The sequence below is a fragment of the Mus caroli genome, chromosome 11 (assembly GCF_900094665.2).
Source record: "Mus caroli chromosome 11, CAROLI_EIJ_v1.1, whole genome shotgun sequence".
Taxonomy (NCBI): domain Eukaryota; kingdom Metazoa; phylum Chordata; class Mammalia; order Rodentia; family Muridae; genus Mus; species Mus caroli.
Genome location: NC_034580.1, coordinates 896,133 through 964,971, shown reverse-complemented (window position 1 = coordinate 964,971; position 68,839 = coordinate 896,133). Strand labels below are relative to the sequence as shown.

At 49.9% G+C, this 68,839-nt stretch overlaps 5 protein-coding genes and 3 pseudogenes across 11 annotated transcripts in view; 4 read left to right on the top strand and 4 right to left on the bottom strand.

Moving 5' to 3' along the window:
* Ccdc157 (coiled-coil domain containing 157) overlaps positions 1 to 3,211 on the top strand; it is a 20,159-nt gene extending 16,948 nt beyond the window's left edge. For all 3 annotated transcript variants that reach the window (XM_021176761.2, XM_021176762.2, XM_021176764.1), the window contains 2 exons: positions 218 to 306; positions 397 to 3,211. In XM_021176761.2, the coding sequence (XP_021032420.2) occupies positions 218 to 306; positions 397 to 643 (336 nt within the window). In that variant the 3' untranslated portion in view covers positions 644 to 3,211. The remainder of the gene's footprint in view (positions 1 to 217; positions 307 to 396) is intronic.
* Rnf215 (ring finger protein 215) lies at positions 3,157 to 9,360 on the bottom strand. Its single transcript, XM_021176765.2, has 9 exons — positions 8,963 to 9,360; positions 8,577 to 8,720; positions 7,903 to 7,974; positions 7,737 to 7,822; positions 7,160 to 7,316; positions 4,464 to 4,583; positions 4,244 to 4,387; positions 3,924 to 4,026; positions 3,157 to 3,842 (listed from the first exon to the last, which is right to left on the bottom strand). The coding sequence occupies exons 1-9, from the start codon at positions 9,251 to 9,253 to the stop codon at positions 3,820 to 3,822; spliced, it is 1,140 nt and encodes a 379-aa protein (XP_021032424.1). The 5' UTR covers positions 9,254 to 9,360; the 3' UTR covers positions 3,157 to 3,819.
* Positions 9,361 to 14,185: 4,825 nt separating this feature from the next.
* Positions 14,186 to 15,012, top strand: LOC110306241 (annotated as a pseudogene). The gene is made up of 2 exons (XR_002379237.2): positions 14,186 to 14,712; positions 14,771 to 15,012. The product of XR_002379237.2 is annotated as a transformer-2 protein homolog beta-like (transcript).
* A 10,843-nt stretch (positions 15,013 to 25,855) lies between these two features.
* Positions 25,856 to 46,349, top strand: Sec14l2 (SEC14 like lipid binding 2). Its single transcript, XM_021176986.2, has 12 exons — positions 25,856 to 26,000; positions 27,834 to 27,909; positions 32,393 to 32,436; positions 32,831 to 32,890; positions 33,135 to 33,323; positions 35,113 to 35,208; positions 35,325 to 35,385; positions 35,739 to 35,822; positions 39,722 to 39,828; positions 39,910 to 40,049; positions 40,166 to 40,335; positions 44,871 to 46,349. Exons 1-12 carry the CDS (start codon positions 25,947 to 25,949, stop codon positions 44,999 to 45,001), a joined length of 1,212 nt encoding a protein of 403 aa, XP_021032645.1. The 5' UTR covers positions 25,856 to 25,946; the 3' UTR covers positions 45,002 to 46,349.
* On the bottom strand, positions 36,044 to 36,562 carry LOC115032328 (annotated as a pseudogene).
* A 1,421-nt stretch (positions 46,350 to 47,770) lies between the features above and the next one.
* Mtfp1 (mitochondrial fission process 1) lies at positions 47,771 to 52,106 on the top strand. The gene is made up of 4 exons (XM_021176968.2): positions 47,771 to 48,222; positions 48,908 to 49,035; positions 49,388 to 49,620; positions 51,212 to 52,106. The coding sequence occupies exons 1-4, from the start codon at positions 48,156 to 48,158 to the stop codon at positions 51,282 to 51,284; spliced, it is 501 nt and encodes a 166-aa protein (XP_021032627.1). The 5' UTR covers positions 47,771 to 48,155; the 3' UTR covers positions 51,285 to 52,106.
* A 7,315-nt stretch (positions 52,107 to 59,421) lies between these two features.
* On the bottom strand, positions 59,422 to 59,904 carry LOC110306056 (annotated as a pseudogene).
* Positions 59,905 to 68,332: 8,428 nt separating this feature from the next.
* Positions 68,333 to 68,839, bottom strand: part of Sec14l3 (SEC14 like lipid binding 3) — a 13,205-nt gene continuing 12,698 nt past the window's right edge. For all 4 annotated transcript variants that reach the window (XM_021176557.1, XM_021176555.1, XM_021176556.1 and 1 more), the window contains one exon: positions 68,333 to 68,839. This exon is cut by the window's right edge and continues 284 nt beyond it. The gene's annotated coding sequence lies outside the window, so the exon portion shown is untranslated.

The following is a 68,839-nucleotide window of genomic DNA, read 5'->3' as shown; positions in this document are numbered from 1 at the left end:
CAGCCCCTCATGAGTCTACTTCAAGAGTCAGTATATATTGCCTGCTCCAGAGTTTGCACCTGAGGGTGGGTGGCCCTTGGGTGGCTTCCCAAGCCCTGTCTGTCAGTGAGGAGGACTTGTGGGTTTAGCTTGGGATTCTGCCTCTCTATCTACCTTATGGCATTCTATAGTGTAGGGAGGGACTCCTGCGCCCTTCTGTACTTTGCCTTCTTTGCAGATGGTCCCGCAGGGCCAGCTCTGGTCCCCTCCCTTCAAGGACATCCAAGGAGCAACACCTCCAGCCCAGGCCCAGAGTGCATTCTCAGGGTGAGTAAGGCTTTCCTTGAGGCCAGGCGGATAAGTCATAAGTGCTATGGTGCCTTTGATCACAGGGTTGCTGTTCCTTTCTTCCCTTAGATTGAAAGGCAGACGGCAGTCTCCTGGCAGCAGGACAAGCAGCACAGGCAGGACCCATCCAGGCGGGCTCCGCACATCCCCCTCTCGGCAGCCCAGCAGCTTGCCCAGCAAGTTCTCTTTGGGGGATGGAACTCATTCAGCAACCTGCACCCAGAACCCCATAAGGGCCTTGGCCAGGCTGAGGAGAAAGCTTTCACCAAACCGTCAGGCTGGTTCTACATACCAGCCCCAGGAGCGGCCCACGTAACCCGCAGCAGGGGTAGGGCTGGAGGGCAGGTGGCTAGCAGTCCCCCATGGAATAAAAGCCCCAGCCATCTGCCCACTGCGATCTTGGCCTCAGCGTGGCTGAGCTGGAGGAACAGACCTTCCCTTCTTGTTGGGTAAGGTCCTCTGTGACCCCACCATGCCGGTCGCTGACCAATGGAAGCCTCTCATTGAGTTGGGAGCTTCCTGTCTGTATCTGGCAGGCGCTGTGGGAGGACCACATTGAGAGGCAGCATCTGAGCCAAGTGAAGTCCAGCCTTTGTGTCCTATAGAAAGGGCTGAGGGGTAACTCCACGTTCACTGGCCAGCACTCGGGGCAGGGCTTGGGGTATGGGGACACATCTGAAACAACGAGTTAGGCTAGGAGCTAGACCTCTGTTTCAGCAAGGCAGGCAGAGAGCAGTGGTGCCTTTGCCTTCCACCTGGGCTCTGCATCTGATACAAGACCAAAGGGCACCAGGCAGCTCACCGGGGAGCTTGTTGTTCCTCTAGGAACAACTGGGAAGTCCCTCTTAAGTCCTAGAAGTCAGAGCCCCACCAAACCATTGGAGGACAGTCCAGGCCTTTGGATACCTTAGCCAGCCGTGGGGCTCGCCCAGCTACAGGATGACACAAGATGGAACAAGGATGCTACCAGCCACACCATGCACACAGTGGTCATTCTAAGCAAGCCACTAGCCTACCTTGAGTCGTGTTGTTTGTGATGGACAGGCTCTAAATTTTTACTGAGGATTTCTCAGGGCACACTCACCTAGTGTGGGTGGCATTATTTAATTGTGTACTAGGTTTGAGTGCCTAAGTCAATAGTGAAGGTCTCCCAACCTGCTTCTTTTTGGGGGAAGGGGGTATTTCAAGACAGCACTTCTCTGTGTAGCCCTGGCTGTCCTAGAACTCTGTAGACCAGGCTGGCCTTGAACTCACAGAGATCTACCTGCCTCTGCCTCCCAAGTGCTGGGATTAAAGGTGTGCGCCACCACTGCTGGCCCAACTCTGCTTCTTAACAGCCCAGAGGTTCTGGGGGAGACTGGAGGCTCTGAGCCACTCTACCCGGGGAGAGCCAGCTTTGGGCACAGCTCCCCGAGAGAGGCCCTGTGACTGCTGAAGATCCCATGCCTCTGCTGAGTCAGCATCTACTTACTCACTCTCGCTTGTACCAGTCAGTAGGCCAGACCCTTCTCATTTAGGTGACACATACCCTAGGGAGGTTGAAACAGGAGGACTGAGATCTTGAGGCTAGCCTATGCCATATAGCAAGGGCCTAACTCAGACAGCAGGTGGACAGGCATAAAACGATAGGAAACAATCAAAGAAGCCCAGAAGTCCATCTTGATTAGGCCCTTTGCTCAGGGTGCTCAGAGGGGAGAACTACGGTATCACTCAGGGTGGCTCCGGGCAAGAGTCCAGCTCTTACAGCTCCTGCTGTGACAGAGCCTGATGCTTAGCCTTAGGCTGTGGGGTTGGAGCCTTGCTGCTTCAAGGAGCCTTCCTTGCCTGGCTTCTTATTGGTACCACCCATCTTCAAGAAGGCAGCAGAGGTGGGCATGGTAGCACTTTAATCCTAGCACTCAGGAGGCGGAAGCAGGAGGATCTCTTTGAGTTTGAGGCTAACCTGCTCTACATAGAAAGCTCCAGCCAGAGCCACATACAAACCCTGCCTCAAAAAGAAAAAGAAAAGAAAGAAAGGAATGGAGGGTGTGCAGTAGAGAATGTGTGTCCTGTATGGGACACCCCTCGGTCCCCCACTTCCTCCTGCTTTGCGTGGCTTGTGTGTTGGTCAGACGCTTTCCTCATTTCTATTGTTAGTGCTTAGTGTTGGGAACTGAATCCAGGCCCTTGTGCATTCTAGGCAAGTGCTCTACCAGTTCCCCATGCCTCAGCCCTTGCCTCTCGCATCTGAAGATCACCTTACATAACCTGTTCACAGGGGCTGAAGCGTCTTAGAGTCAATATTTTAAACATTATGCAAGGTATGTTTGTGCAGCCTAGGAGTGCAAGGCCTTGAGGAATTTAAGAATTCTACCTGTTCCCAGCAAGAGAAACCAAGGTGACTGGTATTTTGTTTGTTTTTCTTTTTGAGAGTAGCCCAGGCTGACTTCAAACTCCCTGTGCAGCCAAGGATGATCAGGAGTTCGTGATCCTCTGGTTTCCCTTCCCAGAGGACAAAGAACAAGGGGATTGCAGGGACTGCCCAGCAGCCCGGTTTAGCCTTGAACTTTTTGTTTTGTGATGTTATATTGAGACAGGGTCTCTCTGTATAGCCCTGGCTGTCCTGGAACTCGCTATGTAGACCAGGCTGGCCTCGAACTCACAGAGGTCTGCCTGCTTCTGCCTTACCAGTGCTAGGATTAAAGGGGTGCACTGCTGTGCCCAGCTGGTCTTAAACTATAAATCCTCCTGTCTCCACCTCCATGTTTCTGGGATTATTGGCATATGCCACCACATACCCATCTTTTCCTTAATATCTTAAAACATCACACAGATTTATGTCTTAACAGATTTATGTTAAAATAGATTCCATGTTTATTTTACTATTAAAACTGCCCTACCCAAACATTTGTTTTGTGTTTTTGTTTTTTCCTTTTAATGATGCCCTTGCAGATGCACCACATAGATTCTGTGGCCTCAAGTATCCTGGTCAGTAACATTTAGCCCAACCAAGAAATACAGCACTAGATGGCTTCTAAGGCCTCTGATCCCAGCCAGCCTGGAAGAACTCAGCTGGACAGGCAGCAGGTAACGGAGCAGGCTCACTTTAACGGCATTGATCAGGCCATGTCCGAAAGTCAGGTTCCTGCCAGTGGGTCCCATGGCCACACATCTTTTCCCTCATCTATCCCCCAATAAATAGCATAAAACTCAACACTGACGCTCCAGAGTGCTGGGGACAGGTGTAATGGCCATATGTTCTTTCCCAGAGTTGTGGGAGCTGCCTATGAGGACAGACACAAATACCCCAGGTTTGCAGAGAAGGGCTCTTAATGATTTCTCCTGGCCTGCTGGGTCCTGTGTTCAGCCTGGAGCTGTGAGGCCCTTCTACCCGCCATGGGCATGGTGGGACCTTTCCTTTGCCCACAGGGCTAGCTGGTCTGTCCATCCCACTCTCCTGTAGTGTAGGCTGGGAAGGGTCCATCCCGAACTGCAGACTTCCCACTGGGGCAGTTAGTCATCTGAGTAGTGGTTCCCTGTAAGGAAAGACAGGGAAAGAGGGATCAGATGGGGCTTAGGGAGTCAGCCCAGGATCCCACCTGGCCCCTGGTGCTCACCCAGGACGTTGAACTTGCACAGTGGGCAGGTCTGTTGTAGCATCAACCAGGGGTCCACACAGTCTCGGTGGAACTCATGCTTACAGGGCAGTACCCGGAGCCACTATAGGGTGGGAGGAGGGGCACAGGCTCTAGATGGGAGCTAGACCTGTGCCCTTCACCGGGACTGTGCATAGCGCTCCTAGGCCATCCCCAGGTATGCTTTTGGCAGCCATAATAAGGACTGGAAGACAGTCCTGGTTGGAGATTTGAGGGTCTCTTGGGAGCAGGATTGGGGATGCCACAGGCCAGCTTGTAACTGACTGTGCCCAGGCACTAACCTGCTTGTTACAGAAATAATCTAGACACACAGCACACGTCTCAGTGCCCGGCTCTGGAAGGCTGTGTGCTGCCCTGCTCAGCCGGCAGCGCCGAGTCTTGAGGGATGCTAGTCTCTGAACCACACGGCGTTTGAACAAATCCTCCTGTGGGAAGAGGATGGCCACAGTCTTGCAGGCCCAAGGGCTGCGGGTATGAGGGCTTCTACGGTCTGGCTCCCACCTGGCCTCCAAGCTCCTGCTGGTTCTGTCTTGATGCCTGCCGTTGGGCCTGAACCACAAGGCCTGTACACAGGAGCATGGCCACAAGCAAGATGGCGTTCCATAGCTGCTGCAGGTGCTTCTGCGAAGGGAGGCAGATGTCAGGGCACTGAGAACGCTCCACATGCTTCCCCCAGGGATATTAACCCCTGAAACACTGAGGGGCTCTGCCTGTGGAAGCCCCTCGCTTGCTCTTCTGAGGTCTCCATGCCACTGGCCTATGGGCTCTCCCGGGTCTGCCCCAGCTCCATGGAGAGTCACATGTCACCCTGTTACTCTGCCCCAGCACAGATTTCCTCCTCGGCTGTTCTCAGTCCCTACATCCTCCACTCACCTGCATCTAAGTTGATGTTCACACCTGAAGCCACAGAAAAAGCTGGGGGAAGTGCTATGATCATTTTCTCTTCAACCAGAAGCACGAAGTGCTCCCCACCCCCACACCCAGGACATCACCAGCAATCTGACAGCCATGCCCCGTCTCCCTTGTCCCTTGCCTTGCCACACTTCCCCTGTCATGAAAATTGATCTTCATTGTCCCTTCTCTTCACACCTTTGACCTACTGCTCCAGGAGCATCCCCTGACGCTCAGGGTAAGTGCTCCCCCTGCCCAGCCCTCCTCATACCCATAGGCCATGGGCTCTCTTGCTGCCGTCCTCGGTAGTCCTCGAGGCCCTTTAGTATGACATAGTCATATTGGAGACTCAGTCCTTGGGAGAATGAAACTGAAGTGGCAGAAGCAGCAAGCCACAGGGGCTTTCCCACCCAGGCACACCATTTTACACCAAGTTTAGATGTACTGTGACTGAAAAACAATTCACTCCAAAGTCCTCAGCTTTCCTAGTAGCTCTTTGTCACAGCAGACAGGGTGGGATGTCTGAACAGCCCTATAAATCCTGGGACTGTTCTTCCTAACATAGGTTCGACTCCCATCACAGCAAAGGAGAAGGGCCAAAATGACCAGACAAAAGAGCCACCATCCTAGACCAGTCTGGGAGCTGTGAATGCAGCAAAACCAGCCCTTGCTTGGGGGTGACAGCACTGGGATCATTAGAGGCCTCTTTCTCCTCTAATCACAGTGGAGTGGTGGCATCTAGTCTGAGCCCAAGGTTGGGCTCAGGTCCTTTTTGCTATGACCTGGAAGAGCTTGTGCCTGCTGCCAGCTTGTGGGTCAGCCCTATGGAATGACAGTGGCTATCTGCTCCCCGGCCACAGTGCAGGCTACTGTGCAGTGTCCTGTGCTACAGTGTGGCAAGCCAGTCAGCCATCAAGGCAGAGCCTCTCTACAGCCTGTGGTCTGGAGCAGCCAGGACATGGTTCAGCACAAGCCCCACATTCCCAGCTCAGGGCAGTAGCTGGTGAAGTCCATTGTTCACCAGGGCAGTTCCTAGAGATGCCTGCCGGGCTATCATTTGAACATTTCACCTGCCATGGCTGTATAACATGGAACAGGCCACCCCCATCTTGGCTGGCAGTACCTTCTCAGCTATTCAGCTTTGTCCTCTGTCCCTGCCATCCTGGACTAAGCTATGCATTCTCACCTCCAGGCCACAGAGGCCCTTTCCCAGCCTGCTCTTCTCCCCAGATGTAACCTATCCCTCTGCCCTTCACCAAATGCTTCCCTTCCCCACAGGTCTGTGTAGTCCGCCCCAATAAGTGAGGGGGGAGAGGGAGGGAGGGAGGGAGGGAGGGAGAGAGAGAGAGAAAGAACAGGAAAGCACCTGGCTTAGGTGGTTCACCTAAAGTTTAGGAGCCAGGGTTTTAACCTGTCTGACTTGAAACTGGCCCACATCACAAACTATTGGAATCTATGCACTAGAAGAAGAGAGTATGTCTACTTCCCTTCAACCTGTACAGATTGGGGTTCAAGAAATGCTGTGGACTTGAACACCTTGAACCCCTGGAAGCCAAGCACTGGAAGATGTGGACACAAAACACAGCCATAGCCACAAGGACACAAAGTCACTCTCTCTAACATACAGGCTTAGAGCTCCTACGGCAGTGTTACAGCCTAGCACAGCCCAGGCATGCTGAGCAGACGGTGGGGCTATGAGCAGAGGAGCAAACATTCAAAGCAGGAAGGCAAGGTGAGCAACGAGGGGTCCACGAGCCAGCCGAGGACTGAGAAGAGGATCGAATGCCAATCACTAGTCGGGCCCAGAGGCAGGAAGTCAGGGTGCGTATGGGAGCTGGAGAGTAAGGCACACAGGTGGCAAGACATGACCCAGTGGAGGCGACATTGTCTACCAGAACACTTGCTTAGCATGAACATGGCCCTGGTTCTATCCCCATTGGGCAAAAACTGGCTCAAGTAAGAGAGTTGTAAGCCGGGCGTGGTGGCGCACGCCTTTAATCCCAGCACTCGGGAGGCAGAGGCAGGCGGATTTCTGAGTTCGAGGCCAGCCTGGTCTACAAAGTGAGTGCCAGGACAGCCAGGGCTACACAGAGAAACCCTGTCTCGAAAAACCAAAAAAAAAAAAAAAAAAGAGAGAGAGAGTTGTGAAGGCCACACTGAGCAGAGACCATGAAGGCATCAGCAGCCATTGCCCACCACCTAGGCCAAGTGTCATGGCACTGCTAATCATCGACGACTACATGATCTACTCTACTAAATAGTCAGCCTAATGTATGTAGGGTTGTCCTAGGATCCATTGGGCCTACCTGCTCCTGGGCCTGAGCACCTCCTGGGCACACCAAGTCCTGCCAGCCTCCGTAGCCATCCTTGGAGAGACCACAGGTGGTCCACAATGTCAGCTTCCACTCGATGTTGGCTGAAAGGGACTCTCCACTGCTGATCTCAGCAGTAGCCTGGGTCCTCCTGAGAGGAGAGTCATGGGTGGGGAGCAGATAGAAGGCCTTTGGGAAGGGAGGCCTAAATTCATCTACCTGGCTTTGCAGTGGATACACAAGGACACTGTTGCCATAGGCCTTCTGATTTGGCTCCCAGACTTTTCCTGGCTGCTCTTTGCCTGTGTTTTTACGTAGCCAGGCCAAGGAATAGCCTGTCAACCAGGCATCCAGCTTCCTCATGCTGGACTAGTTCCCGCTGCCCATAGGGCAGCTCTTTTCCCAGATCCTGCCTCTCCTTCCCATGCCATCCCCCAGTTTCAACCTTAGGAGTTTAAGGGCCAACAGGTAAGGGCCTTCTCCAGAGATACTTTCCTCCCCTAGAGCCCACCGAAAAGCAAGAGACCCACAGCACTCAGGCATCAGACCACCCAGAACAAACGGAACTCACTGCAGAAGGGCCTCCAACAGCTTGGTGACGTTGGAGGAGTAATGGAGAACGATCACTGGCCTCAGCAGAAGCTGGGATATATCCAGCTGCAGGAGACAGGCAGGGTCAGCATGCTTCCGTCCCCTGTCCCCTCACCTGCTCACCCTCACAGTCCAAGCCAGGTTACCTCTCGGACCACACTGTGGTTTAGGATGAGGAGAAGCAGGGCAGAGGCTCCCAGGAAAAGGGCTCGGCGCATCTGCAAGGGAAGACAGAAGGTGAGAGGCTGTCACACACCTGCCTTACCCACAGCCCCAGCTCTCAGGAACCCGACCTCTGGATAGACTAGCTATAAGCTCCCTGAAGTCAAGCCAAAGCTAAGGGATGGTTTTGGAGGCCGACGAGATAATGACAGCCAAAGGCAACACACGATGGTTGTGGACTAAGGCAATATTTAGTTATGGAACATAGATCACAACATTTTCTAGATGCTAACTTTCCTATACCATAGTTACATAAAGAATATTCTTGATTTTAAGAAATTTGTACATTATCATGTGTGTGAGAAACTTACACTCCTTTCATTCTGCAGGATCCAAAATTCTTTTCATTGGCCCTAGTCCTGGCAAAGCAGCTCTCCACCCTTGCCAGCTCCTATCACCAGAGCAGGTCCACTTTTCCCAGCAAGTCTCTCCACCTCCTCCCCATCACACTGCTTTGATGCTCCATACTGGTGTTTGCTGACCCACTCTGGCCCAGGGCTTCTCTGGAAAGACTCCTCATAGGCCACCTGTTAGCCTGGCTCTAGCAGATGTTTCGAAAGCATTTTCTTTCTCCCCTTCCCTCAAACACCCTTTGCACCTGCTGGACCAGAGCCTTGGGATATGCCTTCTGGCTACTGCCTTGATTCTCTTGGTGGAACTGGGCGACCTGCTCTTTGCCCACATATGCCACTGCAATCCAGCCATCTACGGGTATCTCTTGCTCAGCATCCACGACATCCATCTGTGTAAGAGGAGCCATGAAAAGAAGGAGGCAAGGGGATTAGAAGAGGCGGCCGGGGTCTGCCACAAAGCACGCAAGGTCAGGGTATGGGAATGAGTGTGGAAGGGGCACGTGACTATCAGGTTTGTCAACTCCTGAATGCTGGGAAGTAGCATTCTGGACTGTCAAGGGCTAGCTTCTGGATGAAGACAGCGGGGGGTCTATCCGAGGGTCACGGCAAGTTTAGGCGGGGCTGAGCTCACCAGCAGCAGGCGGCCGCCCAGCAGAGGTTCCGGACCGGCTTCGGGACCGATTCTGACGCCCTCCAATACCAAGGCGTCCTGCCGCGGCAGTTTCACATCCACTCGCACTGAGCGGGCTCCGCCCCGTCCCTCCCGGGCCGCCGGCTCGCTGCCGTCCGCCGCCGCTCCGGGGCCCATCAGGCCCAGCCACAGAGGCAGCAGAGGCAGCAGTAGCAGCAGCGGCGACGGCGGCGATGGGGGATGGGGCGGCAACGATGGCGACCTCAGCGCGGGGCGATCGGCAGGGCCCATGATCGGACCGGAGAGATGGCAAGGCCGTAGTCTAAGGTCCCGGGGACCGGGAGAACAGAGTGAGCCAGGCCGCGCCGGACAGGGCGGGGCTCGGCACCGGGAGGGGCGGGGCCGCAGCCGGAGGGGGCGGTGCGGGGAGGGGGGAGGCTGAGTTGGTGCTTGACAGCAAGAGCGCCTCCTGGTGGCTCCTGAGAAACCTAATGTAGGAGGCTTGAGGAGCTGCGAGGAGCAAATCCTTAGAGCCTTGGAGAGCTCACCAAGTTGTCTGTCAGTGGAGATAGGTGCGGGTTGTCTCAGGATTGGAGAAATGTAGGGGCGAGGGAGGTGTAGGGGTCTGGGCTGATTGACCTACGGTGTTGTCAAGGCTATGTCTCGTCCTCCTCTGGGTCAGCGTTCTTTCATGGGATCAACGAGCAGGCTGCAGAGAATCACAGATGGAAAGCAGATGGGGAGACTGCGGCCGTGGTTTTAAAGGAGCAGGGAGGAGGGCTGGGCACACGAAGCTGTACAAAACAGGCAGAGCCATAGTGACACGGAGCACTGGGCTGTCCTCGCCTGTAAAATGGGCTTGATCTAAACCTGCACTACCTCGCTTCTAACATGATCGCCTGTGCTTACTGGAATGAGAAGGTTCTGCTTTTGTCCGAAAATTTGTCCTTCAGCCCAGAGGTTTGTGGTTGCTGGTAGCTGGCTCAATCTGAAACCTGAGCCTTTTACAAATTGTACCCTGATAAAAGGGCAAAGAGCAAATGAGCTGCAACACCCCCTCCCACTTTCTAATAAAATATTAAAATCTACAGAAAATAGAAACCTGTTTAGCCACCAGGATGCAATGACTAAAATATTCCCAGAAGAAGACAGAGATGTAGAGAAGAAGCTGGGCCGGCCTGCAAACAGGGAATTGACGTAAAATCAGTCCGCACATATATAAAATTGGCTGTCAGAGGAGGCATTGCCCTTGGGGACCTGGGAGGAGGTGCTATGGCTTGCTCTTTGCTAAATCACAACAAAGTTAGGTACCACTGGGAAAAGACGTGAAATTGGATCCCTACGGCACCATGCATAAGGAAAACCAATTCATGTGAATTAAAGACTCAAATACAACTTTAACATTTTAATAAAGAACACGATTTTGATGATTTCAAGTGCTTGAGAGTTGTTTGTTTGGTTTTGGTCTTGTTTGTTTTTTTGGTTTTTCTTTTTCTTTTTTTTTTTTAAGATTTATTTATTTATTATATGTAAGTACACTGTAGCTGTCTTCAGACACTCCAGAAGAGGGAGTCAGATCTTGTTACGGATGGTTGTGAGCCACCATGTGGTTGCTGGGATTTGAACTCCTGACCTTCGGAAGAGCAGTCGGGTGCTCTTACCCACTGAGCCATCTCACCAACCCAGTTTTTGGTTTTTCGAGACAGAGTTTTGCTGTGTAGCCCTGGGTGTTCTGGAACTCACTCTGTAGACCAGGCTGGCCTCGAACTCAGAAATCCGCCTGCCTCTGCCTCCCGAGTGCTGGGATTAAAGGCGTGCGCCACCACGCCTGGCTTTGTTTGTTTTTAATGACAGAAAAACTATATTATGATGGGCATGCCTGTAATCCCAGCACTTGGGAGGGTGAGGCAGGAGTTTGAGACCAGCCTATTATACAGAGACCCTCTTTAAAAACAAAAACAAAAACAAGATGTTAAATGATGTGTGTAGCAACTGGAGGGATGGATCAGTAATTAGAGCACTGGCTGCCCTTTCAGAAGATCTGGGTTTAACTCCAGCACCCACGTGGACTGCTAGTTCACAATTGCTTGAGAGTCCCAGAGGATCTGTTGCCCTCTTCTGGCCATTGTAGGCTAATGCAGGTGTATGGTACACTTCATGCCTGTGCAGCAGGCCAACACTCATAAGAATAAAATAAAAATGAAAAAAGTTCTTACATAGAAAATAAGAGTTGGTAGGATGGCCCAGTGGGTAAAGCCTCGTGACCTGAGGGCCTGTGTTTTATCTCTGGGACTCATATGATAGAAGAAGAGAGCCAACTCCTGCAGTGTCCTTTGGCCTTCACCCATGACTTGACATTCCCCCACTCACATCCATACTTTGACATACATTTCCACACATGTGCCATGATACATGCGCTCTCCTTGCACTCAGAACTAGATATAAAAATGTGTTGGGCAGTTTTATATCAACAACACAAGCTGGAGTCATGAACCTCAGTTAAGAAAATGCTTCCGAGCCAGGGCGTGGCGGCGCACGCCCTTAGTCCCAGCACTCGGGAGGCAGAGGCAGATGGATCTCTGAGTTCAAGGCCAGCCTGGTTTACAGAGTGAGTTCTAGGACACCCAGGGCTATGCAGAGAAACCCCATCTTAACCCCCACTCCCAAGAATGCCTCCATAAGGTCAGGCTGCAGGCAGGCCTGTAGGGCATTTTCTTCATAGTTATTCCTGGGGGAGCCCAGTCCACTGTGGGTGGTGCCACCACAGGCTTCAGAGTCCTTGGTTCTCTAAGAAAGCTGGCTGTGCAAGCCATGTGGAGCAAGCCAGTATCGTCTCCTCCTCAGCTCCTGCCTCCAGGATCCCTGCACTGACCCCCTTCAGTGAGGGACCATGATGTGGAAGTGAGAGCCACGTAAACCCGTTCTCCCTAGTTGCTTCTGGCCAAGGTGTTTATCACAGCTATAGGAACCCTATTGGACAAAAAGTATTAATAAATAAATAGTATTTAAAAATAAATAATGTGCCCACGATAGAGTGAAAAATAGAACACTAAGGCAAAAGAAGGGCTGGGGAGACCAGACTGCGGTGCAGGTGTGGGAACCAGCGATCACCTCTAAACACTGGTTTAAATATTAGGTGGCCACTGGGCTATAATCCCAGCTCCTGGAGCTGGAGACAGAGAACCCCTTAAGCTAGCTAGCTCAAGTCCAAGTGAAAGACCTGCCTCAGTGTGAGTGGAGATCCAGCTAGGAAGACATGTACATGAACCAAAGAAACCCTCCATGAGCATGGATGTAAATAAGTAAAGTGGTAGAAACCTCAGCCCCAAACTTGAAGAAAATATTTGTAACTAAACGACTCATCCCCGGAATGTATAATGCTCAGATAAAAGAAGGCGACACCACCAATAGGACTGGATGGACGAGGGGACAAGAATGGTCTATACATGTGGAAAGTCTGCTGAGGATGTGGGTCATAGATGGAACACGTGCTTTACATACATGAGCCCTTGATTCAGTCCTCTGTGGTGTGGGAGGTGTTGAAAAACTAAAAGTAATTATTCTGGGGGGAGGGGAGGGAAGTATTCAAGACAGAGTTTCTCTGTGTAGCCCTGACTAGTATTCACTAAGTAGACCAGGTTAGCCTTGAACTCAGAGATCCACCAGCCTCTACCTCCTAAGTGCTGGAATTAAAGGCGCGTGCCACCACAATCTGGCAGAAGTAACTATTGAGCAAAAACACCAAGAATTTTAAGTCCTGTGAGAGAGCAGCTGGAGTCGGACAATGTCAGGTACTGTTAGGGAATTAGAATTTCCGCTCAGCTGAGGGGTTAGGATTTAGCTATGTTGCTGTGCTAGCAAGGAACAGCCACACTAGAAAACTATTTTCTCCAAGGGAAACCGGATGCATACATTTGTGTAGGTACTCTAGTTATAAGTATCTAGTTTAGAATTGTAGAGCAGTGGGCATGAGGGAATAGAGGGAGTGGAAGAAAACCTGCGTCCAGCCAGAGTTCCGGTGCTCTGGGTGGCCAGACGTGGAGGACTGCCGTACGCTTTCCACACGGCCCAGAGTGGGTGACTGGCTGTGGGAAGCCATGGTCCCCGGCCCATGGGGGGTGGACAAGACACAGTCTCTGGGTCTCACGAGGCCAGAGATAACAGGTTTTCAGTCTTGGGCATCCCAGACGCCGCTGGACACCACGGAAGAGCTGAGAACAAAGTGGAGGCCCCATGGGCAGCTTGGTCAGCCTTGGGGTGGAAGAGAGCAGAGGGCAGGGGGAGAGGGGACGCTGGGTGGTTCCCACGCAGGCGAGAGTCTTTGGTCCAGTTCGTGGCTGGAGCGCAGGAAGGCCTTCTGGCGGGAGGTTAGACGCGGTTCTATCGTTCAAACCCTTAAGGGCCTTGATGAGCAGAGTCGGTCTATGGTTTTAGAGCTTTATTGTAGAAAGGCAGAGAGAAAGAGAGACGGTAAAAGAAAGAGGCCGGCCATGGCCACGTGGAGAGAGGGGGGAAGGGAAGGATAGAAGGAGAGCTAGAGATTAGAGTAGGAAAGGTGAGAGCTTAAGAGAGAGGAGGTCCCAAGCAGCTCCTTTCATAGTGGGCTGGGTTATCTTGTAGTTGCAGGGTAGCTGTGGGAGGAGCATACCTGGCTATTGTCAGGTAACTGTGAGGGTGGAGTTTAGGGCTTTGTCTGCCAGGCTGATAGTTACAGAATTATGGAGTTGGGGCCTCTGTGGTGTTAGGCACCTATCTCTGGGAACGTGGCTCTGTCCCTTGTAGAGTTTTCTACTGAGTCTCCGGAGCAAGCCTCACTCAACCAAAACAGACTGTCTTTCACGGTCCCACATAGAATAATGATTATCCACACAGACAATTAATGCTATTTTTAAAAATAAATCTTAAAAAATAAGCCTAACTAATCCTAAGATGCTGGGACATGCCCATACACTAAGCATTTTGATGTAGTAGCAAGCAGATTGTGGGTTCAAGGTCAGCATGAGCTACAAAGTGAGACCCCATCGTCTGCAAACAAGCAATAAAACTGGATGCTGCGGCAGGCACATGCAATCCCAGATCCTCAGGAGGCTGAGGCAGAGGGACTGGCTGAGCCCAGGAGTCAAAGCCAGCACTGACAACATAGCGAGACCTGCCTCAAATAAACAGGCCAACTTCCAAAACTCTGCCCCCTAAGCCATGCTTTAATGGCAGTGACCCGGAGTCATGAGCGACGACATCATTGAGCAGAACTACGGCGCTCCAGTTCTGCTTCCCGAAGTGGAAGTGCTCACGGATCAGGGAAATTTGCACGGCATACACCTGCAAGGTCTCGCTCCAAGGAAGACTCAAGGCGGTCTAGATCAAAGTCGAGGTCCAGGTCTGAATCTAGGTCTAGATCCAGAAGAAGTTCTAGAAGGCATTATACAAGGTCATGTTGGGAACCGGGCAAATCCTGACCCCAACTGTTGTCTTGGTGTATTTGGGTTGAGCTTATACAGCACAGAAAGACACCTAAGAGAAGTGTTCTCTAAATATGGCCCCATTGCTGATGTGTCTATTATATATGACCAGCAATCTAGACGTTCAAGAGGATTTGCCTTGTATATTTTGAAAATGTAGATGATGCCAAGGAAGCTAAAGAACGTGCCAATGGAATTAGGATCGCTTTCTCTATAACAAAAAGGCCCCATACCCCAACACCAGGAATTTATATGGGGAGACCCACTTATGGCAGTTCACGGGCCTCGGCTATTATGACAGAGGATATGATGGGGGTATGATGGCCGGGACTATTACAGCAGATCATACAGAGGAGGAAGTGGTGGAGGAGGTGGATGGAGAGCAGCTCAAGACAGGGATCAGATTTACAGAAGAGGGTCACCTTCTCCTTACTACAGTCGTGGAGGATACAGGTCACGCTCTCGATCACCAGCCTACTCACCTCGTGGCTACTAAAGCATGAAGTTGAAGACTTTCTGAAACCTGCCATAGAGCTGGGATATTGTTTGTGGACAATATTTTCTATTGTCTCCTGTTTAAAAAGTGAACAGTGCCTATGAAGTTAGGTGGCTTTTACACCTTTTATGCTGCTGCTTGTGGACGTTGTACATCGTGGTGCGGAGCCTAGTGCGCACCACGATGTACAACGTCCACAAGCAGAGATTGTACTGTGAAAGACTGGACATAGCCCAACTCTCTGTAACTAGGAGAAGAGATGAATAGCGGGTTCTTCATATGCAGACTATCACACACCAGAGATGAATGCTTTGCAGCACAAACGATTCTTACCGGATGATAAGTACAAAAGGCACTTTTTGTTTGTTTGGTTGGTTGGTTTTGGTTTTCTTGAGACAGGGTGTCTCTGTGTAGCTAGCACTAACTGTCCTGGAACTAGCTTTGTAGACCAAGCTAGCCAAGACTTCACAGAGAGCCACCTTAAAAGGCAACTTCTGCCGGGCGTGGTGGCGCACGCCTTTAATCCCAGCACTCGGGAGGCAGAGGCAGGCGGNTTTCTGAGTTCGAGGCCAGCCTGGTCTACAAAGTGAGTTCCAGGACAGCCAGGGCTATACAGAGAAACCCTGTCTCGAAAAAACAAAAAACAAACAAACAAACAAAAAGTAAAAAGTTAAATAAAATCATTTTCTTTCAGGAGTCCATGAAACTTGCCATATTCAATATACCTGCGATTAAGTGTTAAAAAATACGCTGTAACTCTGTGCTGCTAGTATTAGAACAAAAATCTTCCCATACAGCAAATGCTTAATGCTTACATTAATGTGGAGGTGTCGGCCTTTGTGTAATCTGTATTATGCATAGCAGGGAATAAGAGCTACAGATGCTTGCCTTTAAAGGGCTGATTCTTAAGGCTGTTACAGGAGATAATGGTATTTCATCTAACTATCAGCAAGTGACAACACAGTCCACCACAGATGGACTCTTGTTCTTCTAGCGTCTAAACGATATGAAAATACTGGGTGCTTCAAAGTATGGAAGGAGACAGGGGCTCATCAAACCTGTCATGGATGAAGACTGCCTGTTCACTTTTAAATATGATTTTCAGGTCCTTTGTTTACCAAAGGAGGCCCAATTCACTCACATGTTTTGAGAACTGTTTAAATAAAGGCAAGAAAAAAATTTTTTAAAAGGCAACTTCTTTTTTTTCTAAAGATTTATTTATTTATTTCATATATCTGTGTACACTGTTGCTGTGTTCAGATACAACAGAAGATGGCATTGGATCCCATTGCTTATGGTTGCCAGCCACCATGTGGTTGCTGGGAGTTGAATTCAGGGCCTCTGGAAGAGCAGTCAGTGCTCTTAACCGCTGAGCCATCTCTGCAGCCCCAAAGGTAACTTCTTAAGAAGAAGGCCCAGCAAGCTCACTGGGGTGTCTAAGATCAACACACAAAAGTCAGTCTGCTTTTATCTGCCAGCAAGAGACAATTTTAAAAATAAATTAAAGTAGTAACCTAACAGTACTATTATACAAAGTAATGAAATATCTGTGGGTAATAATACAAACAAGGAAGCAAAGGTCATGTGCGCTGGAAACTATAAAATGTTACTGAAATGCATAAGAAGACCAAACAGACAGATAGACAGACCCAGAAAGGCATCTGCACTGATGGAGTAGCAGAAGGAATATGGCTAAAGCACTAGTGCTACCCAAAGCACCAGAAAAACTCTGTGCGAGCCCTGTCACAGCTGTAACAACCTACGGGGAAGGGACTGAGCCCAGCCCCAGTGCTTGTGGAATTATAAAGGACTCAAATATCCAGAGCATATTGAAACAGAGGAACCCAGAATCAGGAGTCACGGGATTCATTCTGAAAGCTCCAGCAGTCAAATGATGTGGCACTCACATAATGACAGAGGATGGAAAGATGGCTCAGTGCCCAAGAGCTAGTCCTGCTCTAGCACAGGCCTGGAGCTCTCGGCACACACATCAGGCAGCTCACACTCATCCATGACTCCGACTCCAGGGGATCCAATGACCTCTCTGACCTTCTAATGCACTGACACTCACATATGGACCCATACCCACCCCAACATGAATACACAGAATTAATAATCTAAAAAATCTTAAAGACACATAGAGAGAGCCAGTGAACAATGGAAAAGAATTGAGGAACCGAGAGTCTAGATAGAAATCATCCATACATCCACAGAGTTGATTTTCTGTTCTACTTTTTAGGATTTCTTTTTATTTTATGTATATCTGTGTACATGCAGTACCAACAGAGGCCAGAAGAGGGCAATGGGTCCCCTGGAACTAGAGTTACAAATTAATTGGCCAAGGGTGTGCTGGGAATTGAACCTGGGTCCTTTAGAAGAGTGTCTAGCATTTTCATCGTATGAGCCATCTCTCAGGTTTCACAGAACTGATTTGAACAGATGGCAAGATCATTCGGTGGAAAATGGAACTATTTCATCAGCAACCTATAGAATGATAAAGTCATAGGCAATGTCACAGGCAAAATGAATGCAAAATGGTTCCTCAGCAGAAACGTACGACAGTACAGTCCCTCTGAAGACAGTTACTCAAACACTCTGTGACAGTTCCTTAAAAGCTGGAACATGGTACATGTTAGTGAAGGTGTGGGGAAACTTGAATCCTTGTCCATGGCTGGCAAATTCTCAAGAAGTCAAACACAGGCTGGGGAGACGGCTCAGTGGATAATGCGGTTGCTGAGGCAGCAGGAGGACCCAAGTTCAGGCCCAAGTACTCACATAAAAACCGGCAACGGATGGGTTTCTGTAACCCTAGTATTAGTGGGTGAACACAGGCGGACCACAAGGACCATCTAGCCAGTCTACAAAATTACCAAGTTCGCCAGAGTGAGTGGGGCCAAACGAGCAGGGCTGGAGTGAGCAGAGGTTCTGAGTTCAATTCCCAGCAACCACATGATGGGTCACAACTATCTGTATAGCTACAGTGTGCTCATATATGTAAAATGAATAAATAAATCTTTTTTAAAAAAATTACAGAATTCACAGTTCAATGAGAGACCTTGCCTCAAAAACAAAGGTGAAGAAGCAATGGAGGCATCCTGAGGGCTGGAATGAGAATGGCGCCCAGAGGCTCACATGTCTGAACACTCGGTTCCCACTTGCTGGAACTGTTGGAGAAGGATTAGGAGGTGGAGGACATGTGTCACTGGGGGCAGGATTTGAGGTTTTCAAAGCCTCATGCCAGCCCCACTGAAATCTCTGCCTCCAACTTGCCATCAAGATGTGACCTGTGCTGCTGCTCTAGTCAATGATGGTCATGCTTTGCTCCAGCATCATGGACTGGAACACTCTGGATCCTTATCTCACTTAAACAAACTCTTTTATGGGTTACTTTGGTCATGGTGGTGTCTTATTACAGCAATCAAGAGTAACTAAGACAGAAGCTGGTAGCAGGGAGTGGCCTTTTGCTATGAAGGGCCTGCCTGTGCTATTCTGGGGAAGAATGTAGAAGTCTTTGAAACGTTGGACTAGGAGAATGGTTGAACACTGTAAGTGGGGATTAATGGAGAACCCTAGTAGGAGCTTGGGAGGCAGTAGTACTGAGAGCAGTGGAGACTATGATGGCCCATGTCAGAGGGGACAATATTAGCACCTGGGCTAGACACTATTCTTGTGATATTTTGGCAGACTGTAGCTATTTTTCTGCCCTTGTTCTAAGAATTTGCCTGAGGCTAAATTGAAAGGCAATGGACTAAATTTGTTGGCAGAGGAGATTTCAAGACAGACTAACATTGACTCTGTCATGTGGGTTAGTAGTGATCACTCTACAATGAAAATGAGCAAACAAGGCAAAATGCACAGCTTAAAGAGAGAAAGGGCACCAGGGTAACTTAATGTTGGAGCCAAGGCTTGTGCTGAAAGAGGAAAAGAAATTAAGGAGAGACCTGATCTGAAATGGAATGAAGGGAGGGGGTCCCCGGGCAAGACCCCACAAGCTAAGCTTCCCCCCAATTGTGAGAGAAGGCCTAGGAATTTTCTGCTCTTAAAAAAAGCCACAAATGAAAGCTGATGCTAGTGTGACTGAAGTGGGACAGGTTCCATCCCAAGGGCACAGCCAAGCTAGGCAGTGCTGTTCATGTGTGTCTGGTTTCAGTGTCACGAAGGAAACACAAGTGACGAGCTTGTGGAATCTTCCTCCATGCTTAAGGAGAGCTGCTGAGGCCAGGCAATGTGTGGCAGAGAAGTCCCTGCCTTGAAGACCCTGAGAGGCCATTCCATGATGCTGTGAAGGTAAAACCTGGGCTGCACTGGGGACCCCATGATGTAGGAGGTGACCGAGCTATGGGTACCTGCAAGGAGAGCCATAGACAGGGAGTGGAACCAGCCTGGGGTTGGCAGGAGGTTGGGTGGGGAGATGTTGCAGGCAGCAAAGCCGGAAGGGCAGAGCCACAGAATTTGAAATTTTCCCTGCTAGGTTTTGGTCTCCCTTGGTACAATATTTCCTCTCTGTGCTCCCTTTCCTGCCATTCAGAATGGTTTGATATTTTCTGCCATTGGATGTTAGAAATATGTGAATTTGTAAAGACAAATTAGGGGGTAAAACTAAGAGATTGCTTTCAGTCTCAGAAGAGACTTTGAACTCTTGACTTTAAAGTATTGAGACCAAAAGGCTATGGGAACTTCTGGACTTGGACTGAGTAATTTTGCATTATGATATGGCCACGAGCCTATGGGGTCAAGGTGCTTTGGATGAGAATGGCCCCATAGGCTCATGTATTTAAATGCTTGTTTCCCAGTTGGTGGAATTGTTTAGGAAGGATTAAGAGGTGTGGTCTTGTTGAAGGCGAGGACTGGGAGCGAGGCAGACCATCCATTCCCAGCAATGGACAGACAGGATGCTCAACACCTTCAGTGCCTTTGAAGGAGACAGGTCTGCAGCTCCAGCTTGCTTGACTTCTGGGACAGGATGGGGAGCCAGGAGGGACAGGACAGCTATTTCCCCATCACGTGCTTCCAAGCAAGCCACTTCTCCTTTGGCCAGCTCGTATGGATCTTGGATGAAAAGATTTGGGCCTTTTCACCCCACATGCTCTGATTCCAACCCGCTTGTTTCTGGTTATACCAGGTTTCCTGACCCTGGAAACGGAGGGGACCCCAGTTTCTATCTTTTCTTAAGTCTTAAAGCAGTAGGAGGATCCAGACTGAGGCAAGAGATAGATATGTCCCCCAGTGGCAGATGGGAGGACTGGTATCAGTAATGAGGAACACAGTAAAGTCAGTGAGCCCCCCTCCCCAAAACTCCACCTAACTGTGAAACTTCACTTAACTGTGAAATGAGTTCCTCCAGCAGGTAAGCCCGAGCAAATGCCATCGGGGTAGGTAAGGCATGCCATGGACTGTGGTGCTGGCCGGAAGTGCAGACTACATGCAGGTTATACGCTCTAATAATCGGGAGAGCCATGCTGCACATTACCACCAGGGGGCATCCTAGCCCCAGTGGAAAGGTTGCCACCTTGGAACTCCCTGTTTGGTGGGTTATTTTGTACAGAAAGAGCCTCAAGGGAAGAAATGCCCAGGTCACTCAAATTCCAGGCCTAGGGGCGTGAGATTCCATGCGATAACAAGAGACATTCTGGTTCCAGAGTTGGTGGGAATTTTAGACATTAGGGATGGCACTCATAGAATTCAGAAGTCTCTCCACCTTGCAGACATGAAACCCAAACCAACACAGGAGAATTGTTGACGGTCCCTGGGGTGCCATCATAGCTCCCACCAGAGAGGGTCACTGGGTCAGTCACCCAGGGTCACACAGGCCAGATGAAGAGTGGCAGCAGGCAACTGCCACACAGTGGGAGGAGGAAGGGACAGACTGCCCTTTCCTTTGTCCATCCACCTGAGGTCCAGACACTGAGCACACAGCTATGACTCTGGCCCACAACGGCTCCTGCCCTTGAGAGCAGAGAGCAAACCTAATCACATACACTGCCATCCCATTCCAGACCACAGCTGGGCGCCACACGGAGAACAAAACAGAGTAAGATAGGCATGGGGGTCGGGGCAACTTCGGTCTGTAGTCAGGCACAGGAAAGCCACTCCCAGATGGTGTGTGGGTGGTGCCTACAGAAAGTCTGGGGCAGGAAACAGGAAGTGCGAGCAGACAGAAGCTGCTGCGTTTGCTAGGCTCTAGGCATCTTTTCCATAAACTAGTTTACTTAACCCCAGTGGTGAGGTGGTGAGGGTCTCACTCCCTCCCATTTCTCAACAGGAACCTGAGGACTTGGTTAAGTAACAGAACCAGGTGGTCTGGTTCCAGAGTTGGCGGGCCACCATTCTGTTTCCCAAGTCCATGGTGGGGAGTGAACAGACCTGGTGCTGAGAACTGGCCTCCATTTTGGATGCAGGGTAAGAGCAGAAGTGTTAACACACATTCACTCGGGAAGTCCCTAGCCTCTTGCTGACTAGTCCCAAACTGAAGTAAGGCCTTCAGGGACCCTTCCAGTCCTCTAGTCTCCTCTGAGGCAGTCCAGAGGTTCCAGATCCCTGCCCCCAGCCTCTCCCTTGGCAGCTAACTGGGCCACCTCATTCTAAAGGGATTTGATTCTCTGAGACAACCGGAGACTGGTGAGAAAGGACTTAGGGATTAGAGAGTGATACCCGGGAAAGGACTTAATCAGAGGGCTTCAGGTGTGGGAAGTGGGTCTGGGAGAGGATTTGTATCTCTTGACAAAGCCAGGGTGGACTGGGGAACGGAGGAGGAAGTGGGGACCCAGGGGAAGAGAGGACTGGACTTGGTTCTCATTTCCTCACTGTCTTCAAATAACCCATGACAACAACAACAACAATAATAATAACAATGATGTCCTGCCCTGTGCATTCACCACTTTCCCACAGTGGCCCCAGGGGGGAAGGCAAGGATTAGTTTGCACGCTAGGCTACTGGCACTTGGAGAAGAGAGGTAACCTGAGGCAGCTGCAGCCCCACAAGGCAGGGCTAAGAGGAGGGGACCTTCCTCTGGGGCTGCCCTATGAGTTCAAGGGCTTTCCAGAAAGTTCCTATGGCCCTGGGGTTGTGGAGTGTTCCACAAATATTTGTTGAAGGGTTTAAAAGAGCGGGCTGTGTTTCTGTCTCACACCCCTGTGCCAATCTTTGTACCACTTTGTCTGCTATGGGCGTCAGGAGATCTGAGGTCAGGGCACCACGGGAGGGACTTTGACTCTGAGGCCACTGTTCTCCATTGAGTGAGGAGGCCCCGGAGGCACAAGCAAGTGACCATGGAGGGAACGCAGTGCCCCGTTCTTGCTGTCACACCCATGCATGCTGGTGCTGAATAGCCCCCATAACACATTAGTTCTGGGGTACAGAACAAGGCTGACACTTCCAGTCCAGAGCTCTTCCTGTGCCCAGTGCTGTTCCTAGAAGAATTTAAATCCCAATGCCCTAATTCCTGAAATTAAATAGCTCCTGAGTTCTTCTCTTAGTTGTCCATACCTCCTCTGCCTCAGTCCCCGCAAGGTGCACTCAGAACCACACACATTATGCCTCCAAAGCTTACGTCCAGGCAGGCAGCCTTACCCTGGCGGTCAGGTCCTTCCTGTCAGTCCAGGTGACAGTCACAACAGGGAAGAGTCCTCCTGGTGAAGGACAAGAGAGGGCTTCTGGTTGGCAGAGGTCACATTCCAATGGGCAGATAGGGCAGATGGTGCTGGAAACAGCTTTGGGTCAGGGCTTTGAGGGCCAAGCAAGAGCTGGCTGAAAGAAGTAAGAGTAGCCAACAGGGGCGGAGGGGAGAGGTGTGCTTAGGGAACAGCAGGGAACATCTCTGGCCGATAAGGAAGTGTATGGAAAGGGGGATTTTTTGGCAGTTCAGGTTGCAAAGAATGCTGGGAAGAGATGGAGTAGCCTTGAAGCAAGACAGTGGGATGGGGTGACTTCTGAAGGATCAGCAGTGGTGGTTCTTGAGCAGAGGGAAGTCGCCTCGCAGGGAGGGAGATGTGCAGGCGGGGGGTGGGGGGTGGGGATGGTAAGGTAGGGAGGAGAGCGTCTCAGTAGCCAGCTCTGAGGAGTCTCCAGACTGTTTATCTAGGATTTATATTATCAGATTAACTGTTGGCTTCCCTGCGGGCTGAATATGGCAAATCTCAGCGGAAGCTGGAAAGGGGCGAGTTGTTTGCTCAGTCTTTTTCTTGGTTATCCACTGCTTTTGGAATTAGGGAGAGATTTTAGGGACTGAGTCCCTTGGAATAAACATGCCCCTTGTCACTTTTTGAGTGGCTCTTGTAGGCAGGTTTGTCTTGACTGCAGGTGCTCTTTCTGTTACCACCCCTCACCTCAGCTTCCTCCATACATCATGTGACTTGCCGCCTTAGAGGACTGACTGGCCAGCCCTTCTAAGAGAAGCCTTCTGCACGGGGGGGGGGGGGGTTAAATTGCTGGGAGCTGCACCAGCAGAAGGGGCTGTTCTACTTTCTTTAGTAGGCTCTACCCAGTGAAGAGCACACTGGCCCTGGGAGGCTGTAAGGCTCTTGAAGGCCTCACATCCAGTGAGGAAGGCAGCTCTGCCTTGTACCAAGCCAGAAGCCAAGTGACCAGGGACACCTGCGCTGCCTAGAAACTCTGCTGAGGTCAGCCTCTGGGCCCACCCTTCATCAGATCAGGAAGCCACACTAGGGGCACAGCAGGGTCCTTTCCTATGCCAAGAACAGGCCCACCTGCCTTGTCTCTGGGTGAGGAGAGACAGGTGGGAGACCTGGATTTGAGGCAGCCGAGGTTCACCTCTGCATTAATGCCAGTATGAAGGAGGGGTCCAACTGATAGTTTCCCATTGCCCAGTACCCTACATCTGTCATGCTATTAACGACTTTGGGCAAGCCATGGCCTCCTTGAACCTATTCCCCACCCTGACCCCCGTCCCTGCCACTGTTGCTGTAGGTGAGGCCACATGAACTTTGTGAGATGGGGCTGATTTCACTTTCCTTCCAGACCACCCCCAGCACAGAGCGGCAAGACCCTCCCCCCCTCTGTCCCCCCTGCTTTCCCCTCCAATACTTGTCATTCTTTGAGCCCAGGCTGGCCTTCCTGCCTTAGCCCTGAGTGCTGTATTACATATGTGTTCCACCATGCTCCATCCATGTTTATAGGAGCCTATACTGCAGGATGCAGGGTTTGTAGGACTGTGATAACTGAAGCAAGGCAGTGTGTCCCGTGGGACTCACAGCCTAGAAGGTCAATGTTCCTAAGGAAGGTTGCACCAAGGTTTTAGGTACCATGTGTCCTGCCCCATCCCGGTCACTCTGCTGCCTCCACACCTCTGACTGTAGCTACACTTTGCACTGCCACCAGAACTTAGCTCAGGCTACTGTGCTGAAAGAAGCTGAGGACTGTCCTCCGCTTCTCCCACAACTTAAGGTACAGACCGAACTTTACTCTCTCTCTCTCTCTCTCTCTCTCTCTCTCTCTCGATGGGGCCTTCTAGGATCTCGTCATCCAAGGAAAGCATCATCCTTCTAAGCCCCCGCTGTGTGATTCCTCTTCTTGGCCATCTGCCTTGCTCTTGTGTTCTCTTTAGTAAGTTTGGGACCAAAAGGTGGTGTCTAAATATTCCTGGGTTCCAGAACAATGCCTCCCGCTTGGCATACAGTAGGAAGACAAAGTGGCCCTGGCCCTGAGACCAGGTATTACCATGGAAGTAAGATCAAAGTGGCGGAGGCTCTAGCAGGAGAAGGCTATGAACTCTATTGTGTGAGCCAGAAGTAGTAACTGGAGGGTGGGAGGCAGTCTGAAGGCATAGGCTGGACAAGAGGCTGCTAGGCTACAGCTGTCAGAGTCCACCCACTAGTCAAACTTGTCACTAGCAGGGAGCCCACAGGCGCTTGGCCAGAGCTGGGAAGCAGATAATAAGCACAGCAGGGCTGCTGTGGGCTCGCTCTGGCTTCCAGTGTGGTTTCCTCTCTGGCTAGCCTACGCCAAGATCTGGCCAGGCAGCCAGCAATGGACAACTGTGCAGGGCCAGCTAGGAGGTGGCCACAAGAAGTCAAACCTGAGAATTGTGTACATGAACTTCCGTTAGCCTCCTGCCCATGATCACCCTTGGTTAGAGAAGGAGCAACAGTGCAGTGAGGCAAAGGACCCTGTAGACACCCGTGGGACACGGGCCCTCAAACCTGAGCCTCCTCACTTCCACAGAGGAAGCAGAGCATGCCAACTGAGATGTGAGAGATTCAGGTGTGGCTCCCAGAGAGCAGGGAAGATCAGACGCAGAGAACTGGGTCTGAGTGGGGAGGCTGGCCCTCCTCTCTCCTCAGCTAGATGCCATGGTCTTCACCGTGCCTGCTCTGCAGGTAGAGGGAAAAGGCTGCCCACTCCGTTTGGTTTATTTGTTTGTATTCTGGGCTTGCCTCAAGCCCAATAAATAAGCTAAGGGTGATCTGAACTTCTGCTTCTCCAATGCTGGGATCTCAGGTATGTGCAGGAATGTGCCACCATGACTATGCAGTGCTGGGAATCTGACTTAAGGTCGTGCATGCTAAGCAAGCCTTCTGCCACTGAGTTACATCGGCAACCCTGGGGGTCAATTCTCACCCCCAAGCAGAGCTGGTAGTAGTGACCATAAGCAGAAGGCAGAGTGAACACCACAGTTCCTACAGGCAGAAAGACGCTTAAGGAGCATCCCTTTTCAGTGGGCACCAGAGAGCTGTCAACATTTTGGGGTAAGGAAAGCTATGAGAGCAGCCCGGTCCAGCCTTGTGGAGTCGCACCTTAGAAGACGTCCTTAGCTAGAGCTTTCCAGCTTCCTCTTAGGATGAGGATCCAGACCCAAGTAGCTCCTCAGGTGTATGAGCAAGCATTCTGGCTCCAATCCAGGGCCTCTGCGCGTCTCGCCCCGCCCCTCGGGCTCCTTTAAGAGGCGGGTCTTGGCCGCCAGCCCCGGGGCCTCGGCCAAAGACTGGGACTTTACTCCAGCGGCTGCGGCGGCGGCAAACGAGTCGGAGCTCCATCAGCTGCCGCAGGCACCGCGCCCCGAGGCTGAGCCACGATGAGCGGCAGAGTCGGTGACCTGAGCCCCAAACAGGAGGAGGCACTGGCCAAGGTGAGCTTGCTCTTGGCCTGTCTGTGGCCCTCGCTCCTGGCTGAAAAGCCGCTGCAAGGGACGGTCCTCGCGGGCGGGCGACTGATCGCCCCCGCTTGGCTAGTGCCCAGCGGACCGCTTCTCCTTCAGGGTGAGGACCTCAGGAAGTTTGGTCATCGCGATCTTCAGCACGAGCAGCCCCAGAGGTGCCCCCTTGGGAAGAAGTGGTTGCTTGGAAGCCTTGGGAGGCAGCTGAGGGCACAAAGGCAACATTCACCCTCCAGGCTGGCAGGGACTGGTAGCAGGGCCGTGGGACAGGGGCAGGGCCCCAGGTTTCCTCCCATTTCCGGGAGGTTTTTCTCTTTTGGGGCAGTGGCATATGGAAGGGCCCCTGACAGCTCCTTGGCAAACTCCCCCTAGCTCTTTCGAGGCACTAAGTCACTGTGCGACCTTGGGCCAAACCCTGTCCTGTGTGCTCTTCGATGAAATTAGAGGAGTTGTCTGTTGGGCACCTTTTGTGTGTGAAGTCTAAGATGCCCGGGATTCACTAGGTTGGGATCCTTTCGGAGAGAAGAGCTCTCCCCACCCTGGCAACCCAGACCCTTGCCTGAAGGTCTGATGCCACTCAAAAGGAAAGGACCTGACCAGACATTGCCTTGGCACCTGGGCCGAGAGGGACTTATCTACTCCATTCAAGTTCGGGAGCTGGCACTTCTGGCCAAAAGACTTTATCTCCTCAGTTGCACGGGATCAGAATTGATGGGGTCCAGCCCCAGTGTTCCCAGTTGTGCAGTTTCTTATTTATTCCAGAGTGTGGCAGCAGATGTGGCTGCTGCTGTGTGACTTTTTTCCCATGCCAGGTTTGCTGCTGACGTGCAGGCTAAGTCTGTTGGGCGTAGGTTTGGTGGGGATTAAGCCAGGGCTAGGTGAGGTCCTTGGTGAAGGGTGGCCTTCTGTTTGTTGTTTAGATGACCATTGTCCTAACTCTGGGAGCTGCTTTTGGGGGATGGGAGGGTCTGATTAGACCTAGCTGACCTAAGGCAAAGGGCAGAGGTGGCCAGTCCTCATTGGTCCCCTCTGGAGGTGTCCTACAGGTCAGTAACCAGATAAAGGTCTCTGCTGTCATAGGAGGCTTGGGGAGAGTAGCAAGCTGCCTGTTTACTGCTGGGTAGTGAGAGATCAGGGATAGGGGTGGCTGTCCTGGGTCACTGTCCACCTCCCTTGGTGGCTTTCCTAGTATGTTTCCCTTTTGTGGCCACCTGCAGGAGCTGTCTGCTCCACCTTGGTTGTCCATCCCTCTCCCTTGGCTTCTTTTGTAGTCTTTCAAGCTAGCTCCACTACCACTTTTGAACAAAGTCATTTGAGACTCCGAGCTTCCTTCCCTTTGCTCCCCCATTCCATTACCAAGGCGGCAGGAAGGCGGCAGAGGAAAGAGCCTGGGATCTGGGCTCACATCTGTATCCAGATGTTGGAAGTGTTGCTGAGCCTCTTTGTCTTTCATCTCTCCATCTGTAAAATGGAGACAGCGACACCTCTAGGGGCTTTGGGAGAGTGCCAAGACGGGTGCTGTACACATGACAGGTGCTTGGTATACAGACAGCATTTGCTGCGGCATGACCAGAGTGCCTGCTATCTGTCACTTGCTCATCAGATTAGCAGGGAGATATGCTCATAAGTGAGGCAGGGCAGTGTCCTCTTCCCTTTCTGTGCCCTCCTCTCCTACCCAGCTCCCCTTGCAACACAGCCAGTGTCTACAATCTTTGTAAAGGAGGGCTCTGGCAAAGGCCCCATGGAGGAGCGCTCTGGGCAGAGGGAGACGGGCCCGCCCACTCACCCAGCTGTCTCTCCCTATAGTTCCGAGAAAATGTTCAGGACGTGCTGCCCACCCTGCCCAATCCAGATGACTACTTCCTCCTTCGATGGCTCCGAGGTGAGGGAAGAGGGGCTGGGACAGGGGTGTGTTCTGGACAATAGAAGGATGTCCTCTGGAATCCCTGGCAGGCTGGGACAGAAAGACAGCTGGCAATCCCCCCAGGCCCCAGCCCTTCTACAGGATACAGACACGGAAGCTCAGACAGGTGAAGGGACTTGCTGGGTGAGCTGCAGGCAGGAAGAAGATGCGAGTCTCTGGGTCTGGACTGTCGGCAGCCTTTTCGTTTACTCTGTAAGTCTGCTCTGCAGACATAAGGAAAGTTAAGGCCCAGAAAAGCCCTACTATGTGGAAAGTTGAAGCCAGAGCTGATATTAAAACCAGGGGTCCTGATCCTGTCAGCTTGAATGAAGGGGACTGTGCTTGGGGACTGAGGAGGGCACTACTCCCCCCCTCCACAGACCAGGGTCTTGAGTTCTAGTTTTAGCCGTGTGCCAGCTTTGCTGTGACATCTGGGCCAAGGTCATAGATCTCTAGGCTCCTCCTCTATGAAGTGGATTAGGCAGGGTGCCTAACCTTTTTGCAAGACACGGCACGACAAGGACCAACTGTGGAATGATGGGGACATGCTGCTAGTGTCAGGACCAGACTTGGCCCCCACTCCTACACCTTGTGTCCTCGTCCCTCTCCTTTTCCATTATTCAAGGCAGGTACCAACTTCCGGGCTCTTCTGACACACTTTCATTTTTCTTTATAGAAATTTTATTGCCAGACATATAAATGAGAAAATTCTCCTGAGTTTGATGAGCAGAGCTCCAGTTTTTAGGTAGATTTCTGTCATAAACATTAAGAGGACAAGACCTGCCCTGTGGCAACATCCGTACATCTCTGGGCCCCGGAAGACTAGTGACAGACAAAAAGATGTCATTTTTGTTTCCAGAAATTTAATAAAGCTGACTTATTCTAGGAGGCCTGCTAGCAACACCCCAGGACAGGTGCACCCAGGAGAGCGATGCGTATGGGCCTCTGGAAGCGTCATTTGCCCACCCTTACCCCTCCACCTGTATGATCTGGCCCCTTTCCCAGTCCACCTAGAGAGGGTGGAGGGGTGGTGTGGGGGTGGCAATGAAGTCAGTCTATGCTGGAGGAAATTTTGGCTTAGCATTTGCTGAAAGGGTAAGGCTAGAAGAAGGTGGGCAGGGAAAGTGGGAAGATAGTAGCCTCCTTAAAGGGCCAGCTCCAAGATGATCCGGTCCTGGAGCTGCTGCTAGGAGGCAGAGGTGTGTGTGTGTGTGTGTGTGTGTGTGTGTGTGTGTGAGAGAGAGAGAGAGAGAGAGAGAGAGAGAGAGAGAGAGAGAGAGAGCCATTGATTGATTGGACAGCTCTGCCACTCGGGCCAGTGTGGGGTCTTGGCAGCTGGTTTCCTAGACACTAAATGTTTGCTAGTATTATCCTGGGATGGCATGAACCACTTGTATAAGATCTATTTGATAGTTTAGCCAGGGCCTATGCCTGAGACTAGCCATACCCTTGTAGGATGGCCATTCCCATTTTCCAGATGAGAAAACTTAGTCAGGGCAGGGGACTTCCTTGAGGGCACAAAGACAATGGTAAGCACAGGGCCAGCACCTTTTCCAGCAAGCCACGGCTCCTTCTTCGAAGGGAGCTGCTTGCTCCTGAAGGCAAGCATTACCTTGTAATCATCTTTGAGCTGCTGAGGATCGAACCCAGGGTCTGTCTCGTGCATGCCAGGCAAGCATTTGTTTGTTTGTTTTTTTGTTTTTTGGAGTCAGGGTTTCTCTGTGTAGCCCTGGCTGTCCTGGAACTTACTCTATAGACCAGGCTGACCTCGAACTCAGAAATCCGCCTGCCTCTGCCTCACAAGTGCTGGGATTACAGGCGTGCACCACCACCGCCCAGCCAGGCAAGCATTTCTATCTCTGAGTTACACCTCTGGTTTCAACGTCTGCTTCATAAAGCGGGGGAAGTTTCCCCTCTGTAGTGTATTGTGTCTCCGATTTTCTGGGCAGCAGCTCTGGCTTAATCAGACCCTATTCCAAATTTGAATTGGGGCTTTTGTTGCCTTAAAAATAAACCAACCTCTTTTTATTCCCCCCTCACCTCTTTGATTCTAAAGGAGACCTTTGCAGTAGAATGTGGTATGAGCTTGGGGTTCAGTTTTTTTTGCTGGCCCTCTCCACAGACACTTGAGTTCCCACTGCCTCTCTCGCTGCAAGTGAGATCTGGGTACCCACACCAGCAAGGAAAGTCAGTGAGCAAGACAGAACAGAGGCAGTAGGAGCCCTGGGAGAGAGCATAGCATAGCTGAGTCTGCAGCTTACAGGGCCATGGGATGGGCAAACCTGGCTGCTCCTGGACCAAGCTATTGTTCAGTGCCCCAAGCCAGGCTTTCAGGTGCTTGTGAGCAGCGTGGAAGGGGCCTAGAAAGACCGGACTCTATAGACGCAGCGGAGAAGACCCTGAACATTGGACTCTTGGCAGATAATCGTCAACTGAAGTTTCCCCAGATAAGGATGCATACTGTTAACTACCCTCTGGATCCCTGTTCTCTCGGAAGATAAGGGCCCTCCTCTCTTCTGTGAGAAGCTCATTTTCGTGGTCTATCTCCTGTGTTACAAAAGGACATGCAGTTCTAGCTTCTTATGTATGTGTGGTCAGGCATACATAGTATCTTGTCCAAGGTAAAACACACTTGGTGGAGGTGCTGCAATACAGACCCACATTACACTTGTCCAAAAGCTGCGCTGGCTGCTGGAGGCACAGGAAGGGTGGTCGTGAGGAAATTCCAAAGCCCAGCTTGCCAGACTGGCTGCTCAGATCTGCCAGCAAGGACTTGGCATGCATGGTGGCGGTGGCCTGGCCAACCCTTTCTCATTTTTTAAAAAGTATTTTAAGATGTGTAGTATGTGTGGGGTGAGCAAGGGGGGAAGGACAGTGAGAGAGAGATTGGGGGATGTGGAGTGTATGCCACGGTGCACATGTGGAGGGGACTGGATAACTCTGTGTAGTTATCTTCCATTCCAGGAATTCTGGGGAGCAATCTGAAGTTGTCAGGTTGCTGGGTGTGCACAGTGTGCCCTTCTATCCTTTGAACCATCTCACTGGCCTTTCCTGTCTTCCTTTCTTTCCTCTTCGCTCTCTCTCGTTCTAAGATAGTGTTTTAGTACATAGCATGAGTAAGCCTGAATTTCGTATGTAGTCCTGGCTGACTGTAAACTTGAGAGCCAGCTGTCTCAGCCTACCATGGCACCGCACCCAGGTTTGTCAGACCTTTAGACATACCATCCTGACTCAGATAGAGGATCGGACTTCAGGAATGCAGAGTCAGGGTGTATGCTCCCGTTCCCAGAGAGCAATGGTGAAGGGGTCGTTTACAGCCCAAAGGGCAGCCTGTGAGTCTGGGTTCTAAGGCTATCAGCAGATCTAGATGCCGATTAAATCCATGGAGGACATGCAGCCAGGAGGGACAGGTCATAGATCAGAGGCCAAATGGCTCAGTCTCAGAAACTCTTTGAATAGATGAAATGAAGGGGACTGTGGTGAACAGATGGGAGATGTGTTGAAGGCCCTGCCTCTCTATAGAGAGGGTGGAGGCTTAGCTGGCACACAGGTGTGAAGGATTTGGGGTTTCATTTGACTCTAAGCTCCACTTGAATGAAAGGCATGACTGCTGCCAAGAGAATTCTGAGGGTTTATCGGAGAAGGGGCAAACAAGACTTGGGCTCAGCTCATGAGGTTCACTGGGAAGTGCCCTGACCAGGGGGACAACATCCAAAAGGGAAGCATTAGGATGGTCATGAAGTCTCCAAGGACAGGATGCACCGTGGGAGGAAGGCCCTTGAGGACAGCATAGAATGCATGTTTTGGGAGGGCTGTTGCATGACCAGAGACAACCCTGTCTCTGGAGTAGAGAGTAACATACAACTGGTACTCATGGCAACCCTGGTTATCAGGAGTGGCCTCAGGGACAGTGAAATCTTGGGTTCAGATTTGAGAACAACTTGTTGGAGTGGGCCCAGGTGAACTGACTCAAAAACCCGTTACACTCCTATAAAGAATGTGTGGGTCCTTTAGAGAAATGTCAGGATTAGCTGAAGGCATATCAACTCCTCGACCTTTCCAAGATGTTCAGCCAACTCTGGCCCCAGATTCTGGGGTAGCTGTGTTCATCTTTGAACTGTGGCTCAATCTCTCAGGGTTCGATGTTATTCGGTGGCAGAGATAGATTTTGTCCTTGTGGGGTATGGCCAATTGATAAAAGGATCCAGGGTTCACTTTCTCTGAGATATGACCCTTTACCTGATTATATGCCCAGATACTCTGACCCCACTCCCAACTGCCTTGAACTTGACTTGTCTATTCCACAGACTCAGGGCTGTGTTGTTTTGCAAGCACTCAGTGAAGGCTCTGAGCCAAAGTTGACAGTTGGCTGGGCGGACACAAGGGGGTTTGGCCCCAGCCTGGAGGCGGGTCCCTAAGACCTGCAGTCTGATACCCAACCCTGACCATGCTTTTGTTGCAGCCCGAAGCTTTGACCTGCAGAAGTCAGAGGCCATGCTCCGAAAGGTGAGCATCCATTGCTACCATGGTTCCTCCCATCTGACTCACGTCTTGCCTGGACTTCTCCTGCCTACCCATCACCCACCCCATCATAGATTTTGGTTTGTGTGACCCAGCCAACGATTGTTGCTTTATCCCTGAGGGACAAAGTGCATTTCCTTCCCTGGAAATAGCAGGCTTTCCTACTTCTGGAGCAGTCAACAATGATATTCTTGCTGAGGTAGCTGAAGAAACTGGGGCCTCCTTTTCTACTCCTGTTCAGGTCCTTCTAGGGGTCACCTGTGGTCTGGTGGTCGGCTTGTGCTGACCTTGTCCTTCCTTTTCAAGACCCCACCTCCACCACGCACCTCATGCTTCCTAATTCTTCCGCTCCGTACTTCCTAAATCTGTATATTTGCAGCATGTGGAATTCCGGAAGCAAAAGGACATTGACAAAATCATCAGCTGGCAGCCACCAGAGGTGAGGACAAATTATCCCTCTCCATTCCTGTGTAAGGATGCTTCTAAGACTCACAGTTCATATCATGATCTTCTGGGTTGGGAGCCTCAGACGACAGGCTGAAATTGCCAAGAGTCCCTATAGTCACAAAATAGGTATCTTCAGGCACCCAAGGGAGAGAGGTGGAGGGAGAGACTAGTGAACCGGGAAAGACGTGGATGTTTTGGGCCTGCCCACCAGGTGTTGTTACTATGTCTTTGGCCAGGTGATCCAACAGTATCTGTCAGGCGGCAGGTGTGGCTACGACTTGGACGGCTGCCCTGTCTGGTACGACATCATCGGCCCTCTGGATGCCAAAGGTCTGCTGTTCTCCGCCTCCAAGCAGGACCTGCTCAGGACCAAGATGAGAGACTGTGAGCTGCTTCTGCAGGAGTGCATCCAGCAGACCACAAAGGTGGGTGGGTGGCCTGCCTGCCACTGAGAGTGACTGGATCACGGTGGAGGCCTTCGTGGAGAGGCAAGATGTCACACATGGGTGGAGGCACAGCCTCAGGGTTTGTGTTTCATAGACCTGAAATCTCAAGGTTTTAGATGAACATAATGTCACCAATCCATCTTTCTTCTCTTCTCTCAATCCATCTTTCTTCTCTTCTCTCTCTCTCATTTCCTCTCTCCCTCCATTCCTTTGCCTGGAGACTGAACCCAGGGCCTGGTGTGTGTGTTAGGCAAGTGTTCTACTCCACCACTGAACTGCACCTCCATATTGTCATGCTTTTGCTAAGTAAAACTTAAAATTCCCATCTGTTATTGCCACAGTGAATTCCCACAAAGTATAGGAACGGTGTACAGGGAAGATCTGGGAATGAAAGGCAGTCCTTTACCCGAAGACGCTTGGCTTAAGAAGACCTCACTAGGGTGAGGGATGGATCTCAGTTGGTACAGCGCTCACAGCACACTCAGGGCTTCCCCACCCACTACAGCAAAAACCACCTTGCATTGCAGCAAGCTGAGTGGAACACTCCTGCAATCCCACGATTGCAAAATCAAGACCCTCTTGCCTCCTACAGGTCCGAGGCAAGAGGGTCTTGATTTTGAAGCTAGCCTGGACTATATAGTGAGACCCTGGACACAAGCAAAAGAAAAGCAAAACTATAAATTATTACAGCTGGAGATATTGCTCAGTGAAAGGCAGTTGGCCTCACACAGGCAGGGCCTAGGTTTAATTCTCAGCACGACAGAAAACAAAACAAAACAAAAACAAACAAACAAACAAAAGACAAAGAAAACATCTCACTACATTGTTGGAGAACTTTTGTTTCTGTGAGGACCAGTGAAATCTTATTTTGGACTAAGCTGCCCTTGGGCAAGTATGGGGGTGGGGGTACTCCTGGCGCAGATGGACTCAGAACCCCTGCTTTTCCAAGTGTACTTTCAAGAGATCAGGGCAACAATTCCCTTGCTAAGACAAAGACTGAAGACATGGTTCAGTGGGTAAACAGACTTGCCAGCAAGGCTGAGAACCTATGGGGTGGAGGAGGAGAGCTAGCTTCCCCAAATTGTCTTCTGCGCTGCACACTGTAGCACACAAACACACACACACACACACACACACACACACACACACACACACACACACACAGAGAGAGAGAGAGAGAGAGAGAGAGAGAGAGAGAGAGAGAGAGAAAGAGATGTAATTTTTTTAAAAAGAAAGGAAGGACTGAGGACCAAGACGGAGGTGTCCCTCACCTTTTTCCCCACCCCTACCCCCACCCACAAGTTGCAGATGTATTAAAGTGTGGGTGCCTCTCAGGACTATTATTTAAATGCTCACAAAGAGCCCACTCAGTACAGAACCCCTGAGAGGCTGGGCACACAAAAGAGGTTCAACTTGCTGCTTCCTTAGAGCTGAGGCAGGATGGAGAGCATCTATGCCTGAGTGAGAGGCCCAGGGGCTGCATTGGTGCTACCAGGGAGCACAGTCATTGGCAGGAAGACAGAGGCCCTCAGGAGAACCCAAAGGACAGAGGGGACCTCAGACATGATCTTGATCCACCCAGTCATTTGCAAGATGAGGAGTATGTCTAGGTCAGTATTCCTCCGTAGGTGATACCTGCATGTGAAAAACCTGGGTCCAGCCCCCATGCACTGCTTGCTCTGTGTGTACCTGAGTGGTCAGCATGGACCCTGAATTAGTTCTCCAGCAGGGTAGAGTGATGGCTGTCTCTGTCTGTCTGTCCCTGTAGCTAGGGAAGAAGATAGAGACCATCACCATGATTTATGACTGTGAAGGACTCGGCCTCAAGCACCTCTGGAAACCTGCAGTGGAGGCCTATGGAGAGGTGAGAGGCAGGGTGTGGGGGCAGGAGGAACTGCTCAGCTAGGCTTACTCAGAGGGTGGGGGGTGCTGTGGCCTGCAGGCCTGAGCTACTGAAACTAGACCAATTCTATCCCTTAGTTCCTCACCATGTTTGAAGAGAATTATCCTGAAACATTGAAGCGTCTGTTTGTTGTTAAAGGTAAGTTGCAAATTTCTGGTGATGAAGTCACATGGGAGCACGAGACTGAAACTATTACTTGGGGGCAGACTGAGTGAACAGTGAGCCAAAGGAGGGTCCCAAGTGCCTGACATTGACCTTAACCTGTACAGATGCTTTACAGCTCCCAGAGCATTTGAGCCACCAGGCCCAGTAGGATTCAGGTTGGTGCTGCCATAGTGGGAAGCTAGGTGGCCACGACCCTTGCACAGATTGGGAGCTGGACCTCAAACATGCATGGCTGAGCCTCACGCTAAGCCACTTAGCCCATGGGCAGAGGTGGGTGGTACTGAGTTAACCTTGCTCTCCGCTTCACATGGTCTTGTCTCTTCCAGCTCCCAAGCTGTTTCCTGTGGCCTATAACCTCATCAAACCCTTCCTAAGTGAGGACACTCGGAGGAAGATCATGGTTCTGGGGGGTAAGTAGCCCAGACTCTACAGAGGTGTGTGAACCGAGTTGGCTCTGGCGTTAGAGGTATGGCCACAGCCTCGGGGGCTGTCTTCTGCTTTAGGAGTCGTTGGGACACAGGGGCAAGTGGAGACAGTCTGTGCCTTCCTGTTATGTTTTTTTTCCTTGCCTCAAGTTTATTTGTAAAAACAATATAGGTCACTGGTCATTTGCAAATAGCATGCAGGCAGGTGTGACACAGCAGTCCGTCTGTCTTCACATTGGCAGGAGCCTTTTCTATAGGGCCTTCACAGGGGCTTGGGCACTTTTGGGAGCCTGGGCTGGAGCTGAAGCCTGGGCCTTAGCTGGAGCTGTGGCCTCTGCCTTGGTTTGAACCTTGGGCTTTGGTTGGCAGAGCCTCTGACCCTCGGCAATGTAGCTTCGAATCTGCTTCCCAAGCTTGGGGTGAGCAAGGAAAGCCAGATGGCTGAGTTTGCGGCTGGGGCCCTTTGGCATCTTGGGCTTGATGGCCTGAGGCTTCACCAGGGCCTTGATGGCCTCTGTGCGTGCACTCACTGCCTTTGCATTGTTGGCCTCCATCTTCTTCAGGCCTTTCTTGTTGTGCGTCTTGGCAAAGCGCATGCTCCTCAGGAACTTGGGGTCAACCCCCTTAAGAGATTCGTATCTTTGTGACCGGGGTTTCTTGATGCCATTTCTGTGCCATTTGCGGCGGGACTTGTTGTGTGTGGTGTGGTTCTTGGACTTGGCCATGTCTGCATGGTAACTGGTGGCTCCCCACTTACCTGTTTTCATAAGGACATACTTTCTTTCTCACATACTCTAGAGCAAGCCCTGGGCTCACCATGCAGTCAGAGAACAATGGGATTCCAGTGCTTATCCTTGAGGGGCCTAAGTTAGGAGAGAGGGGACTTCAGAGAAAAGGCCATGGAACAAACCAGAAGGCACTAGAAAGAGCATCAAGAGGGTACCATGGAGACCATTTTGGGACAAATACCTTTTCTGTGCCAGATCCAGGATGAGGGGTCAGGCTGCCAGGATTATTAAGGCAGAGTCCCTTGGCTCCCAGGGAAGAGAGATACAAATGTGCATGGTGTGATACATGGAAGAAAGAGGAAACCATGATGTACAGTCACGCCTCGGCACAACACCCATCCCTCCTGAGTTGATATGAGAGCCATGTCCGCCCAAGCTAATACAGCAATGTGAGAGAGCTGGCCGCATGAAACTAAGCAGAAAGTAAAAACTACAAAGCCGGGTGTAGCAAACGTCAAGACTGAAAAGGGAGCCAGAGCCAGGCCATACGGATACAGGACACCATGTTGAGAGGCTAGATCACGACTCTTTAGGCCCCGAGAACCAGAGAAGTGCTTGGCAGAGAGTACCACAACTGGCTTGTACTTAGCAGCAAGGCCATAAAGCCAGGTGCCAGGTCGCATGCCATGTGTTGCCCATGCAAGAGATGATGCAAGCTGAGGCAGTATCCTCAGGGAAAGAGGAGGAAAGGCTGGCTGGGCTTACAACTTACCTAGGAAGCAAAACATCAGAGTTCAATGGGCTGCACATAATGAAGGGATAGTAGTATTCGGCCAGAGCGAACAACTCTCGGGACGAATGTGGGCCCACTGAGGCTGGCCATGCAAGACCTGCCTATGCTGAACATGCAGGAGTCTGAAGTGAACTTTGGGGGGGTTTCCAGGTTCAAGTGCAGACTGAGTGGGAAAGAGTGGGAAGTCACTAGTGACACTGGCAGAGAAGTAGGGACTGTATATGCAGAGAAGTGGGGAGAATGTGTGACCCCAAAACCAGCCAGGAAGACACACAAGAACCAGGTCCCTGGCAACAAGGAGTGGACTGATGGCTATGAAACAGGCTCTGGAGCTGAGCTGGCAGGGGTAATAGAGATTCTGAAGGTGCCTACAAGGCTGCTTTAAATAACGCACTACACGTGGCGGTTGTGAATTGCTTCTCCTTTTTTTGTTTTTGTTTTTGTTTTCGAAACAGGGTTTCTCCGTGTAGCCCTGGCTGTCCTGAAACTTTCTCTGTAGACCAGGCTGGCCTCGAACTCAGAAATCAGCCTGCCTCTGCCTCCCGAGTGCCGGGAATTGCTTCTTGACCTTTGGGCTAAGGTCAAGTGAGAGCAGCAACTTGGGACTGGGAAGGTGGTGAACGGCTATGATCCCAGCACTTTGGAGGCTGAGAAGCTCCAGTTCCAGGCCTGTCTGGGCTGGGTTCTAAGTTCAAGGCCAACCCAGGTTTCATAGTGGGGCCCTGTCGCAAAACAACAGTATGGGCTGGGTGGGTTCCACAGGTGGGCAGATGCCTGTTACCCAGGGCTCATGACCTGAGCCAAGACTGCCAGATTCCACAGTGGAAGGGGAGAAACAACTCCTGAAGGCTGTCCTGTTTCCACACATGCACCATCCCCAATACACACATGCACTGCATACACATATGACAGAAATAGAGTTTTTAAAAAAGAACAAAAATATATTTATGATATCTCAGGACTAGGGAGGCAGAAACAGGTTGAAACTACATAGTGAATTCAAGGCCAGCCTTGGTTACTGAGACCCTGTTACAAACAGAGGGGCTTAGGCACCGGAGTCCCAGTGTTGGCTGTGGAGGTATTTCCTAGAGATGGGAAAGCCTCTGCCTTAACCCAGCTCTCCCGCTCAGCCGGAGAAGATAGAAAGTCAGAGCAATCAGTTTTTATGGTTTCTGGTTTTACTGCAGCTACCACCCACCAAGTGCGTGAGGTGGTTTGGTTCCCTGGCAGCAGAGCTATGTAGGAGGTTCAGTCTGTTCCCCTACCCACACTTAAAATTCTTTCAACCAAATGTGCCTTAGGCACATTGGGAAGAAACGAGATCCCCAACAGAGGAGAGATAACAGTTACTTCAGGGTGGTCACTGGAGTTTAGCAGTGCCAATGAAATCACCCCAAGGCCACAGATACCTGAGGGTGGGCAGACACAGGGCAGTCGGAGTTACAGTCATCTGTGCAGAGGATAATAGGCTAGTCCCCGACCTGGAGCTGTTGACTTACAGTCAGCTGATAGTCTATATAATTAGAGTGGTTTGTGGTATTAAGGTATTGTGCCAGGCTCGTCTTTCTTAGGAAAATAGTTCTCAGCATTGCTGCTCCATTCAGGAGAGGATTTGGTTAGAAAAACAACAAAAAGCAGCCAATCAGCTCAAAACAAGTGACGTGGGCAGAGTACAGACAAGTGAGCCCATTTAAGAGGTCACTCTACAGTGAGGTACTCACTCAGTATGTCATGACTCAGCCCAGTGAAGTGTGGGAGAAGATGGGAGATCAGCATCACTGGGGGAGAACCCGTGGATTCAAGACTTCTGGTCCTGCCGTGTGCCCCTCTGCATGGAACACAGTCCCCACCTTTGTCCATTTGGCTTTTATTTTGATGTTTATATCCTTTCTTGGGAGAGGTAATATACTAATTTACAAAGCCCTCTTAGATATCCTCAATTTATTCTGCTGCCCTCACAATCCTGCACAGCAGGCAGCTCAGAATGCAGTAGGTTCCTGAGGTTGTTGAGCTGGTCAGTCGCCGTGATGACAGCAGCACCCAGTTTCTGAATCCTGGACCAGACAGGGTTGTTTTCTGCGGAGTGGCTCTTCCTAACTCCATAAGCACATATCACATGCTCAGGAGGTGCTACCTTCCCGCCTCAAACTAATGGTTCTCCTGCCCACAACTGTGCCCCATGTGTGTGTATATACACACACACACACATACACACACACACACACACACACACACACACACACACACACACATATATATATCCTTTTAGGGTAGGGCCCACCACCTTTCTGCCTCTTCAGGGCTGGCCATCAGGTATGAAGTCTTGCCTAGTGACACCTTTCTGTCCTTCTCTCTCCTGCCAGCAAACTGGAAGGAGGTTTTACTCAAACATATCAGCCCTGACCAGTTGCCTGTGGAATACGGAGGCACCATGACAGATCCTGATGGAAATCCCAAGTGTAAATCTAAGGTATGGGCCACCGGCTGGATGTCAGTGGGGAGGACCTTAGCTCAGATGTGCACCCCAGTTCACCCCGTGCTCTGTTTCTAGATCAACTATGGGGGTGACATTCCCAAGCAGTACTACGTGCGAGACCAGGTGAAGCAGCAGTATGAACACACCGTGCAGATCTCCCGAGGCTCCTCCCACCAAGTGGAGTATGAGATTCTTTTCCCGGGCTGTGTCCTCAGGTAGGACCGGGTGCTTCTAGGGACCCGAGCTTTCGCAAACGCCAGTGGGTAGACTGGGGTGGAAGAACCCAGCTGTCATGGACACACATACACACATGGGTGGATGTCCTCTGCAGGTGGCAGTTTATGTCGGAGGGATCAGACGTGGGTTTTGGGATTTTCCTGAAGACCAAGATGGGGGAACGGCAGCGGGCAGGGGAGATGACGGAGGTGCTGCCTAACCAGAGATACAATTCCCACATGGTGCCTGAGGATGGGACCCTCACCTGCAGTGAGCCAGGCATCTGTAAGTATCTGAGTCTTGGCAACACTTGAAGTGCATTACCTTTCTGCTTATGATGTATCCCTTCCTCAGAGGACTGGTCACCTCACGGTGTTAGAACAGGAAGGGGCACGCTCTGGGGTCACCTGTCCTGGCACAGGAAAAGTAGAATTGGAAAAATGCAGTGCCTTGCTTAAGGGGTCCCAGATAGCTAACACTGGCTAGGGCTCTGCCCTGATATTCCCAAGTAGAGGTGAATCACTGTAACAGGTGAGAACAGGAGTTCAGAACATCTACTTCTGGGAGCTGGGCATGGTGGAGCACTCCTGCAATGCCAGCACTTAGGAGGCTAAGACAGGATTGTAAGTTAAGGTCAGCCTGAAGTACACAGGCTTTGTCTAAGGCTGACTAGGTCTGAGACAGCAGCCAGACAGTTAGAAGCAGGAGATGCAGAACTGACTGGGCGGGTGGAGGGAATCTCCACAGGGCATAGCATGCCAGAAAAAAGGCCAGCCCTGAAATCTGAGTACCACTTACCTCCAGGTTGACCAAAAAGCAGGTCCAGGACACGGGAAGGCAGCTTACACGTGTCAGAAACCCTCACAGACGGTCATTTGGTATTGGCTTAAATCCCTTCAACCCAGAAGTTATAGTCCTCAAATGTGTCCAACAGGAACCTTTACAAATACATAAAGCTAGAGGGACCAAGAAGTTCCTAGCAGCTGATAAAGCCAGTGGCACAGCATATAGCTACAAAAAGGTCCATCTATTACAGCAAAGCACCATGGAGCCGTTAAAAAGGACACACTGTTAATTCACATTAAGCAGGTAAATGTGAAATGCTGCATGTGTGGTACATGTTTACTGTGGTTGAGGGGAAAGAGTATATACAAAAAGGAACTCTGGGAAACCTACACTAACTTAGAATACTTATAGAGGGCTTTCTCTTCCACTATTTCTGTAAATATATTCTACAGTGTTATGTGGTATGGTATGGTATGGTATGGTATATACACTATAGTATATATAGTATAGTACTAGTACAATAGTATAAAAAGAACAAATGTATGCCAGCTACACACCAGCAAGGCAAATTTCTAGTTTCTTTCCTGACAGAGCCAAAGGATGGAGGGTAGAAAAGTTCCAAGCTAGTGCTTTGCATTCAGATCTGAGCTGGGCTTGCCCGCTGGCTATGTGTGTAGACTTGGGCAAATGACTCAGCCTTCCTAAGTCTGTTTCCTGATTGCCGCAACTGGGATCTTACAGAGATGCCAGCTCACATGTGATAAGATCTGTGAGGCTATGGTGTGATGTCAGAGACAGAGCATGCGACTCAGCACCTGTGCCCATCAGTGTTATTGTTACCAGGGCAACTGGAGAGCAGAGCATTCCCGGAGGCTATGGGGGAGGTGGGAGACATCCTGGGCTCCGTTGCTGAGGCAGCAGCACGGGGGTATCTGTACTAGCTCTGCAGATCCTTCTATCCAGTGGCCTGCAGTTCTGGTGCTCCCTACCTTCAGGTACATTATACACGATCCAGCTCCCCGGGGAGCAGGGTCACCCTTTTTAGAGAGCAGCCAGGCCTCAGGAGAATGTGTGCACTCTGCTGCACTAAGAGCAAGGCTTAGCACAGGCTAGACACTGTCATCCACTAAGGAAAAAGCTCATTATACACTTGAGGTTGACTTTTCTTTAAAAGATGAGGAAGCTCGAGGCTGGAGACACCACTCAGCAGATGAGAGACCTTCCAGAGGTCCCAAGTTCAATTCCCAGGACCCACATGGTGGCTGCCAACCATCTGTCATGGGATCTGATGCCCTCTTCTAATGTGCATGAGGACAGACACTCATAAATTAAATCTTTAAGAGATGAAGAAGCTATAGACAAGAGATGCTCTCTTACACATTATGTTACTAGTGTAGACACTAAGAGAGGATACTAGAGGCTCCTAGCCACAGACCGTCCAAGAAACAAGACATTTGTCCTTGATGTGATGAGAGTCGCAGATCAAGGACGTGCTTCCCCAAAGGCCATGGAGGGGCTGGAGGGCACCAACGCAGTTGCTTCTCTCTCATATCTGAAGGATAGCCAGCTTTCCAATACAACCAGGATGGAACTGCGAATCCTCAATTTAATTTACTCCTTCTTGGATCTGTTCCCTACAAGATCACTTACCTGCCTGGGGTCTGCTTGTTCCTGGAGGAACAGAGTCAGGCCACAGCATAAAGTTCCCCTTCCCAGATGGAAAGGCAGTGTGGTAGGAGAGGTAGGACCGGGTGTCATTTGGAGGCAAGGTTGTAGAGACGAGGGCCGTGCTTCTGAGGGCCAGGTAACCCCAGAGAAGTGGTTCCGAATCCAAGAACCAACATTTCCTTCCTACAGTGTCTACTGTCCCCATTACTGTTCTGAAATGAAACTCACAGATAATGTAACACACCTACATACAGCTTTTTATTTTTTTAAAAGACTTATTTATTGTATGCTTTAAGTACACTGTAGCTGTCTTCAGACACTCCAGAAGAGGGCGCCAGATCTCATCTCATTACAGATGGTTGTGAGCCACCATATGGTTGCTGGGATTTGAACTCAGGACCTTCAGAAGAACGGTCAGTGCTCTTAACCGCTGAGCCATCTCTCCAGCCCCCTACATACAGCTTTAAAATCAATACTCTATCTGGAATATAAGGAAAAAAAAAGGAAGCCAATGTGAATAGAGTAATTATGAAGCAGCAGGAACTCAACCCACAGCTCCCTGCATGCTAGGCAAGATCTCTAACCCAAACCTCTGGCTCCAGACCTGTAATTTAGACGTTTTCCACTACCTTTTGTTCTGCGTCCCTAAGGAACAGCATCTTTCCCTTGGGACACTGCCCCTGATAACCTGAAGATGCTCAAAGGGGCTAATTACCCAACACATGTTGAGAAGCCCTAGACCTGAAGGCCTCCAGGGTCTCCATGAGCCTGTGAGTACAGTATGACTAGTGTCACACTGAGACATTCGGATGCTGGAGTGGCAGTGACAGCCCCTTCCTCTGTGCCTGCTGTAAGGCCCTTGCATCTCAGTGCTGGCCTAAGGAGATCACAGTACAGTGAACTTGGGTTGCCGAGGCTGTCATCAGAACCAAGAGGAAAGAGTAGGGCATCTGCAGGGCCTCTTGCAGAGCCGACGAACGAGGAGTTGGTAGGTGCTGTTCTGACTGCCCGCCTCATGCAGTCTATCCAGGGGTGAGAAGAGGGGAAGACGCCAAGAAAGCCAGAAAGCGGCCCAGAAGGGAGGCCCCGCTGCTTTTGTTCTGTGTTTAGCTGTCTTGAAGGGGCATTTGAGTGAAATGGAACAAGCTTGCAAAGAAACAGGCTGAGAGTGAAAGCAAGCCTGTTCAGTTGCCAGGGCTTAGAAGCTGTCTCTGCCAACTGAGTCCACCCTCTTCCCAGAGGAAAGCACAGCTAATGGCCTTCTCACCTGCCAGCCTACCAAAGGGTGTCTGTCCCTTCAGAGACACATTTCCATAACAAGCCTGGCAAGGGCTCAGACACATTCACCACAGGATGTGAGAAAACCTTCCCTCAAAAGGTCGGAGGAGTTACTTACTCCCGGGTGCTAGGATCAGAGAGCTCTGAGTGTAGACAAACAAAAAGGCCAAAACGTTTTGGTTTTACACAGAAATTAACAAAAATGTTACAAATTGTTCTACACTTATCATAGCCTCTGCATGTATCTTAGACATTCCTCCCAACACCCTGTCCTTTGTCTATATGGCCAGTCTGGACTCAAACAGTGTATATATAGTACAGGCTGGCCTTGAACTTCTGACCCTTACCTTCCTGTGTTGGGATTACAGGGGTACCACCACGCCCAGCTAAAGCTCTTTCTTTTTATGTCAGAAAAGTGTTTTCCTATATGGATTATATAGCACAAATCCCTTGGGCAATTTTCCTTCTGTGAACAGCCCATCCTTTTGTCATTATGGGCAGGCGTGCAGCGAGCATCCTGGTCCCATCAATCTTCCCAGAGGGTAAGCAGCTGATTCATACAGTCTGCAGAGCAGCAGAATGGGCTGGGGTTCCCAGGGTCCAACTGAGACAGTACTACAGTCAGGAATGCAGACCAGAAGGAAAGCCCAACCCCACTGTGGCTCACCGTGTGCCCTAAAACCCTTTGAGCTGAGCTAAAGTCGGACTTGTGAGGAAGAAAGGGTCACACGTACAGACTACAAACCCATGGTTTCACACACAGACTGTATCCTCACAAGCACTGTGGCTGCGAACATTATTCTGCCTGTGTAACAAAGCCATGACTTTGGCCTTGGAGACCTTTTCCTTCCAAGCTGTTACAGATGTGAGTCTCTGGCCATCGTCTCACTTGGCCTGTTCTGCATCACACCAGTTTTCACTTTCTGAACACACTCATCGAGACTGGTCCAGAAGACCAAAGGCTGTTACACCACTTTCGCCTCCATCTCCTACCACACCACCTTGCTCCGTCAGTACAAACCAGTCCCTCCATCACCCTCTACCTCTGGGGGGGAACTGCCTGAATGCTTGGTTTTCTGCTTCCTCAGATGTTCTGCGGTTTGACAACACCTACAGCTTCATCCATGCCAAGAAAGTCAGTTTCACCGTGGAGGTCCTGCTTCCAGACAAAACAGCCGAAGAGAAGATGAATCAGCAGGGGGCAGACACCCCCAAATAACATCTCCCCCCTGCAGCAGGCCTGGCCCCCTCAATGTCTTCCTGTCAGTTTCTTTATAGTCATTTTCCTGCAACCAATTAGCCCAAAGAAACTGGGCTGGAGGGAAGACTTCAGACTGGACGGAGCTCCTGTTCAGAATCAGAATGAGGATAAATAGCTAGAGGGGTCCTCATCATCAGAATACTAAGGGGTCTCCAGAGACCGCCTGTAATGATGTCTACCCTGTAGACTTTGCCAACTTCACCTGCCTAGGAACAGCTGAGACAGGGAGGGGAAGGGTACACAGGATGGTGGCAGGGAAGAACTTAGAAAGAAGTGAAGCGATTGGATGTCATACTCAGGGAAGCCAGCTGCTGGGGAGAAACTTGCTCCTAAATGAACATGGACCAAACCTCCATGATTGTAATGATGGTTGCAAGGTAGCAGGCCACTAGATGTGATGGGTATCCAAAGCTCTTTGAAACTTTTTGTCATAAGCCTTGAATATCTCTTGTCTTCCTCATCCCTCCCCACCCCCACATCTCAGGAGTAGCCCAAGTCAGCACTGGAAGGCTAACAAGGGCCTCTCTCTCCCCCTGAGAACCTCATTAACTCCTGGGTTCCACTGGCTGCCTGTTTAATTACTAATGGTTGCCAGTGCTGGGTGGGACTTTGGTACATAGCCACTGTTCTCCAGTGAAAGAAACCCTCCACAAGCACAAGGGTAATTAATTTCAGGGATCATAGATAGGAAAGGGCCAAGGAGGCAGTGGGTGGGCCCCAAGCCTCTCACTAAGTAACCCTCCACTTGAGCAACCCTATACAAAGATGACAAGTGGGGCCGAGCCAGCACTGAGTGCACTTCCCAGTCCAGTCTCCCACAGTGCCTGAGAACCAGTCTTCTGACAGGAGCAAGGGCTTGGTGGGCCCTTCCCTGTGGAGGCGTGTAATAGCAGCAGTGGCTTCCTCTTGCCTGGGGATGCAGGTAGCCAGGGTGGGAGGTTGCCGCGGAAGGTAGCCATAGCTGGGCAAACATCTGAGCCAGGGCAAAGAGGGGGCCAGGCACAGGTGACCTTGCAATAGCAGCTCTTGACCCCACACAACTTGAGAGCCATGTTACAGGCTGCCCAGAATTCGGGAAGGATGCCCCAGGCCCTTGCGGGGTCTGCCTTTTCCTCTGAACGAGGCCTCGGCCCAGCCTCGTTTCAGGAAGCGGAGGGAGCTCTGGGCAGGTGCAGGGATGGCAAGCAGAGAGGGCCGAGGGCTACCCAGGATCTAGTCACACATCTCAGGGGCACAGCCTGGCCTTGGTTTACAATGCTGTTAGGTACATTAACCAGTGAATAAAGTGATCAATTTTCAAAGTAAAGAGCATAATTCATTGCCCATCGCCGGCTTCCTAGCGGTCTCTTACACTAGACCCAAACTTTTCAGATGCCAAGTAGCAGGCTAAAATTACACACATACATACATACATACATACATACAGACAGACAGACAGACAGACACACACACACACACACACACGTTCTGTTCCTTTCCTCTACTCTCTCGACACTCGGACACAGGCACGCACAGAGAGACAGAAACGTCCCTTTCCTCTCCTCTCGTGACAACGTTCTCCGAAGTCCTAACAAGTTGCCTTCCGATTGGTTCAGCCGGTGAGCGTCGTCCGCCATCTTTGTTCAAGGCATTCGGATGCTCCCGAGAGCCTTCACGGTGAGGGCGGAGGCCCCGCCCCATTCGGTGGTTCCAGACCGGTTGGGCGGTTCTTCGCGGTGACCGGTGCAGCGGGTACTAAATGGGAGGGAGGCAGAAGGTTAGCGTCACGTGGCTTTAGGGACCGTCTCCTAATTCCGCTCCAGCACTCTACCTTCCCACCCGCGCCGGGCCCTGTCCCCGCTGACCCACAAGTTTCAAGAAGACACGGGCTGAAAACAGTGGCTTCCGAAGGGAGTCGGTATACACCTTTCGGATCTAAAAAAGCTAAAAAAGAGCTGTGCAAAGCTAGATAAGACCCTGTTCTTTTTTTGTACTGTATAGTCCCCGACCAGGCCTGAAACTCCCTGTGTAGACAGGGCTGGTCTCGAACGCACACAATACTACCTGTTTCTGCCTCCTATATTCTGAGATGAAAGCATGCAACACCCTGCCTGGCTTATAAAAGATCTAAGGCCATATTTATTTGTATTTATCTGTGTGTCTCATGCGTGAATGTATAGGTGTGTGTGTTTGGGGGAGGTGGGTGCTGCCTGTGGAAGCCAGAAGTGTCAGATTCCCCCGAGGTGGAGTTACAGATGGCTGTGAGACACCCGTGTAGATGCTGGGACTGGAACTCGGGCCCTCTGGAAGAGCTGTAAGCGCTATTAACCACTGAGCCATCTCTCCATTTTCACCCATTTTGCTTTACAGACGTGGTCGTTGGGACCGGGGTGGGGGTGGGGATGGGGGTGGGGGGAGGGGCGGTGTGTGTGTGTGCGCGGGGGAGGAAGTGGCTTACATCTACTAGGCGGCCCAAGTAGGATTTGTCTCTAGGGGCCATAGCATTGGCCCTCTGAAATCCCAGAGGATTCAGAGTGCTTTTTCCCCTTGTGATAACTCCCCAGCTCCCTTTTCCTTTTTAACAGTTGCATGAGTCAGGAGAGTGGCTGTCCTCTTTGTGTCTCTATTTCCCTACTGTAAAGTAGGACCGGACGCTAGGGCCAGAGCTCTAGGAAGCAAACTTGAGTCTACTGAACACATGATGACTGTTATAATTAATTAGTCCTTGCGACCGTCTAAGGCAGTGAATGCTGGCACGCCTCCCATTTACACACGAACCGCGGCTCAGAGAAATACACCTTTCCTAGAAGCCGCACACCTAAGAAGATTCCATTCTCCGATTGGAACTCTGACCTATTTAACTCCAAAAACTAGTCATATCTGGGAGAGTTTTGCATTAACTGCTCAGAGAAAACAAGACCGTCTGTCTGCAAAACCCAAGCCTAGGAGAGGGGTTTGGATGTTGTATAAGGCAATTTTCAGACACTCCCTACAGTGGCGTTAGCGACAGCGGGACCTGTCCTTCAGCCTCGGACTACTGGCGGGTTCTTGCCTGGTGTTAGCCAAGTGCTAGTGGAGACACAGTTGTGGTGAGACTCTAATCTGCAGTGACTCCAACCTTGCCGGGGAAGTCATGTCGGAGCAGCAGCGGCAGGGCGCCGAGCGCGACCTCTACCGGGACACGTGGGTGCGCTACCTGGGTGAGCGTGGGAGTGACAGACGCAGCGACCCCACCACTCCCGGGGCGTGGGGAGGGGGGAAGCAGTGGACTGGGTTGCCGATCTGGAGTCTGAAAAGGGGCTTAGTTCTTATTCGGCTTGGCCTGGAGACAGGGCTCAGGAGAAGGCTAGGGACTTGTCCAAGGTCACACAACCCTGTGGGTTCAGATCTGTCCACGGGGCTCTTCTGGAGGCACAAACCGAGTGTGTGGGTTGCCCTCTGCCATGACCGTGCACTAGCCATGGCGTCATAGGATCTGGACTCCTAGCAAGTCTGCCTTTCCCAGGCTCTTCCTAAGCTTCAGTTTTCTCTTCTGTAAAAAGGGCTGAATGCGAGGCACTCCTGTCGGGTGCTGACTGTAAGAGCGGGCTGAGGTAAGGCCTGGCACTTGATTGATACTGGTCAGCGGAGCCCACCCTCAGTGATTCGGTGGCCTCCGGGTCACCTCCCTGGTGCAGATCCCCAGAACCACGGCTGGGGACTTTGATCAGTGAGCCATGAACTTCATTGTTGGTGTCAGTCCACGGGCCTAGAAACCAACAGGTAAAGTTCCTTGACTGAGGTCACCTGCCGCACTGTAGTTTAGCAGGTTAGGGTTAGAAGCAGCTCTCTGTGTAGCGCCCCCTTGTGGAAAGGGCCGGAGAGTTAAATGCCTTTTCCCTCCAGGCTACGCCAATGAGGTGGGGGAGGCTTTCCGCTCTCTGGTTCCTGCAGCTGTGGTGTGGTTGAGCTATGGAGTGTCCAGCTCCTATGTCCTGGCCGATGCCATAGACAAAGGCAAGAAGGCAGGAGAGGTGAGTGTTAGTTAACCCTTTCCAACCCATCCTAGTGTGGGTGGTATGCAGTCTTGCAGTGGGGACAGCCCTATCCCCGTTAGCGTCTCATAGTGCAGTCCATAAGCTAATCTTGTTTGTAGATGTTCATCCCCACCCGACCAAACCATTTGGGTAGGAGGTGACAGTTGGTACCTCTCCTGGATGTGGGCAAATCACCCCCAACCCTGAAGGTAGTACAGCCCAGTCCTCCTCCCAGCTGCCTTCTACCCTACTACCTCGGCTTGCTCTTCCTCCTTGGTCTACCGGCATGCCTCTGTCTATAGGTTTCCTACCTCTGCCCAGCTGGGCTAAATGTCTTTGTACCTTTCAGGTGCCAAGCCCTGAAGCAGGCCGCAACACCAGAATGGCCCTGGCTGTGGTCGACACCTTTGTGTGGCAGTCTCTGGCCTCTGTGGCTATCCCAGGCTTCACCATCAACCGTCTGTGTGCTGCCTCTCTCTATGTCTTGGGTACTATGACCCACTGGCCCCCGACTGTCCGCAAATGGACCACCACCACACTTGGACTGCTGGCCATCCCCGTCATAATCCACCCCATCGACAGGTAGGGGCCTTTCTGGTCTCAGGGACCAGTCACTTTGCAAGTAGAGTTAGGCTGTGAACTGTGGGCACAAAACGGGGGCAGCAGAGGCAGGGTTGAAGTAGAGAGGCCATCTGTGCTCTTACCAGATAGAGCGGCAGAGCGGCAGAAAAGGAAGCAGAGTGCCTTATGGGTACTGGACAAAGGTCAAGTAAATTCACAGAAATAAAGACCAGTGCTGCAAAATAGCCAGAGTTAGCCAGGAGTGCTGGATTGACGGGAGCTGATAGCAGCATGAGTCAAACTCAGTTTGCTAGGTAAATACAAAATAAAAGTCTTGGGATGTTTTCCGCACGGCTGGATCTAGGCATCTGAGTGCTACTGCCACACAGCATCATCCTTTATCTATCCTTCATCTTCCCAACCTTCATCCATCCTTCAGCATCTCTCCCCATCCCGTCCTTGTGGGTTTCACTCTCCTGCCATGTCCCAGTGACTCATGGTGTCCTGTCCCTCACAACACCTTACGCCCCATTAAAACTTCTCCATAGTGAGAGTCAAGATGCCAAGGAAGATTCTCATTGGCTCCCTCGGATGGAAGAGTCTCATTGGCTCCCTCGGATGAGGGCCCGTGTCTGAGCAGTTGTCCTTCTGAGTAGCCAACCCTGTGTCTTGCGCTTGCTTTTAGCACTAGAGGTAGGACCAGACTGGAGAGAATGCTCAGTGGATACAGCACTGTCTGCTCTTCCAGAAATCCCGAGTTCAATTCTCAGAAAAGACACCATGGCTCACAACCATCTGTAATGGGGTCTGATGCTCTCTTCTTGCATGCAGGTGTTTACGCAGGCACAACATGCATATACATAAAAAATACAGAATTTTGGTTTTTTTGTTTTTTTAAAAAAGATTTATTTATTATTATATGTAAGTACACTGTAGCTGTCTTCAGATACCCCAGAAGAGGGCGTCAGATCTCATTATAGATGGTTGTGAGTCACCATGTGGTTGCTGGGATTTGAACTCAGGACCTTTGGAAGAGCAGTCAGTGCTCTTAACCACTGAGCCATCTCTCCAGCCCCTGTTTTGCTCTTTTGAGATAGGATTCTCTGTATAGCCCTGCTGTCCTAGAACTCACTCTGTAGACCAGGCTGGCCTCAAACTCAGAGATCCACCTGCCACCTGCCTCTGCTTTCCAAGTGCTGGGATTAAAGGTGTGTGCCACCACTGCTCAGCTACAGAAATTATTTTTTAAAAAATCTAAGAGAGGGAGGGAGGGAGAGAGAGAGAGAGAGAGAGAGAGAGAGAGAGAGAGAGAGAACCTCAGTGGTGGCAGGGGTAGGGTGGAGGGGAGCCTAGCTTACCCTGAACCTCACGGTGAGTCCTTTACCCACTGTGCCTCAATTTCTCCAGCTGTAGAAAAAAAAAAAGAGGAAGATGGCTGTTATCCTTGGGGGGAGGGGTGTAAGCATGACTTCCTTAAGGGAAGAGAATAATGGAAGGTATCTTGACATGGTTGCTGTTGGTACCATGCATCGAGAGTCTTTCCCCTAGCCCTTGTGTCTCCTGCATCTCCTCACCCTTGGCTACCTGCTCACCAGGCCTTCTCTCTCTGTAGGTCAGTGGACTTCCTCCTGGACTCTAGCCTGCGCAAGCTGTACCCGTCAGTGGAGAAGCCCAGCACCCCCTGACCCTGCCCTGTGCCTTGCCTGGGGTCGGCCCACTCACATCAAAGAATGTGGATACGTGGCTGTTTGGGGTCCATGGCACTGCCATCTGGGTGGGTTCACATTGATGGGAGCTTAGAGATGAAGGCCCTGAGGAGTAGTGGCAGTGAGTTCCGAGGTGGGACCCAATCCTGTCTGCATCAGTGGCCACGGTTGTGCTGAGTGGGAACGAACCCTGGCTGGGCTTGTCTTTTGAAATCTTTTTTTTAAAAGTATTTATTTTATATGTATAAGTGTTTTACTTGCATGTCTGTATGTATGTGCAGAACCCTTAGAGGTTAAAAGAGGTGATTAGACCCCTCTGGAACTGGAGTTAGGGATGGTTGTGAATCACCATGTGGGTGCCGAGAACTGAATCTGGTTCTTCTGCAAGAGCAGCAAGTGCTCTATTCACTAAAGCACCTCTCAGCCCCAGGCCCTGCTGATGGGGAGTTATGTCCTCCTATGGGAGAGAAGAGTACTAAGGCCATTATATCCTCCCATGGGAGAGAAGAGTACTAAGGCTCTTATGTCCTCCCACGGGAGAGAAGAGTACTAAGGCCCAGAGAGGGCGGGGAATACTCCTGAGATCATGGGACAAGTGAGAGCCAGTCTTCTGGCTATTCTAAGTCACTTTGTGGTAGTGTGGCTGAGTGACTTAGGGAAAGATACAGAGGTACAGCATTTGGGACACTCAGGGCAGAGTCTCTGGCCAGCCTGTTCCTGATGCAGGAGCTTCTGGGCCTGGTTGAGAGGCAGGACAATCACAACCCAAGTGCTAACCTAATAAAACTTTCAAAAATGGCATCTTCTTTTCTTTTCCTCTTCCTGGGGATAAGCAGGGTTGCGATCACAGCACAGTGCTTCCTCTGGAACAGGTAAACTGAGGGAGAAGTTGGCTGGTCTCCTGGCTCTGCAAGAAGGGCTATGGGGAGAACAAGGGAGGGGTGTGTTCAAGCCTGTTCAAGAGCAATATCAGATCCAAGGAAAAGAAAAAGGGGGAAAAGGAGTCAGAAATGAAGGTCTAGGTGGAGAGAAGTGGGAGGTGTTTGTGTTGTGGGTGGGGTGGTGCCTTAGGGTTTCATCGCTTGGAACAGACACCATGACCAAGGCAACTCTTATAAAGGCAAACATTCAGACTGGCTTACAGTTTCAAAAATTTAGTCCATTTTCATAGCAGGAAGCATAATAGCATGCATATAGACATAGTGCTGGAGAAGGAGCTGAGAGTTCTACATCTTGATCTAAAGGTAGCCAAAAGACTGACTGTTCCACAATGGGTGGAGCCTGAGCATAGGAGGAAACCTCCAAAGCCCATCCCCAGAGTGACACACTTCCTCCTACAAGGACACACCTCCTAACAGTACCACTCCCTATGGGCCAAGTGTATTCAAACCACCACATTCCACTTCCTGGTCTCCAAAGACTTGCTCAAACACATGAGCCTATGGGGGCCATACCTTGCCATAGCATAATGCAACATATTTTTAGTCCAACATATTTTTAGTCCCATAGTCTATCACAGTCTCAATATTGTTTTAAAGTCCAAAGTTCAAAGTCTCTTCCAAGACTCAGGTAATCACATACTTAACTCTAATCTAGAAAATCAAAATAAAAAAGCAGATCACATACTTCCAACATATCATGGTACAGAATACACATTATGTCACAGTGGGGAAATACTGGACCAAACCAAGATAAAAACCCAGCTAGACAAACTCCAAGCTCTGCATCTCCATGTCTGATGTCCAACTCCTTTCAGCTTTGATGACTGCAATACACTTCTTTTTCTTGGGCTGGTTCCACTCCCTGTTAGCAGCTTTTCTCGACAGGTGTCCCATGGCTCTGGCATCTCTAACATTTTAGGATCTCCAAGGCAACTTCAACTTCACAGCTTCTTGTTTCAGTGTCTGGGATCCACACATGATCTGAACTCCTCCAAAGGGCTTGGGTCACTTCTCCAGCTCTGTCGTCTGTAGCACTCTAGGCTCTGCTTGATTCCACTCCACTGCTGCTGCTGTTCTTGGTGATCATCTCATAGTACTGGCATCTCCAAAATGCTGGAGTCACTTTGACTAGACTTCACCAATGACCTCTCATAGGCTCTTCATGATGCCAAGCCTCAGCTCCTTTGCATGACCCCTTCAGTCCTGGGCCATCAACTTCAAAGGAGGCTGCACCCTCACCAATGGTCTTCCCTGGCCTCTCACGGTACCGAGCCTCAGCTACTATCCATGACACTTTCTTGCCTTCAAAACTAGTACCACCTGGGTGACTCTTAACACGTTATCAAGTCCAGCTGCAGCATAAGGTATGACCTTGGCTATCTTTGGAACACAGCTTCTTTGTGCTCTCAGAAAACACTTCCCAGAATATTTCACCTCAGTGATACTGGTCTCTTCTTCATTCCAACTAATTTCTTAGTTCCAGATAACAAGCATCAATTGTCCTAGTAACCCCTTCTATTCTTTACTCTAAATCTAAAGCCACGTGGCTGAAGCTGTGGAGTTGGGCTGCAACATGCTCTCCTTGTTCTATTACATTATTACCAGCTTTCTGTTTTCAATGAATTTATTCTCTAACTAAGCTTGGCTATCCTGGAACTTGCTCTGTAGACTGACTTTAAACTCAGAGATCTGCATGCCTATCTCCTGAGTGCTGGGATTAAAGGCTTGATCCACCGTGCCTGGATGGACGTAAGCTTTTCTTTACTTGGAACTTTCTCTGTAGCAGGCTGGTCCTGAACTCAGAGATCTGCTTGTATCTGTCTCCTGGGATTAAAGACATGTACCACCATGCCTGGACCTAAGCTTCTCATAGCCACTATGCCTCGAGATTCAAATCAAAAGCTTCCATCATCCCATGTCAAGATCTGGATCGCTGGGCGGTGGTGGCGCACACCTTTAATCCCAGCACTCGGGAGGCAGAGGCAGGCAGATTTCTGAGTTCGAGGCCAGCCTGGTCTACAAAGTGAGTGCCAGGACAGCCAGGGCTATACAGAGAAACCCTGTCTCGAAAAACAAAACAAAACAAAACAAAACAAAAACAAAAACAAAAATATCTGGATCAAAAGCCTATGTCTTCCAGCCTCAAGATATGGATCACAGGTGTGCCCTTCATTTCTGGATTGTAGTTCATTCCAGATTAAAGGTCTAAATGAAAACAATAACCTGATAATCATAATGTCTAACATGTTATAACTATCTCTTGTTTAATTGTAAACACAAAGAGTAAGTTTAGTTGGGTGGGATCATGTCCCAAGGTCACTACTTCCATTTAATATCCTTGGTTTAGCTCCACTCCACTTTCTGGGACCCCTTTACTCTTTGAATGATACATTTTTGTATTTTTTTTTCTTTCTAAGCTTGCTATACTTGTTTAAATTGCTCTTATCGAGAGTAAACCATAGGATAAAAATCTATGCTGGACTTTTTTGAGACTTCCTTTGTCAATGCCATTCATCCGAATCTCTTCACCTTAGCCTCAGGCAGACTCTCCAGACAACGGCAAAAGCAGCCACCAAAATATCATAAGAATGATCTCCAGGCAACATACTAAAATTCCTCTTCTCTGAAACCTCTAGAGTCAGGCTCCTACGGTTCGAATCTCCCTCAGCACCAACACCCTTCATATTCCCACTAGGATGATCCATGAAGCCCCTCTTAGTGCATTCCACTGCTTCCCAAATCCAAAGTTTCCAAATCCACATTCCTTCAAACAAAAGCATGGTCAGGCCTGTCACAGCAATACCCTAGTCCCTGGTACCTTAGTTAGAGTTTTATTGCTGTGAAGAGATACCATGACCAATGCAACTCTTATAAATGGGGCTGGCTTACAGTTTTAGAGGCTTAGTCCATTATCATCATAGCAGGAAGCATGGTAACATGCAGGCAGACATGGTGCTGGTGAAGGAGCTGAGAGTTCTACATCTTGGTTCAAAGGTAACCAGAAAACTGACTGTTCCACAATGGGTGGAGTCTGAGCATAGGAGGAGACCTCCAAAGCCCACCCCACAGTGACACACTTCCTCTAACAAGGACACACTTCCTAACAGTACCACACCCTATGGGCCAAGTGCATTCAAACCACCACCGGCCATATTGTCCACGTGATGGGGGCTCTCAAGAGCGGTGGCAGGGAGTCTGAACTGGATTCTAGACCTTGTAAGAAGTGATTGGGAAATTTTGGAGAAGATATGGAGAAAGAGGGACCCTTATCAGCTGCTAGTGATATGCAAACTAGGGCAGCCACTATGGAAGTCAGTATGAAGACTCCTCAAAATATTAAAAAGAGAATGGCTATCTGGCCCAGCCACAGCACTCCTGGGCTTAGACCCAGAGAATTCTTGATCCTCATGCAAAGATACTTGCACATCCATTTTCTTCACCATTCTCTTCACCATAGCTGGGAAACGGAGCCGGCTCACCCACAGACAAGTGAAGAATGGAAATGTGGCACACAATGGAGTTTTGTTTGTCTATTTAAAAGGAAATGAAAATCCAAGGGAATGGATGGAAGACAGAGCATGTCTGTGCCTTACTTGTAGCTGTTTGTGCTGTGAGGCCTCTGCTAGGTCGTTTGCCTTCTCTGATCCTTAGGATCTAGATCTGGAGAGGTGAGTTGTGCCATCTACCTTCCTCCTGGGTTAGCAGGGGAGCCAGAGCAGGATGTTGCTAGTCAGTGTTTAACCACTGGCTGCCTTAGGATAGGAAGACTCTATTGTTCATTTCCATGGTGAAAATGCACCCATCCTGTCATCTCTGAAACCATCCACGTGAAGCCCTTGGACACAGCTGGGGAGATCATGTGCTATCGCTGACTGCCAGAAGCTATTCCTTTCAAGAACACCTCAAACCACAGCTGCCAGCAGACTCTCTGTACTGTGTCTCTTCTGGCACACACAGGAATAGGGATTTAACTATAATAATTATGTCCTAAAAGCCAACCCCCTGCAGGGAACTAGGCAACATCTCCCCAGCAACAAACCAGTTTATTTCCACTGAAGTTCTCCCTGGGAAGCCAGTGATCTCATTAGGCTTACAGAGCATGCCTGAGGAGTTGCAAACAGGGGCACAAATGACCCTAAAGCACACACAGGAAGACCTGCACCCAGCATGGGTGATGGCTTCCCCATGGCTATAGAGATGAAACCATCTCCCTAGTCCTTTCCGACCTAGATATGTCTAGCCTTTCTCTGAGGCCTCGTGCCACTAGAACAGGCCTGCACAGACCTGGCTGAGAGAAGTGGCTGGACACTGTCCTGTGAAAAACAGTCAAGACAACAAAGCCCAGCTGTGACTGTCTTTTGTGAGTGGACACAGTTGAACTCATGAGGATGGTGGCAGTTTGGCTCTTAGGAGAGTGTTGTTCATGGCTGTCTGTTATTTCTGCTCCCTCAAAAGGGGTGCCTGTACTCAGATGAAGTCTTAATTGGTCAGATAAAGCTAAAGCTTGTGATTGGGCAGTAGAAGGAGGGGGTGGAGCTCAAAGTTTTAGAGAAGGGAAAGAGGAGGAAGAGGTCAGATGAGACAGAATGAGAGAGACAAAATGGAACCAGAAGGAGGGGATGGAGCTGACCCACATGGTCTGGAGAAGCCACAAGTAGCTGGGGCTTTCATAGATGGGAAATAGAGTAATGTAGGTACATTTGCCTGATCTAGGTGTGCACTTTGTATTTATATCAATTGACTTTTGTGTCTTTGTGTGGGCATTTTGGGGTTGGAGATTTACTCTTATAAATCTGGTTGGTATATTACAACTCTCTGGTGTTATCATTTTATGGGCCTAGGGGAATCTGAACTAGTGGTAGCTGGCTTTCTGCTGGCTAGCCACAGGGGGTGGATGTCCTGGGAAGACATGAGTAGCTTGGCAGCAGCTGGCCTCAGGAACCATGGGGGAGGGGGAGAGCGCCGTGCCTAGCCGGATTAGTGTGGATTATTTTTTTAAACTACATGCTACAGGAGAGTCTTTTGCAACCAACTACAGTGGTAATAATAAAATAGAATGGTGACAATCACATACTACAGTAAGAGCTATTTAAGACTTACACATGCCGGGCGTGGTAGCGCGCGCCTTTAATCCCAGCACTCGGGAGGCAGAGGCAGGCGGATTTCTGAGTTCAAGGCCAGCCTGGTCTACAGTGTGAGTTCCAGGACAGCCAGGGCTATACAGAGAAACCCTGTCTCGAAAAAACTAAAAAAAAAAAAAAAAAAAAGACTTACACATTACTTATCTCTGGAATTTTCTACTTAATACATAGATAGCAACTTGTTACAGGTAGCTGCTGCACAGAAAGGAAGACCAACAGTGAGGCTGCTGACGGTAGATATAGGTAGATATACATAATCTCAATAGGGGTGAGGAGATGGCTCAGGGGCTAGAAGCATTTGGAGTCCTGGAGGCCCTATAGATTGTCCTGAGATTCACCAGTGACCCTTAACCTTGTACCATGGGAGAGAGGTTGTGCCAGCCAAGGGTAATGGCTTCTCACTCTAATAGAGGAAAATCAAAGGACAGCTTGAGGAAGGGTCATGAGACAGAAATGGCTACCCAGGCATGGTGGTACATACCTTTATCTGAGCACTTGGGAGGCAGAGACAGGTGGATCTCTGTGAGCTCAGGACTAACCTGGTCTACACAGAGTCTAGGCTATCAAGGGCTACATAATGATATCCCATCTCAAACAAAAGCAAAACAAAACAGCAAACAAACGAGTCTCTAGAATTCTACTAACCTCAGCTTCTCCAGATTGGTACAACTGGTGACAATCTCAGGGCCACCTGTCATGGCATCAACGCTTGATAGAAAAGGACAGTTCTTAGGAATGGCTTTTCTGGGTTTGAGGATTGCTCAACACTTCCAACACTCTCTGGGCTGAAGTCTGCCTGGGCCTTTTTGTGAAGGCTGAGCTTTCCCAGTGGCTTGCTACTCTTGACTTGCTCCATTCTAACCCCTCATTTCCGGCATTGATGATAACAGCTAATGAAAATGTGGGTTCAAATCATAGCACTCCCACCTCCACTTGCAGCCTGAGGAACTCTGACCTTCAGTGGTTTCTAGTGAAAGAACCTAGTGGGGAAACCCCCACTCAACTCTTGATTTGGCGTGCACCCAAGAATTACGAACAGAACAGAACACCTTGATGTAATACACGAGGTAGTTTAATGACGGAGCTCTGGACTGACATGCATCTCACACAGGAGATAACAGATGTTGGCCTTGAGGCTCAAAAGTTAGGGGTTTTTATGGAAGAAAAAGGGATAGGGGTGGGAGGAATTTCAACAAAGGTATGGGATTGGCTCATTCAAACATTAACAGAAAGATTACATGTCAGCAAAAGGGTATCAGGACTTTGTTCCTGTGGGCTGGGGGCTTATCTTTGTTCACAAAGCAATCAGTTGATGTATGACTTTACCCGGTGTCAAGGGGCAATAGCCCTGCTTGTGTCCTTGCATTCCTTCATTTCCCTCTTCTTCTACTAAGTAATTCTAATCTTAGAATTTTAGAAGTCTATATCTCTATGTGGAGAATAGAAATCATACTCTTCTTCTATCTTAACTCTAGGTTGGTGTTGGCGCTGGAGGACCATATGCTAAACTGTATCTTTAACCTGGGAACAAAAACAGAATAAGAAGGGATAATAAACAGGACTAGGCAGGGACCCTTCTAGTGAGGCTTGAGGGTCTCAGCATGACACAGGTGCACGTAGATCAGACCTCTGGCTGGAACTGGTGAGATGTCCTTGGGGTACCCGGCTCGTTCGCTGTAGTCAGTTGTGGCCAGACTTCTTTCTGCACCACCTGCAAGCCTTTTAACTTAGTATACAGATTATTATTACAACAACATGTAGGTTTAAACACATCATTTAAGACAGTTATGGGCATGGAGGCCCCATAAAGGATCTCAAAAAGAGTAAGACTGAATCAAGAGGGAGTATTTCTAGTTCCAAATAGGGCAAGGGGAAGGAGCACCAAGTCTGTGCCAGTTTCTATGGTTAATTTTGTCAAGGTCTCTTTTAGAGTTCTATTTATTCTTTCTATCTGTCCTGAGCTTTGGAGCCTGTATGCACAATGTAACTTTTTTTTTTTCCCCCTGGTGCTGGTATTTTATTTCTTTGTGTACATTAGGCCATGAATTTGTATGGAATGGGCTCCAACAGCTCAGGCTCTTTTGTGTTAGTCCTCACAAAGTGTGCTTCTCTGGGTGGCGCAGACTGGCGCGTCAGCTGCACCCAGGTACCCTTCTCTTTGGCTTCCTTTTTCTTCTGGTCATTCTCCTTCACCCGCTTCAGGAGGCTGTCCCTGCTCTTTGAGTGCTTGATGTGCTCAATCCACGCATTGATCCTCGTGGCCAGAATTTTGCCCTTAACCTGCTTGTTGACAATGATGCCCACGGCATGCTGGGTGACATTGTAGACTCTTCCGGTTTTGCCGTGGTAGCACTTATGGGGCATTCCTTTTTGAACAGTGCCCATTCCCTTGATGTCTACAATATCACCCTTCTTGTAGATTCGCATGTATGTGGCCAAAGGAACAACACCATGTTTCCTAAAAGGTCTAGAGAACATATACCGGGTGCCTCTCCTCTTTCCCTTTGTGTTCGCCATTTTGGCGAGTTACTGGAAGATGGCTGCGGTGGCTGAAAGCACAATGTAACTTCTAATCAATCTCTAATATCTTGGCCAGACCTTGACTTACCTGGGCAACAAAGGAAGGGCTATTATCTGACACTATTGCTTTTGGCACTCCGAACCTTGGAAGATTTTTCTTTAATAACCTTCTTGATGAGTACCTGAGCAGTCTCATTTTTACAGGGAAAAGCTTCTATCCATCTTGAGAACGTTCACAAAACCAGAAGGTATTCATACACATAATTTTCTCAGTAAAGTCTATTTTCCAGTAGATGTCAGGTCTGTCTTCCCATGGGAGGACTAGTTTTCTTCCTTCAGTTTCTACTATTTTATATATATAGACTTTGTTTCTGTGGGCTGGGGGCTTATCTTTGTTCACATAGCAACCAGTTGATGTATGACTTTACCCAGCGTCAAGGGGCAATAGACAGAGGGGAGGTTCCAGCCAGATGGTGTTGACTTAGACAAGATTGCCCTGCTTGTGTCCTTGCATTCCTTCACTAGAAGCCTGGGGATATAGCTGTCAATGAGGCGGGTTTATCCCTCCCTGGCTTCTGGCTGGAGGACAGTGTCTTTTTAGTGTTCTATGGGAAAGGCCCCAGGGAGGTTGCTCCTGCATCAAGGGATGAGCACTCTGATCATTTGGGCTTTTAGTGCCCGTAGTGATGATCATCTCCTACACACACACACACACACACACACACACACACACACACACACACACAAGCTCTACTCCCGAAGGTTACTTTTTACCCTGCCCTTTTCAGTCTCTGCTTCTCAGCACCAAGACTGAGCATCTCTTTCCAATTACATCCTTTCCCCCATGACATTCTGCCTTCCTCCAGGCTCACAGTGACGGGTGCCTGTGTGGCTGGCGATCTTGTCACGACTTGATTAGTTGCTTCTCCATTGGCCACAACACCTGACAGAAACAACTTAAGGGGGGAAAAGTTTACTTGTCTCGTGGTTCCAGTGGGGGGTTAGAGTATCATGGCAGGAGAGGCTATGGGAGTGTGAGAGACTCCTCAGACCCCAAAAGGCAGAGAGAATATGGGTGGGTAGCAGAGCTCAGGCAAAGCGTTCAAAGACCAGTCCCAGCCAGGCCCCACCTCCTAACAGTACCAATACAGGACCATGGAACAAGCATGCAAACACGAGCCTCTGGGGGACACTTCAGATTCAAACCATCACTTTATATAAGGGACTCGAGTGTCCTCGGATTTCAAGATCATAGTAATGGCGCTGTCCCGAAGGTAATCCTCTGAGGATACCAAGGGTGGTACTACTGCCTTTCAAGCTGTGTGGCCTAAAGTCTCAGTTTCTTCATCTGTGAAGTGGGCCTGCTTGTGGCTGCTGCAGAGAACTTTAGGGAAGGATTATCAGGAGAGTTAAACCGAACGATAGCTGCCCCAGGCCGACAGCAGAGACCAGCGTCTAACGACATAGGGGGCAGTACTTGCTATTCTCCTAGAGTGTAAGGATGTCAAAGAGTTACATGCCTCCTAAACTCTTGGGTTTAAAAACTTGATCCAGGCATAGTGGCTAAAGCCTTTAGTCCCTGCACTTGGAAGGTAGATGCAGGCAGATCTCTGAGTTCAAGACCAGCTTGGTCTACACACCAAACAGAAGGAGAAGAAGAAAATGAATTAAAAACTTATAGTCAGCTTGTCTTGGCTTCCTCTGCTGCCTTAGCAACAGACATAGGTTCCTCTCAAAGGCTCTGCTAATCCAGACGTGGCTAGAGGTTGCTTCCCCATAAGGAGTTTGCCTCTCTGGTAGAACCTACATCGTGAGGGCTCAGGCCAGGGTCAGTCACACCTGACTTGTGGCTTTAGGCAGAGCAGAGCAAAGGGGCTAAGGTCCTTGCTCCCATCTCTCAGGAAGTGTGGCCTTCTGCCCATCACCCTTTCCTGAAGATGCCTTGGGTCCACTGTAGCCCCTGCTGGCCTCTGTTGGTGTGGGACTTACCCTTGTCTGCTGTACCAGTTCCTCTGGGAGGGGAACCTTCTAGAGATATTCCATATGAGCCTCAAGGAGCTCAAAAAGCCCTTGTGCCTTTTTGTCTTAGAACAAGCAGTCTGGCATTTGGGTTCCCAGGCAAGTCCTGGCTAGTTTTAGGGAACACTCAAAATAGCCACGAGGGGGCAGCATATCCTAACATGCTCTTGTCAGCTGGTCCAACTGTTCATAGTGACCAGTTTCTTAGCGAACTGCTCCTGAGTTGTCATTGCAGGCACAAGCTTCTAAGGCCACCCCCATGCCACCACTCAGCTCGTGGCACTCTTCAGTTAGGGCAGAATGGACCCCATAGGCTGTGTGGCTTTGGACAAGACATTTAATGCTCCTGAGCCTTTGTCCCCTCGGTGTGAAATTCCTAATTATCTGAAGCAACCAAAAAGATCACAGGAGAATGGCTGGAAAGACGTTAATCTGGGTGGTGACTCCACTGCTGCTGGCTCCCACTAGTGTAACAAAAGGTATCCACTTTAAAATGACTGAGTTGTCTCACCTGGTGGTTGATCCAGGTGTAAGACTTGCCAGTCTTAGCAAAGCATTGAGGGATTCCATCTGTAAGGATTTTCTGAGCCACACATGCTATCTCAGACCTGCAGTCCCACTTCTTGAGAGGCTAGGGGAGGAAGAATGTGAGTTTGAGGTCCATCCTGGGCTGCAGAGCAAGACCTTGTCCTCCTTTGCACCTTAATGAAATAGTTTATTTGGAGAAAATGTTTGTGTGACCTCAGAAGTGTGTGTGTGTGTGTGTGTGTGTGTGTCAAATGTGTAGGAAGTCCCTTTTCTGCTCTGTGCCAGAAGAGTCTTCTGACCAGATCTTGTGGGGCTGAATCTTTCCAAGTCCTCCTTTGGTAGACACGTTCCTTGACTTCTGATGGCCCCTCAGAGCCACCGTCCTTGGAGTCTTATCTCTCCCCATGACACACCATGTCCACATAATTGCTTCTCCCAGCTTGCAGTGTTCTCTGGATGCCCCCATCACAGTGGTGAACCAGGGTAGGTCTGTGATCTCTGTGATCTGTGTACTCAGGAAACTGAGGCAGGAGGATGGTATGTTCCAGGCCAGCCTATGCTACACACTGAGACTTGGAAAGAGACGGGGTAGGGATGAGTCCTCATTACAGTTTCCTGTGCTGAGTGCCCCAAGATCAGGATGTCAAGTGTGCAGTAGTGTAACAGTATCACACTGACCGTAAATGTCTTCAAGAGTTCGAGGTCAACCTGGTGTACATTGTGAGTTCCAGGACAGCTAGGGCTATATAAAGAGACCCATAAATAAATAAAACCATAAATAAAACAAAACCAACCAATTAACCAAATCAAATGTTTCCAGGAAATGTCATGATGGTGACAAGCCCAAAGCTTTGCCACTGTGACTATTTGGCAGGGATGAAGACATTCTAGAGTCATTCTAGAGAAGCGATTCTCAACATGTGGGTCACAACTCCGTTGGGGGTCAAATGACCCTTTAACAGGGATCACCCAAGACCATGGGAGAGCAGACATATTTACAATTCAAAACAGAAGCAAAACTACAGCTATGGATTGCCAATGAAAACGACTTTATGGTTCAACCTGAGGAACTAGAGTAAGGCGTTGCAGCATTCAGAAGGCTGAGAACCACTGCTCCACAGGTGCAACCTCCCTCTGGCTGTCAGGATGCTAAAACAATGGTTCTTCCTCAGGTGTCTCGAGCTGGAGAAGGAAAGAGCTGAAGCTGGAGCACTCAGAGGGACAGACTCCATAAGCTGTGTGACTTTGGACAACTCACCTAACTCCTTGAGTCTTGGTTTCCAGGTCTCGAGCCATCCAAGAGCACAAGGTGACCCAAGATACTGAGTGTTGTGTCGATGAATTCTTGCTCAGAGGTGTGGGCAAGGAGCTACGGGGGCATCCCAGGCTCTGCTGGGGAGTTTCTTCTTGTCACTCTGCTTTCCTTGCTGGGGCTCTTTTGAGGTCACCGCAGGAAATGGGTGTTGGAGACACTGGTTTACCAAACGAAATAAGGAGGCCAAGCCCTGCCTGTTTCTAGAGGATATCTTAGAAATGTGCTCTGGATGTTGCATGGAGTATAGTTGTGTAGCCCAGGCTGGCCCCAAACTGCCTAGGTAGCCAACGATGGCCTTGAGCTCTTGATTTTTCCTGTCCCCACCTCCCAAGTGACAGGTAACAGGTATATTCCACCAGGGCCAACTCCAAGTAATTATTTTTTTTATTTTTATTTTTTTTATTTTTTTGATTTTTGAGACAGGGTTTCTCTGTATAGCCCTGGCTGTCCTGGAGCTCACTTTGTAGACCAGGCTGGCCTCGAACTCAGAAATCTGCCTGCCTCTGCCTCCCAAGTGCTGGGATTAAAGGCGTGCGCCACCACGCCCGGCTCCAAGCAATTCTTCAATAAATTTACAATGAAGATTCTGATCTCTCTAGAGGTCTGTCCCCGCCATCACTTCATGTGGCACTCCTGTTCTCTTGCACTACATGTTAGGAGATAGACATGGACCCTTGGTGTTGTCTCCCTGGCAATGGGTTCTTAGGGAAGGAAGAAGAAACAGAACCTTGGGTTTCTTTTACACCTGCACAGCACACTTCCATCTTTCTGGTAGTCAGTCTCTCTGCTCAGCTGCAGGGAGAGGAGCCCTAACAAAAAATACCAACACCACCGCTCACAGCTTTGCTGGCTCCCAGTGTGCAGAGAGCTCATACTCTGTCTTCTGACCCTACTGCCTCAGTGGGCACGAGGTGGGGGGGTCCCCTCTCTCCAGCTCTGTATCCCTGATGCTCAGCCATTTTCTTCCAAGGTTCTCATATCGTGCCTTGCACAAAATGTGGATGCTGCCACACTGCATTCCAAGGGCCAATTTATTCTTTCTTTCTTCCATCCATTCTCCCTAAGTATTTTTACCCTGAGTACATGAGTGCAGTGCTGATAGAGGCCACAAGAGGGAGCTGGCTCCTGTGGAGCTGAAGTACTGAGTCTGAGCTAGGAGACAAACTCAGGCTCCCTGTAAATCAGGAAGTGCTCTTGACCTCTGAACTGTCTCTCCAGTCCCCCTCCCACTTGCTTCTCTCCCTCATTCTTCATTATAGACTTGCCAGATAAAGCACAGTGTGATGTAGGGAGAGGGATGTTTGGGAAATGTTATATGGAAAAGCTCTATGAAAGCTACCGTTTTATAAACTTCCTTAAACAATGTGTATTTAAAAGTTTTCCTTAGCATGCCCTTACACAGAATGTTCCTCCCAGAAGCCATAGATAATTAAACAAATGTGCCAGTGACAGGCGTGGAATACCTTTTGTCATGGTGGTGGTGTGGGGCCACAGACCCCCCAAAACAGTAAAATGATTGCCCTCACTCTTGGTTACCCAGACCTTACTGGGATAGGCAGAGCCTCACGCTGAAGACACCACACGCTTTGATCACAGGACACAGAGAAATCAAACTGGTAGTGATCCGTAACCATCCTCCCCGACAGCTAGATTCCACAGCGCCAGGCGGTGCTATACAGGCACAGAGAAGCCATTAAGTGTCTTACCCAGATGAGTATGGTGTCAGCTACAGTTATGAGCAGTCTGGGGAGATACGCCCACAGTGCAGTGACAACATGGATGATGTTGGAACAACCAATCGGAATGAAGGTCTATTCTGCAGGAGGCAGCTCACGCTGGTACAGTAAACCTGGCCGAGAACCCATGACAGGAGAGCACATAGAACCAACTGCTATTGCTTTGCTAAAGGGTTGCAGTATCCCAGTGCCTTCTAAGGTTTTAACCTTATGCCCAGATGCAACTCCCACGTCCAGCAGAGGATCATCTCTATCAGGACACGGTGGTGAGTACAGACTCACGACTGGCCAGAGTGCAGAGAATAAGTGGAGTGCACCTGTCATTCCCTGCACAGGGCACAGAAGGGGACAGAAAGTTTGTTAAGAGTCAGAGGCTAGGAAGTCTTCTGGGTGTGGTGGGACCAATGCACTCAGTCTTGCAGTAGCTGCGGGTGCCAGCACACGCAATACCATCAGTCATGCAATACCATCAGTCATGCAATACCATCAGTCATGCAATACTCCAGTACATAAAGGGATGGGATTCACAAGGTCTGCTACCGAGCCAGAGAGCTATTGACAGTGGGTGGCCTCTGGAAGGAAGGGTTTATCTTCTTCAACAGTGTGGCCCATGGCAGGTTGCCCATGCTACAGTGGCTGGAGTCCTATATCCATGAGCATCGAGCATCCGGGCAGCTCTGGTTGGGCTTAGTGGGTTAGAAAAAACAAAAGGAGACATAGAGTTGAAGTAAAAGAAGACATGGAGTTGAGGAGATGTGTATTCAGGGGGTTCTAGGAAGGGCTGGAATGGGAGGAAGAGGCGTGACTATGACCAAAACACATTGTATTCACTTGTGAAATTACTAAGGAATGGGTAAATAGTTTTGAAAAGATATGGGATGTTCAGTTAAACTTTAATGTCAGTAATGAATACATTTTAAGAACCATCCAATATCACTCAAAAAGAGTCTTTTAAGTCTGACATCTTTCTCTTTCCCATCTTTCTTCTCTTCTTTTGTGATTTCAGTTACTTTCCCCTACCCTGCCTGCTCAGAAAGCAGGAGGAAGTCTCACCCTGTTTGGGATATCACACAGGAAACTAGAGGTCACAAGGTGAAGAGGGCACCTTGGTCCTGGTCCAATTCTACCAACTACTGGCTGAAGAAAATGAGGCCAATGCTCTTGGAAGCTCAGTTTCTGTCATGGCTCGGCACAAGCTAGAATCATCAGAGAGGAAGGAGCCTCAGTTCAGAAAATGCCTCCATAAGATCTGGCTGTAAGGCATTTTCTTAATTAGTGATCACTGAGGAGGCCCCAGTTCATGTGGGTGGTGGCAGCCCTGGTCTGGTGCCACTAGGCTGAGCAAGCCATGAGGGCACACCAGTAAGCAGCGTCCCTCCACGGCTTCTGCATTAGCTCCTGCCTCCAGGATCCTGCCTTATATGAATTCCTGCCTTCACAGCTTTTGATGGTGACCTGTTATGTAAAACTGAGAGAAATAAATCTTTTCCTTCCAAGTTGTTTTTGGTCATGGTGTTTCATCACAGCAATGGAAACCCTAAGACAGTCCCTATATATAAGATGGTCACAAGAGCCTGTGTCCTGAAGTGTGGGCACAGGTCTGTGCATGACTCTGCTCCCCGCCACAGAATGACGTTATCTTGGTGAGTGTCAGGTTTTGCACTCAGCTCTTAGTTTGTTTCCACAGAGCATCTCATAGAAGCAGCAGAGCCCTCGGGTTCTGGCCTCCTTTCATTCTATGGACTAATTACTCATCTCTTGGCAAGAGTTGTGTCAGGGGCTGGGGCTCAAGCCAATGTCTGTGCACCTAGCATGGGTCAGGAGGTTGAGAAAGAAGCTAGAACCCTGGTCCTGTCTGCCTTGTCCCAGGTCTCCAGGGGCATGGAGAGCATCAGGTGATCATTCTCATATCTGCGTGAGCAGAGGACAGGACAAGGGGCACAAGCCCTTCCAGCCCTCTGGGAGGCTTCTTCTTCTTCTTCTTCTTCTTCTTCTTCTTCTTCTTCTTCTTCTTCTTCTTCTTCTTCTTCTTCTTCTTTCGAGACAGGGTTTCTCTGTATAGCCCTGGCTGTCCTGGAACTCAGGAGAGGAACCAGACCAGGCTGGCTTCGAACTCAGAAATCTGCCTGCCTCTACCTCCCTAGTGCTGGGACTAAAGGCGTGTGCCACCACAGCCCGGCTTCTCTGTGAGGCTTCTTGAACAACCTCCTCACACGTTGTGGGTCTCCACTAGCTGGGCTGCCCAATTTGGGGGATTATTTCTTCTATTTATAAAAAGGGCTTAGAGGGATGGGGAGTATCCAATAACTCTACTTAAAGATGCAGGGCAATGAAAGCACTCCATATCTTCTTGTCAGAGCAGGATCATATGAGGGGCCATTATGGAGCAATTTAGAGCAATGCCTTCTGACTAAATAAAGAACAAAGCCCTCAGGTCCTAGACCTGCTGCTTAAGACTATATGTCCCCGAGTGGCTACTTAGCCTCTGAGCTTGGTTTCTTCACTCATGAAGTGGCTCTGATAAAGTGTATTGTGGTGGTGTGAGGATGGCATGAGCCAACCTTGTAAAGCTCTTGGAACAGTGACAATCCTCAGCAAACAGTAGCCATTATTGTTTTGTTGTTGTTTACCTAGCAGCACTGAGAGGTGGTATTGACTTTCTTTGCTTTGGGGGAAATTCCTTTTTTTTTTAAACTTTTTTTTTTTAAAGATTTATTTTTGTGCTCTGTCTACATGTACACCTGCAACCAGGAGGCATCAGATTCCATCACAGATGGTTGTGAGCCACCATGTGGAATTGAACTCAGGACCTCTCTCCAGCCCCGGGGAAGTTCTTTAAAAGGCTTAAAATATGAGCCGTGAGTTCAAAAGGAAGGAAGTGATTATGAGAATAATGTGCCCCTGGGTTAGGCAAAATCAGAAGCTGGCACCTCCTGCCAGAGGTATAGAGCTTTTGTGTCTGAGACTCCCAAAAGGAAACCACTTAGATTGGATGGCACGGGTCTTCAGCAAGGGCGGCGCTGTCCGGGGTGCTGAAATCTGCTTCCTGGTCTCTCTTACAATTTCTGTGAGCCTCGTGCTCCCTGCCTTCTGGTCCTCTGTCTAACTTACAGAAATACAGTAAGCATCTACTATACAGTGAATGGAAATAAAAAGGATTCTGATAATCTCAGCCCAAGATGCTCACAGCTCACGGGGAGGGACTCAAGTGCAAACGTCTTAGGAGAGATGAGGCCAAGTAGAGTCATTTTCCTTTTCTTGGGCCCCAAGGACACCCATCTCCTGTCTTCCCTTCGTGGTTCTTTCTCTTTTGCAATCTTTATACCTCCAACCT

Coding starts and splice junctions, on each gene's coding strand:
- Rnf215 (XM_021176765.2), bottom strand. CDS start 9,253: ATGGGCCCTGCCGATCGCCCCGCGCTGAGGTCGCCATCGTTGCCGCCC. Junction 4,584..7,159: donor GTGCTCAGGCCCAGGAGCAG/GTAGGCCCAATG, acceptor CTCCCTTCGCAG/AAGCACCTGCAGCAGCTATG. Junction 4,027..4,243: donor ATTATTTCTGTAACAAGCAG/GTTAGTGCCTGG, acceptor CCCACCCTATAG/TGGCTCCGGGTACTGCCCTG.
- Sec14l2 (XM_021176986.2), top strand. CDS start 25,947: ATGAGCGGCAGAGTCGGTGACCTGAGCCCCAAACAGGAGGAGGCACTG. Junction 27,910..32,392: donor CCTCCTTCGATGGCTCCGAG/GTGAGGGAAGAG, acceptor CTTTTGTTGCAG/CCCGAAGCTTTGACCTGCAG. Junction 35,386..35,738: donor GCGTCTGTTTGTTGTTAAAG/GTAAGTTGCAAA, acceptor TGTCTCTTCCAG/CTCCCAAGCTGTTTCCTGTG.
- Mtfp1 (XM_021176968.2), top strand. CDS start 48,156: ATGTCGGAGCAGCAGCGGCAGGGCGCCGAGCGCGACCTCTACCGGGAC. Junction 48,223..48,907: donor CACGTGGGTGCGCTACCTGG/GTGAGCGTGGGA, acceptor TTTTCCCTCCAG/GCTACGCCAATGAGGTGGGG. Junction 49,036..49,387: donor AAGGCAAGAAGGCAGGAGAG/GTGAGTGTTAGT, acceptor TGTACCTTTCAG/GTGCCAAGCCCTGAAGCAGG.